Source organism: Oncorhynchus gorbuscha, linkage group LG22, assembly GCF_021184085.1.
Source record: "Oncorhynchus gorbuscha isolate QuinsamMale2020 ecotype Even-year linkage group LG22, OgorEven_v1.0, whole genome shotgun sequence".
NCBI lineage: Eukaryota > Metazoa > Chordata > Actinopteri > Salmoniformes > Salmonidae > Oncorhynchus > Oncorhynchus gorbuscha.
Genome location: NC_060194.1, coordinates 25,684,417 through 25,756,505, shown reverse-complemented (window position 1 = coordinate 25,756,505; position 72,089 = coordinate 25,684,417). Strand labels below are relative to the sequence as shown.

General features: G+C 43.9%; 1 protein-coding gene, 1 long non-coding RNA gene and 1 other non-coding gene across 8 annotated transcripts; all 3 read left to right on the top strand.

The window, feature by feature from the left end:
• The first annotated feature begins 14,436 nt into the window (after positions 1-14,436).
• Positions 14,437-16,955, top strand: LOC124010024. Its single transcript, XR_006834348.1, has 3 exons — positions 14,437-14,755; positions 15,009-15,113; positions 15,256-16,955. It is a non-coding gene; the product is annotated as an uncharacterized LOC124010024 (long non-coding RNA).
• An 18,589-nt stretch (positions 16,956-35,544) lies between these two features.
• LOC124009670 (BTB/POZ domain-containing protein KCTD1-like) lies at positions 35,545-48,449 on the top strand. Of its 6 annotated transcripts, XM_046321707.1 has the most exons (7): positions 35,547-35,918; positions 36,099-36,174; positions 36,816-36,965; positions 41,698-41,876; positions 43,006-43,150; positions 43,724-44,029; positions 47,002-48,449. In XM_046321707.1, the coding sequence occupies exons 3-7, from the start codon at positions 36,936-36,938 to the stop codon at positions 47,164-47,166; spliced, it is 825 nt and encodes a 274-aa protein (XP_046177663.1). In that variant the 5' UTR covers positions 35,547-35,918; positions 36,099-36,174; positions 36,816-36,935; the 3' UTR covers positions 47,167-48,449. The 6 variants fall into 6 exon arrangements, with proteins under 6 accessions (XP_046177665.1, XP_046177666.1, XP_046177663.1 ...); XM_046321709.1 differs by lacking the exon at positions 36,816-36,965 and having other exon boundaries at positions 35,545-35,918; XM_046321708.1 differs by lacking the exons at positions 35,547-35,918; positions 36,099-36,174 and adding an exon at positions 36,206-36,666.
• A 12,714-nt stretch (positions 48,450-61,163) lies between these two features.
• On the top strand, positions 61,164-61,238 carry trnaa-ugc. Its single transcript has one exon. It is a non-coding gene; the product is annotated as a tRNA-Ala (tRNA).
• The last annotated feature ends 10,851 nt before the right edge of the window (positions 61,239-72,089 follow it).

Here is a 72,089-nt window from a genome sequence, read left to right as displayed (position 1 = left end):
GACTTTGTTGTCCTTAAGACATTTTGCCACAACTTTGGAATTATGCTTGGGGTCATTGTCCATTTGAAAGACCCATTTGCGACCAAGCTTTAACTTCCTGACTGATGTTTTGAGATTTTGCTTCAATATATCCACATAATTTTCCATCCTCATGATGCCATAGATTTTGTGAAGTGCACCAGTCCCTCCTGCAGCAAAGCACCCCCACAACATGATGCTACCACCCCCATGCTTCACGGTTGGGATGGTGTTCTTTGGCTTGCAAGCCTCCCTCTTTTTACTCCAAACATAACCATGGTCATTATGGCCAAATAGTTATATTTTTATTTCATCAGACCAGAGGACATTTCTCCAAAAAGTACAATCTTTGTCCCCATATGCAGTTGTAAACCGTAGTCTAGCTTTTTAATGGCGATTTTTGTAGCAGTGGCTTCTTCCTTGCTGAGCGGTCTTTCAGGTTTTGTCGATATAGGACTCGTTTTACTGTTGTTATAGATACGTTTATACCTGTTTCCTCCAGCATCTTCACAAGGTCCTTTGCTGCTGTTCTGGGATTGATTTGCACTTTTCGCACCAAAGTACATTCATCTCTAGGAGACAGAATGTGTCTCCTTCCTGAGCGGTATGATGGCGACGTTGTACTATTGTGTTTATACTTGCGTACTATTGTCTGTTCAGATGACCGTGGTATCTTTAGGCATTTGGAAATTGCTCCCAAGAATGAACCAGACTTGTGGAGGTCTACTTGTGGAGGTCTTCCGAGGATTTCTTTTGATTTCCCCATGATGTCAAGCAAAGAGCCACTGAGTTTGAAGGTAGGCCTTGAAATACATCCACAGGTACACCTCCAATTGACTCAAATAATGTAAATTAGCCTATCAGAAACTTCTAAAGCCAGGACATCATTTTCTGGAATTTTCCAAGCTGTTTAAAGGCACAGTCAACTTAGTGTATGTAAACTTCTGACCTGCTAGAATTGTGATACAGTGAATTATAAGTGAAATAATCTGTCTGTAAACAATTGCTGGAAAAATTACTTGTGTCATTCAAAAAGTAGATGTCCTCACCGACTTTCCAGAACTATAATTTGTTAACACAAAATGTGTGGAGTGGTTGAAAAATGAGTTTTAATGACTCCAACCTAAGAGTATGTAAGCTTCCGACTTCAACTGTACATAGGCGTACAGAGGCCCATTATCAGCAACCATTGCTCCTATGTTCCAATGGTACGTTGTGTTAGCTAGTCCAAGTTTATAATTTTAAAAGGCTAATTGATCATTAGAAAACCATTTTGCAATTATGTTAGCACAGCTTAGGTTTAGTTAATTAATTCAACCATTTAAAAAAACAAGCACACATAAATCTTGAAAAAGCCATACATGCTCATGAGTAAAATCATTGAGGATAACACACAATAAAGTGTGGGACTTATTTCCATTGTGGTCCTCTTGAGACAAGATGGCTAGACAAGATCGAACACAGTATGGCAGTGAAATAATAAAATTTTATTTGACTCCAGTTTGAAAGGAAGCCTCCATAGCAGAGTATGTGTTTGCAGATGCCTTTCTTTTGACTTGGATGGTTAATATTTGACTTTTGAGGATAGGCCCTGGCCCCATGTTTAGACTTGAGGGGGTCTGCCACTACGGTCACTGATCCCAGCTGGATAGCTGAGTCATTTTCAGAATCTTAAAACAGCTGAAAGTAATATGCTACAGTACTGTAAATGACAGTTTTTACATTAGGCAATACACTTACATTACCCAACGAAATTGAATAAAATATAAGAAATTAAATGAATGAAAAAAAAAAAACATTTAGCACACATTAATTTGCCGGTCTTGAGCATTTGGCCATAAATTCTCATCCACATCAGTGAATGTCCTCATTGTTCACGCACTGTGGGAAAAACATTTTGGCATGGCGAATCGAAGCTTGACATTGGTCTGCATTGATGTCTTCGCATGTCTCATCTATGGCCAGAAGGAGCGTGGCACACTCATGGGGATGGTGATTGTACACCTACCTCCATGCTGAAAAAAATCCTCAATAGGGTTGACTCTTCTTATAACTCTTCTTTTTAGGATTTTCATTATAATCGTCATTAATTAAATAAACAGTCTGTCTAAACATTGAAGATAGTCTCATCCAGCATGGTCTCCTCGTGATTGAAGGAATCAGAGCCATCTACTAGGTTTGGAGGAATGTATTTGTCATCCCACTGGTCGGAGCTCGGAATCAGTCTGTACCTCACCATGTATTGCCACATTGACCTCTCCAGAGTCCTGGTGATTAGACGTCTCACACACGGAATCAAACGGTAACCACACAACACCAAATCATACAGGTGAATGCAGCCCACAGCACGGTGATTATAACATTTTTCCGTTTTCAAAACATACTATCGAACCACCCAGTCAGTGAGGTATCCGCCCCAGAGTTCTTTGCTAACTCTTTAGCCAATGTGGTTAAACCAGCTAGGGCCTTGTTCACTGATCCCATCTGGTGATGTGTTATTAGGAATAAACGTGCAGCAATGAACCCCTATCACTCTACATACCCAGCCCTTTTCTGCCAATATCATATCGAGAGCCAGTCTATTTTGCCAGGTCATGAGGGAGGTGGTGGATAATTGGTCAGAGATCCCCTTCACCGCATCTCTAGTCTGCTTCACAAAACATTGTTGATTATAATATATATAATTGATCAAGTCCACATTTTTATTTATCGTTACCCAACAGAAGAACGTAGAGGTAAAGCCTTCACGTATTTGATTCATAGCTTTGTATTCATCTGGAACTCCCCTGGGGATGCCAATAGCATCCACCTAGACAGGGCTACTCCCATCCTGGTCAAAACTCCTCCTGTGCCTACTTTGGCCTCCTATAACTGGCCTCTGATGACTAATTCTAACTGTTTGCACCAATAATACTGGGGCGCAAGTACCTAACCACCCGTTTGGTAGTGTCTGTCGTATGCGTCCTTTACTGGTACAAGCCCACCATACATTAGTTATAGGTGCTGTGAGTTTAAGAATGTTCTCCTGTGCTTCCAAACCTAAGTCAGTCGCATTAACTATCAGACTTACATCCATTAAAATCTCCTAAATTCCTGGTGCCATTCTTGTGTCTTTAACACTGGTACTCACCAGAAGTTACAGTGAACCGAGGTGGGTTGGCCGAGTACTTCAATCTGGCCAACCCAATCCCTGTACAGTTGTCTGCTTTCCTAGGGAATTGTTTCATGTTTACCTTAAATCCTACATCTTGACCTTCTTTGACTCCTATTCTGTAAGTCACTCATCCTTGATGGTCAGTGTGTTATACAGTTTATCTTTTACTTCTTATCAATGACAACGGCATCGTATAATTAGTACCAGAAGGTGGTGGATCTGAATGTATCAGAAAGATTACCAAGACTATGATGCAGCTCAGAGTCCCTAATATTCCCCAAAACCGCCAACCCTCTCCTGTCCTTAGTCGGTCTGCTAGGTACCACCCCATACTCACACCTCTAGGAGCACACACAGTGATGAAAGGTCGGGATAGAGAATCGTCGTTAACTTCTTGGTGACAGGGGGCAGTATTTTCACGTCCGGATGAAATGCATGCCCAAATTCAACTGCCTGCTACTTATCCCCAGAAGATAAGATATGCATATTATTAGGAGATTTAGATAGAAAACACTCTGAAGTTTCGAAAACTGTTTGAATCATGTCTGTGAGTAGAACATAACTTATGTAGCAGGCGAAACCCAGAGATCACTCTGTTTTCAATGGTTTCTCATTGGGAATTCAGATTTCTAAGGGACCTTCTTGCAGTTCCTACCGCTTCCACTGGATGTCACCAGTTTTTAGAAATTGGTTGAGGTTTTTTCTTTGTATAATGAAGAAGTAGCCCTGTTCAAAACGAGGGTCACTTCAAGTGTACTGTTAGATAGAGGCGCATGACAAGAAAGCTAACTACAGTTTGTTTTCTTCCTGTATTGAACACAGATCATCCCGTCTTCAATTTGATCGATTATTTACTTTAAAAAATACCTAAAGTTGTATTACAAAAGTAGTTTGAAATGTTTACAGGTAAGTAACTTTTGAGATATTTTGTAGTCACGTTGCGCAAGTTGGAACCAGTGTTTTTCTGGATCAAATGCGCCAAATAAATGGAAATTTTGGATATATATCGACGGAATTAATCGAACAAAAGGACAATTTGTGATATTTATGGGACATATTGGAGTGCCAACAAAAGAAGCTTTTCAAAGGCAAGGCATGATTTATATTTTTATATCTACGTTTTGTGTCGCGCCTGCAGGGTTGATATAATCAAATCAAATCAAATTTTATTTGTCACATACACATGGTTAGCAGATGTTAATGCGAGTGTGGCGAAATGCTTGTGCTTCTAGTTCCGACAATGCAGTGATGACCAACAAGTAATCTAACTAACAATTCCAAAACTACTGTCTTATACACAGTGTAAGGGGATAAGGAATATGTACATAAGGATATATGAATGAGTGATGGTACAGAGCAGCATACAGTAGATGGTATCGAGTACAGTATATACATATGACATGAGTATGTAGACAAAGTAAACAAAGTGGCATAGTTAAAGTGGCTAGTGATACATGTATTACATAAGGATGCAGTCGATGATGTAGAGTACAGAATATACATATGCATATGAGATGAATAATGTAGGGTAAGTACATTATATAAGGTAGCATTGTTTAAAGTGGCTAGTGATATATTTACATCATTTCCCATCAATTCCCATTATTAAAGTGGCTGGAGTTGGGTCAGTGTCAATGACAGTGTGTTGGCAGCAGCCACTCAATGTTAGTGGTGGCTGTTTAACAGTCTGATGGCCTTGAGATAGAAGCTGTTTTTCAGTCTCTCGGTCCCAGCTTTGATGCACCTCGCCTTCTGGATGATAGCGGGGGGAAAAGGCAGTGGTTCGGGTGGTTGATGTCCTTGATGATCTTTATGGCCTTCCTGTAACATCGGGTGGTGTAGGTGTCCTGGAGGGCAGGTAGTTTGCCCCCGGTGATGCGTTGTGCAGACCTCACTACCCTCTGGAGAGCCTTACGGTTGAGGGCGAAGCAGTTGCCGTACCAGGCGGTGATACAGCCCGCCAGGATGCTCTCGATTGTGCATCTGTAGAAGTTTGTGAGTGCTTTTGGTGACAAGCCAAATTTCTTCAGCCTCCTGAGGTTGAAGAGGCGCTGCTGCGCCTTCTTCACGACGCTGTCAGTGTGAGTGGACCAATTCAGTTTGTCTGTGATGTGTATGCCGAGGAACTTAAAACTTGCTACCCTCTCCACTACTGTTCCATCGATGTGGATAGGGGGGTGTTCCCTCTGCTGTTTCCTGAAGTCCACAATCATCTCCTTAGTTTTGTTGACGTTGAGTGTGAGGTTATTTTCCTGACACCACACTCCGAGGGCCCTCACCTCCTCCCTGTAGGCCGTCTCGTCGTTGTTGGTAATCAAGCCTACCTACTGTTGTGTCGTCCGCAAACTTGATGATTGAGTTGGAGGCGTGCATGGCCACGCAGTCGTGGGTGAACAGGGAGTACAGGAGAGGGCTCAGAACGCACCCTTGTGGGGCCCCCGTGTTGAGGATCAGCGGGGAGGAGATGTTGTTGCCTACCCTCACCACCTGGGGGCGGCCCGTCAGGAAGTCCAGTACCCAGTTGCACAGGGCGGGGTCGAGACCCAGGGTCTCGAGCTTGATGACGAGCTTGGAGGGTACTATGGTGTTGAATGCCGAGCTGTAGTCGATGAACAGCATTCTCACATAGGTATTCCTCTTGTCCAGGTGGGTTAGGGCAGTGTGAAGTGTGGTTGAGATTGCATCGTCTATGGACCTATTTGGGCGGTAAGCAAATTGGAGTGGGTCTAGGGTGTCAGGTAGGGTGGAGGTGATATGGTCCTTGACTAGTCTCTCAAAGCACTTCATGATGACGGAAGTGAGTGCTACGGGGCGGTAGTCGTTTAGCTCAGTTACCTTAGCTTTCTTGGGAACAGGAACAATGGTGGCCCTCTTGAAGCATGTGGGAACAGCAGACTGGTATAGGGTTTGATTGAATATGTCCGTAAACACACCGGTCAGCTGGTCTGCGCATGCTCTGAGGGCGCGGCTGGGGATGCCGTCTGGGCCTGCAGCCTTGCGAGGGTTAACACGTTTAAATGTCTTACTCACCTCGGCTGCAGTGAAGGAGAGACCGCATGTTTTCGTTGCAGGCCGTGTCAGTGGCACTGTATTGTCCTCAAAGCGGGCAAAAAGTTATTTAGTCTGCCTGGGAACAAGACATCCTGGTCCGTGACTGGGCTGGGTTTCTTCTTGTAGTCCGTGATTGACTGTAGATCCAAAGCTGCTTACAGTCATGTGTGCATACATTCTTGTGGTCCCGGGAGCCATTGAATTGCTCTACCAACTGAGCTTTCCCTGCCACATGCTTCTTGTGTCTGAGCCATTGAATTGAGATTTCACTTTGTCTCTGTAGTGACGCTTAGCTTGTTTAATAGCCTTGCGGAGGCAATAGCTGCATTGTTTATATTCAGACATGTTACCAGACACCTTGCCCTGATTAAAAGCAGTGGTTCGCACTTTCAGTTTCACGCGAATGCTGCCATCAATCCACGGTTTCTGGTTTGGGAATGTTTTTATCGTTGCTATGGGAACGACATCTTCGACGCACGTTCTAATGAACTCGCACACCGAATCATCGTATTCGTCAATATTTTCATCTGACGCAATACGAAACATGTCCCAGTCCACGTGATGGAAGCAGTCTTGGAGTGTGGAGTCAGCTTGGTCTGACCAGCGTTGGACAGACCTCAGCGTGGGAGCCTCTTGTTTTAGCTTCTGCCTGTAGGCAGGGATCAACAAAATGGAGTCGTGGTCAGCTTTTCGAAAGGGGGGCGGGGCAGGGCCTTATATGCGTCGCGGGAGTTAGAGTAACAATGATCCAAGGTTTTACCACCCCTGGTTGCGCAATCAATATGCTGATAAAATTTAGGGAGTCTTGTTTTCAGATTAGCTTTGTTAAAATCCCCAGCTACAATGAATGCAGCCTCCGGATAAATGGTTTCCAGTTTGCAAAGAGTTAAATAAAGTTCGTTCAGAGCCATCGATGTGTCTGCTTGGGGGGGGGATATATACGGCTGTGATTATAATCGAAGAGGATTCTCTTGGAAGATAATGCGGTCTACATTTGATTGTGAGGAATTCTAAATCAGGTGAACAGAAGGATTTGAGTTCCTGTATGTTTCCTTCATTACACCATGTCCCGTTAGTCATGAGGCATACGCCCCCGCCACTCTTCTTAACAGAGAGATGTTTGTTTCTGTCGGCGCGATGCGTGGAGAAACCCGTTGGCTGCACCGCATCGGATAGCGTCTTCCCAGTAAGCCATGTTTCCGTGAAGCAGAGAACGTTGCAGTCTCTGATGTCCCTCTGGAATGCCACCCTTGCTCGGATTTCGTCAACCTTGTTCTCAAGAGACTGGACATTGGCAAGAAGAATGCTGGGGAGTGGTGCGCGATGTGCCCTTTTTCGGAGTCTGACCAGAACACCGCCTCGTTTCCCTCTTTTTCGGAGTCGTTTCCTTGGGTCGCTGCATGCGATCCATTCCGTTGTCCTGTTTGTAAGGCAGAACACAGGATCCGCGTCGCGGAAAACATATTCTTGGTCGTACTGATGGTGAGTTGACGCTGATCTTATATTCAGTAGTTCTTCTCGACTGTATGTAATGAAACCTAAGATGACCTGGGGTACTAATGTCAGAAATAACACGTAAAAAAACAAAAAACTGCATAGTTTCCTAGGAACGCGAAGCGAGGCGGCCATCTCAGTCGGCGCCGGAACTCATGTCATATATGTTTTCTCTCTTTGTTTACGGAGGTGCTACTCTCAGATAATAGCATCGTTTGCTTTTGCCGAAAAGCCTTTTTGAAATCTGACATGTTGGTTGGATTCACAACACGTGTAGCTTAAATTTGGTATCTGCCATGTGTGATTTCATTTTATAGTAATTTATTTGAATTTTGCGCTCTGCATTTTCACTGGCTTTTGACCAGGTGGGATGTTAGCGTTCCACATATCCCAGAGTGGTGAAGGAGGTAACCCCTGAACCCTGTTGGTGCTCGGTTCTTCTCCTAACTCTGTGTGTGATCAGCAGTGCTTGTATGTGTTCCTACCTTTTTGCAGTGGGTAACGTAGACCCAAGTAGCTCTCTCAGCTATTCTAATGGCAAAGGCGGTGGTTAACAGAACCTGATATGGGCCTTCCCAATGGGGCTGCTTCCAGTCTTTTCTCCTCAAGGGTTGAATCCACACCCAGTCTCCCGGTTGGATCGATGGAATCACCTTCTTCTGTAACTCGCCTTTAGGTGTGGTTAACAAACAACCTTCTCATGTGTTCTGCTGAGGTGTGTTCTACTTCTATGTCTGCCTGTTCTGGTCTCCCTAACTCTGGCATTCTATAGGGTCTACCAAAGACTTTCTCAAACGGGGACAACCCATCTGTATCTGGGGTTATCCTGATTGTCATTAATACTATTGGTAAGCACTGTCCCCAGTTTCTTCCATTACTCATGTATATCTTCCTTAACCTACTTTTAATCGTCCTGTTCATGCATTCAATTAAACCAACGTGAACAATTGTTTTAAAAGTCTTATACCATAGCCACAGTGTTTCCTAACCTAACCTACTCAGTATTATACAACCCAACCTACTTTACTAACCTACTTTACCTTTACCATCCCCCCTTTTGACACATGGCTTTGCCCATGTGTCAATATTGCCAAATATCAAAACAGTGACCTTGGTAAGATTGATAAATTATCCTTATGCCAGACATTATTTTATAGGATTGCTCCTTTCTTTTTCCACATGTCCAATTATTTATGTTATTTTAAATAAGGCCTCCTCACAGCCAGGATCTGGGCCAAAAGTTTAGTTGTACCACAAGGTACAATGTCCCACCGTCATCCTAGTCTATCCATGCAGTACTTCGTCTACAATGTCCACCGTCATCCTAGTCTATCCAGGCGCTACTTCGTCTACCAATTCCACCAATATTTTAAAAACATCTGTGTGGCCTCCTTAAAATAAATCCTGACAATACCAATGACCTGGTTCCCCTTTGCCACACACAACCATCCTATCCCGAACCACATAAGCTTTCATTCCCCTTTCAGTTGGGGTAATAACTACGTTCAACAAAATCATCAAATCTCTTCCTAGCAAATTTACTAAACATGAACTTAAAATAAAAAATAAAATACCTGCCTGTCCTCCTAACTTTTCATATTGTTTTAAAACTAATGGAGCAAACAGTCTTTCCACAAATTAATATCCTAAAACTAAGCAAACCAAAATCTCTTCCTCATTTGATTCCTGCAGACGAGGAGCCATATATGTGACATTTAAAAAAAGAAGAGAGATATACATGAAAAATCATTATTGGTCCAACCCTTTTTCTATAGTGAACCGGTTTCACAAGCTTTCGACGCGCTAATTAACAATAATTTTAAATTTAAAGATAGACTTGTGGAATGACCGTTTTTGTGCACCACTCAGAATGGACGGACAAGCGCACAACCTTTCTGTTGCTGATGAAAATAGCCGAAATGTGGGAAAGAAATGTAAAACTAAACTAAAAGAATGGAAAGACAAAGGCAAAGGAAGATCTTACGGGATGCGGGAAAACCCTATACAAATCGTAAGGGTCAAAAAAAACTGGGAAAAGCTGTCCAAAAGAGGTATGTGGAAGAACCGTATAAAACAATCAAGCTAGCTAGCTATAGAGTACAGTAACTAACATGTATGTTCTGGGTTGTCTCATTTGTAACTATAGAGAAAACATATTAGCTAAAGTTTGTTGGCTACTAACTTATACATTATCGTTACAAATGTTATTGCTAGATTATAGAAGAAACATAGCTAGCTACTTTTTCTCCATCCACCGGATGGTTCAACATGGCTACAGTAGCTAGCTAGTTATATGTAACGTTACACTGTATCCTGCGGGGAAGAGCGTGTTCCACGACGTGCAGAAAGGATTGTGGAAAGTTCACTGATGAGCGCAAGCTGCATCTGTTCAACAGTTTCTACACTGTCCCATACGAGAAACAACAAGCGTTGATTTTCTCTGGCTTAGAACAGGTTACAAATTTACAAAACTTAATTGCTGATCATAGTGTTAAACGCAAAGATAATGGTTTTCTGAACGTTTTGTAATATTGACCTTAGAGACCTGCATAATAGACATGCATATTGGCACATCACATTGATCCATATTTGCTACGTAGAAGTTGTGCTTGTTTTGATTGAATTAATTTAATTGTATTCTATTTTTGCAGTTATTCTATGGTATGTTCACATTGAGGGCTTCATTTTAAATGAGACTAAGATTTCATGACTCAACTTTTAAGAAAAATCATCAGTTCTAAAGTTGATAGACCACCTTTAAATGAACCTCCATACAAATGAATTAACTACATATTGCATTTAAGTTATTTACATATTGCATTTAAGTTATTTACATGAAGGGCATCTGTACTTGAAAGTACTTAACCTCATCTCAGGCGTTAATAAAAGAACATTTTACAAGAGTCATGCAAAAAGTCACATATACTGTTCTACCACATTCTAAAAACGGAAACAATTTTTTTTTTTTAAATAACAAAAAAATATCAAGATATGGGTATGGTGAATTATTTGTCAACCATAAAACACACAATTAATCATATATAAATCATATAAAAATAACTGATTATCTTAAAATGGAAAAATTGTCACAGACATGGTTCTTCGTCTGTAGGATTAATTTATTCTTATTTCTTCAGGCTTATCGGTCGCGCAAATGGCAGTCGACAAGTCCCAATATCACACCAAAAATATATTTTCTTCCCTAACACTATTAACGTCAGATATAATGTCTGCTCCTGCTGCAGTGCTAAATCTACAGTACCCATTTCAAACACTTCTGTCACAACCTTCGTTCAAGGAAGACCAAGGTGCAGCATGGTGAGCATACATTTTATTTTATTTAGTAAAATGTCGCCAACTATACCTTATAACAATCTTTTATAAACCCACCTTTGCCCCAAAAATAAAATCCAAACCTCAAAGGACCGTATCCTCCCCCATTTTTAACACATCAAATCAAATTTTATTTGTCACATACACATGGTTAGTAGATGTTAATGCGAGTGTAGCGAAATGCTTGTGCTTCTAGTAATAACCAACGAGTAATCTAACCGAACAATTTCACAACAACTACCTTATACACACACAAGTTTAAAGGGATGAAGAATATGTACATAAAGATAAATGAATGAGTGATGTACAGAACGGCATTGGCAAGATGCAGTAGATGGTATCGAATACAGTATATACAGTGGGGCAAAAAAGTATTTAGTCAGCCACCAATTGTGCAAGTTCTCCCACTTAAAAAGATGAGGTCTGTAATTTTCATCATAGGTACACTTCAACTATGACAGACAAAATGAGAAAAGAAATCCAGAAAATCACATTGTAGGATTTTTAATTAATATATTTGCAAATTATGGTTGAAAATAAGTATTTGGTTACCTACAAACAAGCAAGATTTCCGGCTCTGATCTGTAACTTCTTCTTTAAGAGGCTCCTCTGTTCTCCACTCGTTACCTGTATTAATGGCACCTGTTTGAACTTGTTATCAGTATAAAATACACCTGTCCACAACCTCAAACAGTCACACTCCAAACTCCACTATGGCCAAGACCAAAGAGCTGTCAAAGGACACCAGAAACAAAATTGTAGACCTGCACCAGGCTGGGAAGACCGAATCTGCAATAGGTAAGCAGCTTGGTTTGAAGAAATCAACTGTGGGAGCAATTATTAGGAAATGGAAGACAAACAAGACCACTGATAATCTCCCTCGATCTGGGGCTCCTCGCAAGATCTCACCCTGGGGTCAAAATGATCACAAGAACAGTGAGCAAAAATCCCAGAACCACACACCACATGACCTGCAGACAGCTGGGACCAAAGTAACAAAGCCTACCATCAGTAACACACTACGCCGCCAGGGACTCAAATCCTGCAGTGCCAGACGTGTCCCCCTGCTTAAGCCAGTACATTTCCAGGCCCGTCTGAAGTTTGCTAGAGAGCATTTGGATGATCCAGAAGATTGGGTGAATGCCATATGGTCAGATGAAACCAAAATATAACTTTTTGGTAAAAACTCAACTCGTCGTTAAATTCTCCATCCAAATAGCTTTCCAATGAAGGTGATCAAACCACGATGGAAAGTCATGATAGAGATCATAAGTCATACACACCCTTCAAAGAAGTGTTTCTTACAAATTAAAGAAAAATAGTCAAACATTTCCTACATGTTTTATCCCAGGTTCCCAGAGCATTCCTTTATCAGAAACTTGTTTCAGTCTTCCAGAGATTTGAGACTGGGATGGAGGTTCACCTTCCAACAGGACAATGACCCTAAGCATACTACTAAAGCAACACTCGAGTGGTTTAAGGGGAAACATTTAAATGTCTTGGAATGGCCTAGTCAAAGCAGAGACCTCAATCCAATTGAGAATCTGTGGTATTACTTCAAGATTGCTGTACACCAGCGGAACCCATCCAACTTGAAGGAGTTGGAGCAGTTTTGCCTTGAATAATGGGCAAAAATCCCAATGGCTAGATGTACCAAGCTTATAGAGACATACCCCAAGAGACTTGCAGCTGTAATTTCTGCAAAAGGTGGCTCTACAAAGTATTGACTTTGGGGGGGTGAATAGTTATGCATGCTCAAGTTTTCAGTTTTATTATCTTATTTCTTGTTTGTTTCACAATAAAAAATATTTTGTATCTCCAAAGTGGTAGGCATGTTGTGTAAATCAAATGATACAACCCCACCATAAATCCATTTTAATTACAGGTTGTAAGGCAACAAAATAGGAAAAATGCCAAGGGTGTGAATACTTTCGCAAGCCACAGTAGCTGCGCACATGGAGATGTCACGCCCTGACCTTAGTTATCTCTGTTTTCTTTATTATTTTGGTTAGGTCAGGGTGTGACTAGGGTGGTATGTTTAGTTTTTGAATTGTCTAGGGGTTTTTGTATGTCATGGGGTTTATTTCTATGGTTGCCTATATTGGTTCTCAATCAGAGGCAGCCGTTTATCGTTGTCTCTGATTGGGGACCATATTTAGGTAGCCATATTCCTTGGGTATTTTGTGGGTTGTTATTCTATGTTTAGTTGCCTGTCTGCACTAGTGTCATGGTTCATTTTGTATAGTTTGTTCAGTGTTCTTTCATCATTAAAAGAAGCATGTACGCTTAACACGCTACACCTTGGTCTCCTCCATATGACGACTGTGACAGAACAACCCACCATAAAAGGACAGAGCAGCGTGAAAAGGAGGAGCAGCGTATGATGGAGCAGACAGCATGGACATGGGACGAAATACTGGACGGTATAGGATCCTGGACGTGGGAGGAAATACTGGCGGGAGAGGATCGCCTACCATGGAGGCAGGTGGAAATAGCATGGGAGAAATGGTGACGATATGAGGGTACACGGCTAGCACGGAAGCCTGAGAGGCAGCCCCAATAATTTTTTTTGGGGGGTGGCACAAGAGGAGATTGCATGAGTCAAGTTGGAACACACAGTGTCTCCAGTATGCTATTGTAGCCCAATGAGCTCTATTCCAGCTCCTTGCATTGGCTAGGCTAGAATGGGCATCCAGCCAGGATATCCTGCACCGGCTCTGCGTGCGCCTCGGCAGTCCAGTACGCCCTGTTTCTGCTCCTCGCACTCGCCCTGAGGTGCGGCTCCCCAGCCCGTTACCACCAGTGCCGGCACCACGCACCAGGCCTACAGTGCGCCTCGGCAGTCCAGAGCGTCCGGCGACAGTACCCAGACCGGAACCTCCAACGACGGGCCACAGTCCAGAACCACCAACGACGGGCCACGGTCCGGAACCACCAACGACGGGCCACAGTCCGGAACCTCCAACGACGGTCCCGAGTCCGGGGTCTCCAGAAACGGTCCCCAGTCCAGAATATCCGGCGATGATCCACGCAGCGAGGGTCCCCAGCCCGGGGCCTACGGCAAGGATCCACAGTCCAGAGCCTCCGACGATGATCCACGGGTCAGTGCTACAAGAGCGGACTCAGTGTAAAGGAGGGGGGCGGCATCCAGAACCAGAGCCACCACCGAGGTTAGATGCCCACCCAGACCCTTCCATATAGGTTTAGGTTTGCGGGCGGGCGGGAGTCCGCAGCTTCAGGGGGGTGGCTACTGTCACGCCCTGACCTTAGTTATCTTTGTTTTCTTTATTATTTTGGTTAGGTCAGGGTGTGATGAGGGTCATTTGTTTAGTTTTTGTATTGTCTAGGGGGTTTTGTATGTCTAGGGGGTTTTGTATGTCTAGGGGTTTATGTTTATGGTTGCCTAGATTGGTTCTCAATCAGAGGCAGCTGTTAATCGTTGTCTCTGATTGGGGACCATATTTAGGTTGCCATATTTCTTGGGTATTTTGCGGGTTGTTATTCTATATTTAGTTGCCTGTTTGCACTAGCCATATTGTTGTTTTGTATAGTTTGTTCAGTGTTCTTTCTTCATTAAAATAAGTATGTACGCTTACCACACTGCGCCTTGGTCTCCTCCATATGACGACCGCTTCATCAACAAATATATGCTTATGATGGGTCACAGCAGCATCAAACACCATCACCCTCTAAAAATGTATTTTGGTGAGTTATTTTTACAATATAGTTCCAATATGGTATTGTCAAATAGTAACAGTAATACAGTATATAGTGCTGTACCTGAAATTACTCGGCCAGCAGTTGCTTCACCCGGTCATTGTTTCTTTCAAAGGGCACCAAGTAAAAGTGTTTCATAGATAGCTGGTGCCTCTTCAAAAAGTAGCGAATGTTGGTAGGCTGATGGATGCCACATTGGCAAAGGTGTCATCATTCTCCTCAATGTTCTGCTTTATTTCAGACAGCCATAAGTCATTCCTGGCACACACCATTTCCACCACTGTCCACTCCTGCTGGTCGGTCAGCACACTGCCACGGCCACCACCGTCTTCTGTCAATTCTGAGGGTAGAACAGAGTATACTGTCAATAGATCATACCTTAAGAATACTAACATGTTTTGTGAACTTGACACTAAATATAAGGGTAAAGCATTGTGCATATCCTGCAGACTTGTCCTCATGATTGAATTGACAGTTGATCTTTTCAGATTGGGGTGAACTACTCTGCCAGCCTCTGCCGCAGTAAGGCCTCTGTTTAGCACATGGTCAATGACGACGGCACGGACTTCCATTAGACAACAGTTCGCTGCCATCTGCCTCCTTCGCTGATGTTCCACCTCCTTGACGGGGTCCCCATGCCCACCTCTTTGATGGGCCCGTTGTCCACAAACTCTTTCATTTCTTCCTCTCCCTTGCTGTCTATCCTGCTCCATGTTGAAAGAAAATGCAAGTTTTAATACACCCTTTTATATGGTGACCACTTGTGGTTACCACTATTGGAAATCAAATGGCAATAACGAGTTATCATTATGTATGGTTATCATACATGTTATTTAGATGTTTATACTTTACAAACACACCTTTTATTTCTGTAGTTCTCCAAATCCATATAAACCAGTTTAAAATCTATAGGTTTACCAAACAGTTAATGTATTTAAACAAATGAAAAGTATTGCATTGTGAAAGGAAATGACTTTTTATGAAAGGTATTTCTAGATGAAACACTGAGTAGGTTTGGTGAAACATTTACTCTGTGATTTTGTGTGTTGTACTTGGTCAATTGAAAATGTGCTTAAAGTTAAGAAAAAACAGCCTTTTTGATCTGTTTTGAGTTTCGTACTAAGAGTTGTGAAATTTTACCACACAATTGTGAACATAGTACAAAAGCGATTTTAAAAAATGTTCAAAAGGTAAAGATAGAAAGCTTAACTCTAACAATATTACAATAAGGACAATCGTATACCATTTTGTTTTAATTCCCCTACCTCCCTCCCCAACTTAGTTTAAGATATTTACACATGTCAACAGCGCCACCCCCTGGGCACCATTGTTTTTTGAGGAAAGTAAGGTTTGAAAGTATGGTTGGTTTCATGGGGCAGCAGACAGCCTACTGGTTAAGAATGTTGGGCCAGTAACCTAAAGGTTGCTGGTTTGAATCCCTGAGCCGATAAGGTGAAAAATCTGTTGATGAGCAGTTGAGCAAGGTACAAAATTCTAATTGCTCCTGTAAGTCACACCCCACATTTTGTCAACTTATTCTTTAAAGTTGGAATAGTAGAATGCACAAGGTGCAATTTCAAAAATGGATAGTGGTCATCATCAGTTTTCCTCTTGTCATGTAAGTCATTGCATACCATAGAGAAATATTTCCAACTTGTCATAAATGTCCAGATCAACTACCCTATGTCAGCTAACATTTGTTAGCCCATAGATTTTGTTGTAATATTTGAGTCACTCAAATCACATGAATACACATTAGATGCGGGATGTTCCCTAGTGATGGAAGTGGAACCTGAGTGAAAAGGTTTGAGAACCCCTGTGCTAAATGACTAAAATGTAAATGCATCTGCTATTAGACTGTTAACCAGAGGAGGGCAGTCACAAGCCTCACAATAGACTGTCAGGGCTAAGGAGGTGAGGGGGACTCAAAGGGAGATTATCATTTGAGCAAAGGACCGTCCTCTCTCCTCCATGACCCGAAAACTGATAAGTGGTCGAGGGGTCAAGGACAGTGTCAATTTGTTAGTAGGAAAACGGAAGAGTGTCCTCCCCTCCTTGATAGCCACCTTTCATCAAGGATATGTCATGTGTATCCTACCATCACGGAAGAGTTTTGAGATCCACTACACTCCCCTTTGAATCAGCTGTTATCCTTTTATCTATTAAATGTCTTGCACAGTAGTTACATTTGTTTTGATAGCTTCATTTATTTTGGGATCCAACCCTGTAAACTTCATTTTCCTGATGACGCATGACTGGAGGAGAGGCTCATTACATACAAGCGCATTTGTTTCCACATTTCCTCGCCTCCTCTCCTCGATTACCTTTAACATTTTATCAAAAAGAGGCAAGGGGAGTACAGAGGACGTAGGAGTTAGCAAAGCTAATTGAGAATCTCCAAAGGCAACTTGATTCCAATGCCTGGTCATGAATTGATTATTGTTGTAAATTGTAATGTTCTAGCAAAAGAAATCTGAAAATAACATTAAATCCCATCTAACACTTGTACAACTACCATAAGTGACTTCATGGCACGACATAATTTAATTTACTCTGTAGCTGATTTGAAAAGGATCTTAAAGCTCTGCTCAAATAGATATTGGTCTGAGTCCACAAGTAGGCTGGACAGGTCATAGTACTACAACCCCCCCTTCCCCCTCCACTCCTCTCTCCCCAGCCTACGGGCTTCCCTTCAGGGCCTTAAGGCCACAGTCCAACACTCTCAGTTCGCCCTATATCCTCTTTATGGCCCAAATAAATTAGCATCTGAGGGCGACCATCAACTATTTCCTCATGTAATAGGGTACAGGGAAAGCTCTGTCTGCCACAAGTACTGATTTACAGATCTAGCTCATCATAGGACCGGGCCGAAGGGAAGGGAGTGGACAGGAAGAGAGCTCAGATCAGTCCCTAATATAATTAGTAACTACAGGTTTAATATAGATAAGAAAGAAATAGATGATGTATCACACTTTATTGCACTAAGGAACAGTATTACATTGTCCATGTTTGTGAGTGTAATGCATGACGACCTATGTTCTGTTCAACCCTTGAATAATTAGATTCCACTGCAGGGTTTTGTATCCAATCACCTTTCCACACACATAGATAGATAGAAACATCTCCCTGTATTCCTCCTGCCTCTGCTGCTGTATTACATACACTGTTTGATGTTCCAGATTGACACCAAGCTTGCGCCAGACACCAACAGTATTTGGTGCAAATGCAAAATGACATTGAATAATGGGTTCATGCTTATTCTGTTCAGCTGCTCAGGTGATGAAATGCCTAATGAGCGATGACGGTTCTCTTTAAGATGACGGTTCTTACACAATAAAATGCAGTGTTAGGTTTGGCAAAATAACTGTATTTATTGTTTACATTGATGCCTATTTAGTGAGGCAAGGATGGCCTGAACAAGGCTTTTATTAACTCTACGTGACAATAAGGCTGTAGGCATTGATCAAATGTAATAGACAACAAAGTAAAAAATAGTGGAACATTTGTGAAAATTCAAAAAAATGTCTGTCCTATAGTAGACCCGACTGAAAGAGAAGTTTATTTGTGCTATACCGAACCAATTACCACATCATGCATATTATACAGAAGGAAACGCATTATCTAATTCCCTCATCTAACGTTCAACACATTTACTGTATGTAAAATTTTCTAAACTTAAAGCTTCTGATGCAAAATGCCTCTCAGCAGCCGATACAGCTTAGGGGGGCACAGAGATAAAACACACACCTTAAAGATCATTAGCAATTAATATTTGGGGATTCATGAAGAAAAACAGCGTTAAACACTTGTTTAATAATTCATACTATAAACAAGAAAGTCTCTCACTTCCTTAATAATTTAGACGTAAGCTAATGTTGATTTATTCAGGAAGGTCTCTGCCACCAGCACTGCCTGGAGTGCCCAAATTTGAATTAAAGTAGGACAGTAGCAGGCGAGTCTGTAATAACATTTGTATAATTTTATTATTGCTCTGGGCTCAGTTCATTTCCTCCTCCAGTAGCTGCGTGAAATTGTTTGATTCTGGAAACCGCCTTGAGTCTGCAGCTCTGGGGTTGGAGGGTGGTACAGGAACAGGAAGGAATGTGACACACTCTCTCTCTCTCCATCTTTGTTTCTCTACCTCCCTCTCTCTGTCTGATTCTCGGTCTGACACACACACACACACACACATAAATAACCCTTTGTTATTCGGGGCTTCATAATACTGTTACACTGGCTCACTTAATAACTACATCTGTCTGGAGAATATGATTGATATCCTCACTCACCTTGTCGCTTATGATAAATATTGTGCTATATTTGCATGAGAGAAATGGGAGACTGAGTACAATTCGCATTTATCAGATTTATCAAATAACGACGAAATTAGGTTTTGTGTTGGTGCACTATTTGAACACATACTTTGCCATTTTCAGTTAACATTGGTCCCAGAATTGATCAAGTTCAACCATTGTCAGTCATTCTAGGATACAGGTTTCTAGAATACATTCCTAGGTTAGAGAGTACACCTCACATGTCTAGGATACATAGTACACCTCACATGCCTAGGATACATAGTACACCTCACATGTCTAGGATACATAGTACACCTCACATGCCTAGGATACATAGTACACCTCACATGTCTAGGATACATAGTACACCTCACGTCTAGGATACATAGTACACCTCACATGCCTAGGATACAGAGTACACCTCACGTCTAGGATACAGAGTACACCTCACATGCCTAGGATACATAGTACACCTCACATGCCTAGGATACATAGTACACCTCACGTCTAGGATACATAGTACACCTCACATGCCTAGGATACATAGTACACCTCACATGTCTAGGATACATAGTACACCTCACATGCCTAGGATACATAGTACACCTCACATGCCTAGGATACATAGTACACCTCACGTCTAGGATACATAGTACACCTCACATGCCTAGGATACATAGTACACCTCACATGCCTAGGATACAGAGTACACCTCACGTCTAGGTTACAGAGTACACCTCACGTCTAGGTTACAGAGTACACCTCACGTCTAGGTTACAGAGTACACCTCACATGCCTAGGATACAGAGTACACCTCACATGCCTAGGATACATAGTACACCTCACAGCTAGGATACATAGCACACCTCACATGCCTAGGATACAGAGTACACCTCACATGCCTAGGATACAGAGTACTCCTCACATGCCTAGGATACAGAGGACACCTCACGTCTAGGTTACAGAGTACACCTCACATGCCTAGGATACAGAGTACACCTCACATGCCTAGGATACAGAGTACACCTCACATGCCTAGGATACAGAGTACACCTCACATGCCTAGGATACAGAGTACACCTCACATGCCTAGGATACAGAGTACACCTCACATGCCTAGGATACAGAGTACACCTCACATGCCTAGGATACAGAGTACACCTCACATGCCTAGGATACAGAGTACACCTCACATGCCTAGGATACAGAGTACACCTCACATGCCTAGGATACACAGTACACATCACATGCCTAGGATACATAGTATACCTCACATGCCTAGGATACAGAGTACACCTCACATGCCTAGGATACACAGTACACCTCACATGCCTAGGATACAGAGTACACCTCACATGCCTAGGATACAGAGTACACCTCACATGCCTAGGATACAGAGTACACCTCACATGCCTAGGATACAGAGTACACCTCACATGCCTAGGATACAGAGTACACCTCACATGCCTAGGATACAGAGTACACCTCACATGCCTAGGATACAGAGTACACCTCACATGCCTAGGATACAGAGTACACCTCACATGCCTAGGATACAGAGTACACCTCACGTCTAGGTTACAGAGTACACCTCACATGCCTAGGATAGACAGAGTACACCTCACGCCTAGGATACAGAGTACACCTCACATGCCTAGGATACAGAGTACACCTCACATGCCTAGGATACAGAGTACACCTCACATGCCTAGGATACAGAGTACACCTCACATGCCTAGGTTACAGAGTACACCTCACATGCCTAGGATACACAGTACACCTCACATGCCTAGGATACATAGTACACCTCACATGCCTAGGATACATAGTACACCTCACATGCCTAGGATACATAGTACACCTCACATGCCTAGGATACAGAGTACACCTCACATGCCTAGGATACAGAGTTCACCTCACATGCCTAGGATACAGAGTACACCTCACATGCCTAGGATACAGAGTACACCTCACATGCCTAGGATACAGAGTACACCTCACATGCCTAGGATACAGAGTACACCTCACATGCCTAGGATACAGAGTACACCTCACATGCCTAGGATACAGAGTACACCTCACATGCCTAGGATACAGAGTACACCTCACATGCCTAGGATACAGAGTACACCTCACATGCCTAGGATACAGAGTACACCTCACATGCCTAGGATACAGAGTACACCTCACATGCCTAGGATACACAGTACACCTCACATGCCTAGGATACAGAGTACACCTCACATGCCTAGGATACATAGTACACCTCACATGCCTAGGATACAGAGTACACCTCACATGCCTAGGATACAGAGTACACCTCACATGCCTAGGATACAGAGTACACCTCACATGCCTAGGATACAGAGTACACCTCACGTCTAGGATACAGAGTACACCTCACATGCCTAGGATACAGAGTACACCTCACGTCTAGGTTACAGAGTACACCTCACATGCCTAGGATAGACAGTACACCTCACGTCTAGGATACAGAGTACACCTCACATGCCTAGGATACAGAGTACACCTCACATGTCTAGGATACAGAGTACACCTCACATGCCTAGGATACAGAGTACACCTCACATGCCTAGGATACAGAGTACACCTCACATGCCTAGGATACAGAGTACACCTCACATGCCTAGGATACAGAGTATACCTCACATGTCTAGGATACATAGTACACCTCACATGTCTAGGATACATAGTACACCTCACATGCCTAGGATACAGAGTGTACCTCACATGCCTAGGATAGGACAAAAATTCAGCCCTGGCATTTTAGCCACCCCAGCCAACATCACATTTTAACCAGTTCCTGTTTAAGACAAATACAACATGTAAAAACACCACTGGAGATACAACACACCACTGTAACCGTGCCACTGCCTCCCTGTTGTGCAGCCTGTCTCTGCATCTTCTCTGGTGTCACTCTGTCTGTGCTTTTCCTTGATTCTCCTCTGTTGTCTGTCTGTCTGTCTGTCACTCCAAAGTGTTAATTGCTATTACATATAGAGCCAACAAATTAAGGAACTGGCAGTACATCTGTGTCTCTGTTTTCTTCCTACCTCCACTGCACTGACCTCTGAGCTGTCTCTGCTAATCCTTTCCCACAGCACTGATACCAGACGAACAGGGGAAAAATACTAAATAAATGCCTAATTGATTATCATTAGCTCATAATACCTTACAAAAGCCTAACTACTTATATGCAAATATAAGTGCCTGGATTTCATATCCTAAGGTTTAATGGCTTACCAGACAGTACCACCATCCAATCTGCAGCAACTGTATGATGCCATCACGTCAGCATGGACCAACATCCCTGTGGAACTTTTCCGACACCTTGTAGAATACCCTGAAGAATTCAGGTTGTTCTGGAGACAAAGGGGGATCCGACCCGATACTAGACTGGCCAGTGAGTGTATTTCAAATTAGTGCATGTTATGTGTTCCCCCCTGCCCACTTAGCGAAGTGTTTAAATATTAGGCTACATATAATGAAAATATAATAAAAACAGAGAGAGAAGAGAGCCGGCCAGTTCCTTAATGTTTTGGTTGTTTAATACAGCCAATGGCTACATTAACGAACTGGCCGTCTCTCTCTCTCCCTCTCTTTCTCTGTTCTATTGAATTCAATATCAAACCTTCTGTGTTTGTCATAGAACGATGCTGGCACTAGTTGATGTGGATAGATTTCCAGCGCTGTGCTACGTTTGACAGTATGCATTTCTTGCTGCAGAGAAGTGACAGGCCTTTCAGCAAATGAAATAAGTGGGAAATTGGTGGGACTTTCCCGCCTCCAGTGGCAGTGGCTTTGTAATGTAATCCGACACCAGAGTCATTCGTTACTACAGCTCATAAACTAAGACCCACTAGCAGGCTGAAGAGACTGAGAATCAGAATCAAATAAACGTTGATAAAACAATTAAAATACACATACTCCCCGAACAAAAACATGGACCTACCCATCTGGCATTTGCCAGAATTGCCAGATGGCCAATTTGCCCATGGAGAGTACTCTTCACATGGTCTAGCATAGAAAGTACACCTCACATGTCTAGGATACAGAGTACACCTCACATCTAGGATAGAGAGTACACCTCACATGTCTAGGATAGAGAGTACACCTCACATCTAGGATAGAGAGTACACCTCACATCTAGGATAGAGAGTACACCTCACATGTCTAGGATACAGAGTACACATTTACATTTAAGTCATTTAGCAGACGCTCTTATCCAGAGCGACCACACATCTAGGATAGAGAGCACACCTCACATGTCTAGGATATAGAGTACTCTTCACATGGTCTAGCATAGAAAGTACACCTCACATGTCTAGGATAGAGTACACCTCACATCTAGGATAGAGAGTACACCTCACAACATGGATAGAGAGTACACCTCACATGTCTAGGATACAGAGTACACCTCACATGTCTAGGATACAGAGTACACCTCACATCTAGGATAGAGAGTACACCTCACATCTAGGATAGAGAGTACACCTCACATCTAGGATAGAGAGTACACCTCACATGTTTAGTACAGAGAGTACATCTCATGTTTATTTTGTAGCTCATACAGCAACTTACAGAATGATCATAACGAGATTTGTGATCCTTACAGTTTTGCTTCAGTTATCCTTGTTGTTGTGTTGTTATACCTCTCTTGCATTGCAATTTTGTTGATTTGTCAGTGATTGGACTTTCATTTTCCAAAATGGTAATTTACAAAACCCAGACTACACTAACACACAAACAATCAAGTTTAAGCACTATTAGCCTGTGTAGTGCACACCTGAGACCCCGGTGGCTTAGCGACAGGAAGAGGGTGGAGAAGCTCTGATTGGTTTCCTCAGGGCTTGGTTTCTCTCAGTTCCCACCCCCACATTCCCTCACTCCTTCTCTCCCTCAGCCCTTCCTCCTTCATCCCCCATTCCCTCTATGCAGAACAGCCCAAACTCTAGTTTGATGAAACACATTTGTTTGGCTTAACTCTTCCATTGCCTTTACTACGGCCAAATCTCAGAGGCCTCAGAGGTGAAACGTGGCCCATCAGCAATTTAGCTAATGAGACGATATATGTAGGACTATGGGACTTCACCGGAGGAGCTTTCTATTTGGGTCTGGCTTGCACTGCCGTGTTATTAGGGAAACCTTTATTATTGTTGCCCTCTAGTGGGAAACATAATAGGATTAAATTTTATTGAAGCCTCCCAGCATTACCCAACCAGCCTCCCTTCTCCTCGTCTCTCCTCTCTTCCTCTTATTGCAGTGTCATTACGTCTTCTGTCCTCTGTGGGTGGGGTGGGTGTATGGTTGGTTTTGGGATGGGAAGGAACGGGTGTATGGGTGTAGTTGTGATAAAGATAAGATTATTCGTGAAGATAGGAGGGGTTCTATCTTCACGAAGTTGTTCAGTCTGTCTGAGCAGTGAGCACCTGCCTAGCATCTATCTGAGGGCTACCTCATTGAATGGTGGTATGCTGCTATGTGTATTCTTTTACTGTGATATATTGTGTATATTCCACTATCGAAACTAGAGGTGTGGCCGATTAATTAGAGCCGATTTCAAGTTCTCATAACAATCGGAAATCTGTATTTTTGGACACCGACTTGGCCTTTATTTAATCTTTATTTAACTTGGCAAGTCAGTTAAGAACACATTATTATTTTCAATGACAGTCTAGGAACGGTGGGTTAACTGCCTTGTTCTTTGGCAGAACGACAGATTTTTACCTTGTCAGCACCTCAGGGATTCAATCTTGCAACCTTACAGTTAACGAGTCCAACGCTCTAAACACCTGCCTCTCATTGCACTCCACGAGGAGCCTGCCTGTTACGCAAATGCAGTAAGCCAAGGTAAGTTGCTAGCTAGCATTAAACTTATCTTATAAAAAACAATCAATCAATCATAATCACTAGTTAACTACACATGGTCGATGATATTACTAGTTTATCTAGCGTGTCCTGCGTTGCATATAATAGATGTGGTGCGTATTCACAAAAAGGGACTGTCCTTGCTCCAATGTGTACCTAACCATAAACATCAATGCCTTTCTGAAAATCAATACACAGAAGTATATACTTTTAAACCTGCATATTTAGCTAAAAGAAATCCAGGTTAGCAGGCAATATTAACCAGGTGAAATTGTGTTCATTGCATGCAGAGTCAGGGTGTATGCAACAGTTTGGGCTGCCTAATTTGCCAGTATTTTACGTAATTATGAAATAACATTGAAGGTTGTGCAGTGTAAACAGGAATATTTAGACTTATGGATGCCACCCGTTAGTTAAAATACGGAACGGTTCCGTATTTCACTGAAAGAATAAACGTCTTATTTTCGAGATGATAGTTTCCGGATTGGACCATATTAAGGACCTTAGGCTTGTATTTCTGTGTGTTATTATGTTATAATTAAGTCTATGATTTGATAGAGCAGTCTGACTGAGTGATGGTAGGCATCAGCAGGCTCGATAGCATTCATTCAAACAGCACTTTTGTGTGTTTTGCCAGCAGCTCTTTGCTGTGCTTCAAGCATTGCGCTGTTTATGACTTCAAGCCCATCAACTCCCGAGATTAGGCTGGTGTAACTGATGTGAAATGGCTAGCTAGTTAGCGGGGTGCGCGCTAATAGCGTTTCAAATGTCACTCGCTCTGAGACTTGGAGTAGTTATTCCCCTTGCTCTGCATGGGTAACGCTGCTTCGAGGATGGCTGTTGTGGCTGTTCCTGGTTCGAGCCCAGGTAGGGGCGAGGAGAGGGACGGAAGCTATACTGTTACACTGGCAATACTAAAGTGCCTATAAGAACATCCTGTAGTCAAAGGTTAATGAAATACAAATGGTATAGAGAGAAATAGTCATATAATTCCTATAATCTAAAACTTCTTACCAGGGAATATTGAAGACTCATGTTAAAAGGAACCACCAGCTTTCATATGTTCTCATGTTCTGATTAAGGAACTTAAACATTAGCTTTCTTACATGGCACATATTGCACTTTTACTTTCTTCTCCCAACACTTTGTTTTTGCATTATTTCAACCAAATTCAACATGTTTCATTATTTATTTCAGGCTAAATTGATTTTATTGATATATTATATTAAGTTAAAAAAAGTGTTCATTCAGTATTGTTGTAATTATCATTATTACAAATAAATAAAACAAATCGTCCGATTAATCGGTATCGGCTTTTTTTTGGTCATCCAATAATCTGTATCGGTATCGGTGTTGAAAAATCATAATCGGTCAACCTCTAATCTAATGAGGGCTAATCAAAAGAGACCATTTGTCATGTTTTGTCATTGATTATCATGTCTTGTCCCTGTGCTTCCCCTTCTATTCGTTTCCCTCTGCTGGTCTTATTAGGTTCTTTCCCTCTTTCTATCCCTCTCTCTCCCCCTCCCTCTCTCACTCTCTCGCTCTCTCTTCTCTCTATCGTTCCGTTCCTGCTCCCAGCTGTTCCTATTCCCCTAATCAATCATTTAGTCTTCCCACACCTGTTCCCGATCCTTTTCCCTGATTAGAGTCCCTATTTCTCTCCTTGTTTTCCGTTCCTGCCCTGTCGGATCCTTGGCTATATTCACCGTGCTGTGTCTATGTATTGCCCTGTCGTGTCGTGTTTCCCTCAGATGCTGCGTGGTGAGCAGGTGTCTGAGTCTGCTAGGTTCAAGTGCCTTCCCGAGGCAACCTGCAGTTCTTGATCAAGTCTCCAGTCTGTTCTCGTCTTTACGAGTAGTATTATGCCTTTTGTTTTGTAAAGTATCTTTACTGGATTAAAAACTCTGTTTTCGCCAAGTCGCTTTTGGGTCCTCATTCACCTGCATAACAGAAGGATCCGACCAAGGAATGGACCCAGCGACTACAGATGCTCGTAACACTGCCGTCGAGATCCAAGGAGCCATGCTCGGCAGACACGAGCAGGAATTGTCTGCTGCTCGCCATGCCGTGGAGAACCTGGCCGCTCAGGTTTCCGACCTCTCTGGACAGTTCCAGAGTCTTCGTCTCGTGCCACCTGTTACTTCCTGGCCTGCCGAGCCTCCGGAACCTAGGGTTAATAACCCACCTTGCTACTCCGGGCAGCCCACGGAGTGCCGCTCCTTTCTCACCCAGTGTGATATTGTGTTCTCTCTCCAACCCAACACATACTCTAGCGAGAGAGCTCGGGTTGCTTACGTCATTTCACTCCTTACTGGCCGGGCTCGAGAGTGGGGCACAGCTATCTGGGAGGCAAGGGCTGATTGTTCTAACAATTACCAGAACTTTAAAGAGGAGATGATTCGGGTTTTTGACCGTTCAGTTTTTGGTAGGGAGGCTTCTAGGGCCCTGGCTTCCCTATGCCAAGGTGATCGATCCATAACGGATTACTCTATAGAGTTTCGCACTCTTGCTGCCTCTAGTGACTGGAACGAGCCGGCGCTGCTCGCTCGTTTTCTGGAGGGACTCCACGCAGTGGTCAAAGATGAGATTCTCTCTCGGGAGGTTCCTTCCAGTGTGGACTCTTTGATTGCTCTCGCCATCCGCATAGAACGACGGGTAGATCTTCGTCACCAAGCTCGTGGAAGAGAGCTCGCGTCAACGGTGTTTCCCTGCTCCGCATCGCAACCATCTCCCTCCTCTGGCTCAGAGACTGAGCCCATGCAGCTGGGAGGTATTCGCATCTCGACCAAGGAGAGGGAACGGAGGATCACCAACCGCCTGTGCCTCTATTGCGGATTTGATGGACATTTTGTCAATTCATGTCCAGTAAAGGCCAGAGCTCATCAGTAAGCGGAGGGCTACTGGTGAGCGCTACTACTCAGGTCTCTTCATCTAGATCATGTACTACTATGTCGGTCCATCTACGCTGGACCGGTTCGGGTGCTACATGCAGTGCCTTGATTGACTCTGGGGCTGAGGGTTGTTTCATGGACGAAGCATGGGCTCGGAAACATGACATTCCTTTCAGACAGTTAGACAAGCCTACGCCCATGTTTGCCTTAGATGGTAGTCATCTTCCCAGTATCAGATTTGAGACACTACCTTTAACTCTCACAGTATCTGGTAACCACAGTGAGACTATTTCTTTTTCGTTCACCTTTTACACCTGTTGTTTTGGGTCATCCCTGGCTAGTATGTCATAATCCTTCTATTAATTGGTCTAGTAATTCTATCCTATCCTGGAACGTTTCTTGTCATGTGAAGTGTTTAATGTTTGCCATCCCTCCCATTTCTTCTGTCCCCACTTCTCAGGAGGAACCTGGCGATTTGACAGGAGTGCCGGAGGAATATCATGATCTGCGCACGGTCTTCAGTCGGTCCCGAGCCAACTCCCTTCCTCCTCACCGGTCGTATGATTGTAGTATTGATCTCCTTCCGGGGACCACTCCTCCTCGGGGTAGACTATACTCTCTGTCGGCTCCCGAACGTAAGGCTCTCAAGGATTATTTATCTGTGTCTCTTGACGCCGGTACCATAGTGCCTTCTTCCTCTCCGGCCGGGGCGGGGTTCTTTTTTGTTAAGAAGAAGGACGGTACTCTGCGCCCCTGCGTGGATTATCGAGGGCTGAATGACATAACGGTTAAGAATCGTTATCCGCTTCCCCTTATGTCATCAGCCTTTGAGATTCTGCAGGGAGCCAGGTGCTTTACTAAGTTGGACCTTCGTAACGCTTACCATCTCGTGCGCATCAGAGAGGGGGACGAGTGGAAGACGGCGTTTAACACTCCGTTAGGGCATTTTGAGTACCGGGTTCTGCCGTTTGGTCTCGCCAATGCGCCAGCTGTTTTTCAGGCATTAGTTAATGATGTTCTGAGAGACATGCTGAACATCTTTGTTTTTGTCTATCTTGACGATATCCTGATTTTTTCACCGTCACTCGAGATTCATGTTCAGCACGTTCGACGTGTTCTACAGCGCCTTTTAGAGAATTGTCTCTACGTAAAGGCTGAGAAGTGCTCTTTTCATGTCTCCTCCGTTACTTTTCTCGGTTCCGTTATTTCCGCTGAAGGCATTCAGATGGATTCCGCTAAGGTCCAAGCTGTCAGTGATTGGCCCGTTCCAAGGTCACGTGTCGAGTTGCAGCGCTTTTTAGGTTTCGCTAATTTCTATCGGCGTTTCATTCGTAATTTCGGTCAAGTTGCTGCCCCTCTCACAGCTCTTACTTCTGTCAAGACGTGTTTTAAGTGGTCCGGTTCCGCCCAGGGAGCTTTTGATCTTCTAAAAGAACGTTTTACGTCCGCTCCTATCCTCGTTACTCCTGACGTCACTAGACAATTCATTGTCGAGGTTGATGCTTCAGAGGTAGGCGTGGGAGCCATTCTATCCCAGCGCTTCCAGTCTGACGATAAGGTTCATCCTTGCGCTTATTTTTCTCATCGCCTGTCGCCATCTGAGCGCAACTATGATGTGGGTAACCGTGAACTGCTCGCCATCCGCTTAGCCCTAGGCGAATGGCGACAGTGGTTGGAGGGGGCGACCGTTCCTTTTGTCGTTTGGACAGACCATAAGAACCTTGAGTACATCCGTTCTGCCAAACGACTTAATGCCCGTCAAGCTCGTTGGGCGTTGTTTTTCGCTCGTTTCGAGTTTGTGATTTCTTACCGTCCGGGTAGCAAAAACACCAAGCCTGATGCCTTATCCCGTCTGTTTAGTTCTTCTGTGGCTTCTACTGATCCCGAGGGGATTCTTCCTTATGGGCGTGTTGTCGGGTTGACAGTCTGGGGAATTGAAAGACAGGTTAAGCAAGCACTCACGCACACTGCGTCGCCGCGCGCTTGTCCTAGTAACCTCCTTTTCGTTCCTGTTTCCACTCGTCTGGCTGTTCTTCAGTGGGCTCACTCTGCCAAGTTAGCTGGTCATCCCGGTGTTCGAGGCACTCTTGCGTCTATTCGCCAGCGCTTTTGGTGGCCGACTCAGGAGCGTGACACGCGCCGTTTCGTGGCTGCTTGTTCGGACTGCGCGCAGACTAAGTCGGGTAACTCTCCTCCTGCCGGTCATCTCAGACTGCTCCCCATTCCTTCTCGACCATGGTCTCACATCGCCCTAGACTTCATTACCGGTCTGCCTTTGTCTGCGGGGAAGACTGTGATTCTTACGGTTGTCGATAGGTTCTCTAAGGCGGCACATTTCATTCCCCTCGCTAAACTTCCTTCCGCTAAGGAGACGGCACAAATCATTATCGAGAATGTGTTCAGAATTCATGGCCTCCCGTTAGACGCCGTTTCAGACAGAGGCCCGCAATTCACGTCACAGTTTTGGAGGGAGTTCTGTCGTTTGATTGGTGCGTCCGTCAGTCTCTCTTCCGGGTTTCATCCCCAGTCTAACGGTCAAGCAGAGAGGGCCAATCAGACGATTGGTCGCATACTACGCAGCCTTTCTTTCAGAAACCCTGCGTCTTGGGCAGAACAGCTCCCCTGGGCAGAATACGCTCACAACTCGCTTCCTTCGTCTGCTACCGGGTTATCTCCGTTTCAGAGTAGTCTGGGTTACCAGCCTCCTCTGTTCTCATCCCAGCTTGCCGAGTCCAGCGTTCCCTCCGCTCAAGCGTTTGTCCAACGTTGTGAGCGCACCTGGAGGAGGGTGAGGTCTGCACTTTGCCGTTACAGGGCACAGACTGTGAGAGCCGCCAATAAACGCAGGATTAAGAGTCCAAGGTATTGTTGCGGCCAGAGAGTGTGGCTTTCCACTCGCAACCTTCCTCTTACGACAGCTTCTCGTAAGTTGACTCCGCGGTTCATTGGTCCGTTCCGTGTCTCCCAGGTCGTCAATCCTGTCGCTGTGCGAACATCTTCGTCGCGTCCATCCTGTCTTCCATGTCTCCTGTGTCAAGCCCTTTCTTCGCACCCCCGTTCGTCTTCCCTCCCCCCTCCCGTCCTTGTCGAGAGCGCACCTATTTACAAGGTACGTAAGATCATGGACATGCGTTCTCGGGACGGGGTCACCAATACTTAGTGGATTGGGAGGGTTACGGTCCTGAGGAGAGGAGTTGGGTTCCGTCTCGGGACGTGCTGGACCGTTCGCTTATTGATGATTTCCTCCGTTGCCGCCAGGGTTCCTCCTCGAGTGCGCCAGGAGGCGCTCGGTGAGTGGGGGGTACTGTCATGTTTTGTCATTGATTATCATGTCTTGTCCCTGTGCTTCCCCTTCTATTCGTTTCCCTCTGCTGGTCTTATTAGGTTCTTTCCCTCTTTCTATCCCTCTCTCTCCCCTCCCTCTCTCACTCTCTCGCTCTCTCTTCTCTCTATCGTTCCGTTCCTGCTCCCAGCTGTTCCTATTCCCCTAATCAATCATTTAGTCTTCCCACACCTGTTCCCGATCCTTTTCCCTGATTAGAGTCCCTATTTCTCTCCTTGTTTTCCGTTCCTGCCCTGTCGGATCCTTGTCTATATTCACCGTGCTGTGTCTATGTATTGCCCTGTCGTGTCGTGTTTCCCTCAGATGCTGCGTGGTGAGCAGGTGTCTGAGTCTGCTAGGTTCAAGTGCCTTCCCGAGGCAACCTGCAGTTCTTGATCAAGTCTCCAGTCTGTTCTCGTCTTTACGAGTAGTATTATGCCTTTTGTTTTGTAAAGTATCTTTACTGGATTAAAAACTCTGTTTTCGCCAAGTCGCTTTTGGGTCCTCATTCACCTGCATAACACCATTTTCATACAGATGCAAGTCATAAAGATATTTCATTTGTTCTTCATTATAGGTATCACTATCGATGGTACCAATCCCAACAATAGCCAACTGCACTGTTCACTTTACCAAAACAAGCAACTGCTACAGAGCCTTCCTTCAAAAGTTATATATGCCAGTGCCAAAAATACTACGTGATGATAAACTGCAGGCAGCCCTAAACTATACATGGCCGTAGGACAGATTGAGTCAGATTCTGGAACAATCTCAACCCTCTCCCTTTCCAGCCCACTCCCTTACATAACCACGGGCCATTACAGGGGTGTGGTGTGCACAGCAAGAGTCATTAACGTGGTCCGAGGCAACATAACAGCAAGTCTCTCAGTATGTTCTGAATGAGGATAACTATAGCCACTGTGTGATTGAGTTCATTAGAACTATGGGGAGAGCTGGCATCTAACAGAGAGACTGGCCCTAATCATAAGTCATAGAATGATAGAGCCATGGACATATTGACTGAGGGAAATGGATATCAAGCCATCACTACTCAGTCCACACTAGTCTGAACTGAAGATGCAAGAAGAAGCACAAATTAACTTCTCACTGATGACACATTCAGAAGCTACGAGTAATTCACTTATAGTAAACAAAGGATAAATAAATCTTGCAAAGAACCAGAATAATAAAAAGAGAGCCATCTGTCTCAAACAGGGAACAACTGATAAATATATATTAATTGTGATATACAATTAATATACAGACATAACGAAACCATGGCTTTGTATAACTGTGGATCAGTTTAATCCTGTTTTCCAGAGAGTTAGAAAGTAACTCAAGCCTCCATACAGTGTATGCATGTCTAATAACCACAGGCATGATGTCATCAGGCACTGTCGCCTGGCTGGGTCTGTTTGGGGCGAATCACATCTGCAAGCCATTTCACTAATTTGCCCACCAAAATATAGCTCTGACAGAGCTCTCCTGCTGTTGCTGCTGCAGCAGCTAGGTTCCTTTCCAAGTTAAACACACCCCACAACCACCGTATTAGAACAATGGACTTGTCTTTGGCCCCCGAACACCAAGCAAGCATATTCAAAAATCCCCACTGGCGAGCTGGTTTTCATTTCTACAACATCTAATGCATATCTTGAATACTGAATCGTGAGGGCTCCATTATGACTTGGCTGCATTTGTGTGGAAAATGGGGAACATATACGATTTTGAGGCCTGGGGTGCTCTCAGTTTGCTACAGTTTGTCAGCCTGATGGCAAAGATTTTTTTAAATGCAGGAGGACGGGGAAAATAGCAAATGCAAGGCTTGGTGTTTGTGTGCCAGCCGGCAACCTCCGGGGCAAATAACTCCATCGTAACACTTTAATCCTGTGTTTATTTTTTCCCGTGGGATACATTGGTCAAACAGTGGAAAGTTAAAAAGGCCACTGTGCTCTGGATGGTCTAAGGATAGCAGGCCCTGGCCCTTCCTCAAAAGCAATCTTTGGTGATGATCTCTGTAGAATGCAATGGGAAGAAGTGACTTGTTTGATCTACATTTTTTTTTTTGCAGTTATGGGGTGTGGGGTCGTTGTCTGAGAATCCGACCCTCAGAGTTGGTCAGTGGCCAACTTGCTACAGTCGGTAATTTACCCTTGGTACAGCCTGGGGGAATGGCTATGAGTGGTCCTATTATGAGCGATCCTGGATAATGTGGTTCTCTTGTTTCCTAAATTCTTTGTTTTCCATGTCATTTCAGAAAGCCATGACACACACCATCTCATATTGTTCTGAAATCGTTTCAGTAGTTAGAAACAGGTAAGATTGGCATTCCAGAAACATTTTGTTGAAATATAATTAGATCTTTAAGAAATTAAGTTAATTGATTGCACCCAAATTGGCTATTATAATTTATATGATTCAGATATTAAGTTAATATTAGTACCCAACATCTGATTTGGACCAACCTTCTTCCTACCAATGAGTCAGAACTGAGGAATCCCCCAAAAATTGTCAAAAGCCACTCACAGACACTCCACGCCAATCCAACCCCAGCAACCAGTATACAGTCTCAGTTCTCTAAGTTTGACAAGTAGGAAGCTGCGGCTTGGAGAATTGCTTCTCCATACTATATAATGTATTCCCTGTTCAGAGAAATGATTCATTGAAGTCGCTTTATTTACCATAAAGTGCTGTGAAAGTACCAGGTTTTGACCACTAGATGCAGCTGTTCCTGCTATACCACCACAATTTATTTTCATAATGAGCCAAATTTATTGGTTTTCTACCCAAAGTTGCAAAATAAAATGTTGTGATATATTTAATAAACACAATAGACCAGCAAAATTGATTTTTTTTCAAGAGTGGCTGTATAAATCAAATCAAATTTTATTTGTTGCATGCGCTGAATACAACAGGTGTAGACCTTAATGTGAAATGCTTACTTACAAGCCCTTAACCAACAATGAATTTCAAGAAATAGAGTTAAGAAAAGATTTACTAAATAAACTCAAGTAAAAATACATTTAAAAAGTAACACAATAAAATACATAACAATACGGAGGCTATATACAGGGGGTACAGGTTAGTCGAGGTCATTTATACATGTCGATGGCGATAAAGTGACTATGCATAGATAATAAACAGCGATTAGCAGCAGTGTAAAATTGGATTAATAGTCTGGGTGGACATTTGATTAATAAGTAGAATAGCAGGAACAGCGGCATCTACTGGTCAAAACCTGGTACTTTCACACTACATTATGGTAATGAATTTCGGATGCTGGGTACTATATTTATTGAATATTATCTGAATCCTATAAATTAAAATGGCCAATTTGGGTGCAATCAATTAGTTTAATTCTCAGAGATCAAATTCTATGTTTTTAAAACAATGTTTCAGGAATGCTAGTCGTATATGTTAATACCTACAGAAATGATTTCAGAACCATCTGAGATGGTGGGTGTCAAATCCTATTTTTTGTGCTTTTGAGGTGGAACAACCCAATGGTATGATGCTCACATCTAGCATGTTTGAGTACATGGAAAACGTTTACGTAAAAGGCACCTGCTTTAACAGAAATATATCTATCTTCAAGCAATACTATTCTTATGACTTTCAGCCATGATGTGTCAAGCACTAGCTACACAACTGTATTCATCCTTTCTTCTCATTAGAGTTTTGAATAGCTTAGTCGAAGAAGGACAGACACAGCAGATGAACATCAACATCATTAGAAATGTCTCCTGGAGAAATGAGCCGCATATTATTCTGAAACCTACGATGGTGAATATATTTGCATAAGCGTGAGATCCTTGTATTCCCCATTCAGAGCAACTAGTGCTTTTAACAGCAGGGGGCGAGAGAGAGAAGATGGAATCATTTTTATTTTATTATTGTGCTTATTTGTAAAGGGGGGGTCAACACTGGTGTTAATGTCTATGCAGTAGATGGGGTTCACTGTTGAACATAGTTCTCTCATACTAAAATGTAGGATGAATAAGTTATATCTGGCATGTGCCTCTGTTATAGGGAAAAGCCATGTAAAAGGATATAATTAAAATTATTGCGCATCCAGGTAATGTAAAAATGTCATGTTCTGCATTATATATATAAATCAATGAAAGCAAGAACTTCCCGTAGATGGCACAATGCCCTTTGCTGTCAATATCCCGCAGTTTGATACTAAAAGCTTAAGAGCCTCAATCGTCCTGAAATTATGCATGGTTGAACGTCTGAAATGAGCTCGTGCATCAGCCCCAGGCGTTGATTCATACTTGATTGGGGCAAAGCAGGCTGCAAGTGCTTATTTATATAACTACGTCATTTGGGAGGTTGGCCAAAGAAATAATAATAAAAGGAAGTGTCGATTTTCCATTAGAATCCATCGATTTAAAAAAGTTGATTGTAATCAACTAGTTGTGTGATGCACATGCTGTGTCCATTTATGTTTGAGCTCCATATCTTAGACGACACGTTTGGAAGAAAAAAGAAAGAAAAAAAGACTCAACCAACAATCTATATAATTATCATCTGCTGCTGCTTTTCCTCCCTGGCAAAGAAACACTTCATCCATTTGCAGAAATCGCCCGCGGGAATGTTACATCAAAACTAATCATAACGATTAAAATCTGCTTTTCTGTGCGAGAGGAAGGCATTGGGCGAGGATGTTGTATGCCGAAAAAATAGCAAGATATCTTTATACGATTTTATGAAGAAATATAAAATGCAATTTCCAGAAAGGCCGACTCAGTGCTGTAAGTGATCTGCTCTTTAGCTCGGAGTTTTATTGTGGAGATTGGTTTAGACTGGGGTAGAGACATGAGCTAATTGTATCCTGATCTTTGCCTTGAGGGGTTTCGGAGCCCTGGAGCAAGTACTCTCTGTATTTTGTTCTGTCTACCTTAGCCAAGCTATTGCATTTCTCACCGGTGTAGGAAGAGAAGCAGCTCGCAGGCCAAATCGGAGGGAAAGGGTTCTCAAAAAGATACTTTATGCCCATCCATGTTTCAGGTAAGCAGAGAATTATTTGGTTTGCTAATATATCCGAGGCTGGTTTGACTGGGACATTCAAGGCGCAGTCGCTTTTACGCATGTGCCAGGCGATGAGCACCATAGTTCTAACAAAAAAATATTTAACCACTTCCTGGATATTGTTCGGTGTTTAACAACTGTATGTTTGTTAAAGTGCCGACGACTGGCTTCAAATGCTTATTTGTATTTTCACCGAATTGTACGACCTTCGTTGAGCAAACACCGTAGCTATCCGCCCGTGTGAATTCGCTCCTGGCGCATTCGCCTACTTCAGCCCCAAACACATTATCGTCTCCGTTTTCCCCGTCGGACTACTTGTCACACTCTTATTACGAACCGAGTTCAGCATTTCGATACAGGCTTTTCCTATATTCGTTTGTCCTAAACCAGTTTCATTTCCTGAGTGCCCCAGATCTGGCTAATGAAAGACGCCATTGTGGAGTAATTTTGCCGGAGGGGATTTCTTATTTTGTAAGACAGGACGTACCTATTCAACACACGTCAATGCAGATTCTGTGAATAATCTCATTGTATTCACCATCATTTTGTAACGAGAACCCTATCTATGTAAGCCAAGACAAAATGTAGGCTACAGTATTTTCCTTTTGCTTCCCATATAGATCTCTTGCGGGGCTGACCTATACCCGTGCGCAGGGAATTCCACGGTACAGACGCGCCACTGCAAATAATTAAACTCCCGGGCGGAAGTCTGGATCTATGTTTGCATCTTTGTAGCTGTGATGTTATGGAGACAAAACATGATATATATGGTTAGTATTATCAGTGTACAAATTCATATTTTACTTGGTTTTGTAATAAATAAGCCTGCTAGTACGATATGGACACAATGAATACACTAATGCAACTTTGAACCTCTACTTGCCATTTGCCAATCTAAATCCAACTATACAGGCTGCTGGTAACAGATTTGTACGGCTATCCTACAAGTTTACAGCGATGTTTATGTGCTCCTTTATGACACCCGCTATGTAATTATCTAATTCTAACCAAGACACACTGGTGCAATGCATGTGATTACGTAACAAAATAATATTCTCAACCTTTTAATGCCATAAAGTAAAACGCGCGCAGATGTTGAAACAGTTCCTATTCCTTACTTTTGTGTAAAATGCGTGGCTGTAGGAGCGTTCACTGGAGGGCGCTGTTATGACGAGCAACATTGGCATCTGTGCTTAAAAGGGCACCATGTCTCACATTGCATTTTATAGTGTCCACTTATTTACAGAATTTAGAAGTAAACAGATATGGTTATGATTTGGATCCCCAATTAGAACTATATCAATAAGTCATGTTAGCAGCATTTTTCCTCTTATAGTAAATTAAATACATTTCCATTCAGTTACTACTTGAGTAATGTGCTCCACTTCTTGTCACACCGGAGAGAAGCTCCAAATGTACAATGGCATCTTTAAAAAAATAAAAAATAAATGGCCATAGGCAAAACAGTGGACACAACTGCCATCCTGTGAACACTTGACTAGTGACTACCTGTGACTTGGCATTTCCAATCACGCCATTTACACCAAGTGCATAAAGTGTTCCAAATTACAAGGTACAGTTGCACTATGGGAAATGAAGGGCTTCTTAAAGGGCTGATGCTACACCCCTTATTGGATTATTACATGTTTAACATTTTTAGGACTTGATGAGGGGTCAAAGATCCTACGGTATTCCTTCTTGTGCATTTATCCTTATTACATCGTTAACAATGTTTCTTCCACACACACACCATGTAAAGTATTTGTTGAAATCTGAACACCAAAACGGAGTGCAGTCTGACAACAAAAGCGTTGCTCCATTGTGCCAACCACAGATGTGTTTGAACATGGGGTGTGGATGCGGTCAGCACAATAACACCAGTCTAGGATAAACAAGGAAGTCACTTGCGTCAGCAATTCTAAATTTGTTTAGCGTGTTCTTGCAGTATAAATGTAGGACCTTGTGTAGCAAGGGAACATTGAATCACTGACAAAGGGTAGAGCATGTGTTTTTGTATACACATAGCTATGTGGTCGGCCTAGATTATTCAAAATGGCAACAGGTGGGAAGAATGACTGCAGCAGTTCTGAAAGGGGTGAAGGGAATGAGTGTAGTGTGTCAGGCCACACATAGCATTGTGCCATCATGGGATCTGTGTTATTGCGGTGCTTTGCATTGTGTTGCTTGTCAGGTTCTACTGGTGATCTTACCACCTCAGTATTCTGGGTTATAGCTATGCATAATCCTACTGGTGGTCCATGCCACGGTAGACATGAGTTTTAGATTTGTACTGTATGGGTTGAAGGGTGCTCTGACTGTTTGAAGGTAGGAGTAGTCAACCTGAAAAATAATCCACAGGACATGGTTTTAATTTGAGTTGGGATGAAGTGGTTGTGCTACAAGTACTCTGTTCTATGCTCCCTTTCTATCTCCCTCGCTCCATGGCGCGTTCACACACACACACACACACTTTCATGATTCTTAGCAGATTCTCCACTCCATCCACTTTCATGATGACAAGGCTTTGAGGAAAGCCAATTCCAGTGAGCTGGTTTACAGGACTTACTTTCTCCACACACACCATCTCCCACAAATTAGTCGGGGAACAAATTACCTGCATTCTGAGTGTGATCCCACGCACTTTGCTGGCTGCCTTACACAGGTCCCCCTTTTGAAGAGCGGCCGTGTGATTTCTTCCTCTTTGTTCACCCTGCGGGCCCCTCTGCCTTCTGCGAGAGGGATTCTGGAGTTGAATTTTAAAACTATGCATGGCGGCTGGCTGCCTGCGCTTATCAGCTCGTGCACAAATGAACTGCATGCAAATCAGGGCAGGATCACACACCACAGTGGAGGCCTGCACTCAAAGGCAGGCTTAATTGCTAATTGGGTATCTAGGTGTGACACCCACACTGCCAAAACTGAGAAGTAAAAACATGGATGTTTTAATGCCAGTTGCGGTTGTTTTTAATTAATTTATTCCATTTTAACTTATTTAAAATGAGTGGATTGGATTTCCTGAATTTTGGGGGGAAACTAACCCAGGAGAGTGTAGTAGTAAACACCAATCCTTCCAACATGAATCTAACATGCGATGTTGGTTTTTGAGATTCTGTTTGATGTACACTACAATAAGAGGTCTGATGTTGTGAATTCAAAGGTATCATATGATCTGTTAATCTTTGGGCATGTTTTATAGCTCTTTTTGAAAGTGAAATTGTCATTGCCTGTGTCTCTCTGATTGGCCATTTAGATTAGGTCTAGAAGTGACTTTGAAGTCTGTATTTTTCTGGTATATACCAAAACCATAATGCTTTATACGGGTAGCTGTTTTCTGGGCTGTGTGAGAATGGTAGGTACCTGACTACTTGCAAGAAGGGCACCTGTACATAAGTATTAATGAGATGAAACTAAAGAAAAGCCCATCACAGACACGCCATTGTGAAACAAAGTAGAAATGTATCCACAACAGTGACACCGGGATCCTGCTAGTTTATGTAAAATGGGTGGGAGGGTCACTGTTTTAATTTGCTCTTAATCTCCACCACAATCTTAACAGCCCTCCTGAATATGACCCATTGTTCTAGGAGAATACTATGTGAGTAAACAGGTCTTTAGATGGTGTGCTACAGACTAAAAGGGTCTGTGGAAAGGTCAAGCGTTCATCCAGGGTCACCAAAACACCCTGGGGGCTAGTGTATGTGCATATTTATAAATATATATATATATATATATATATATCTGTCTTGAACAAAAACAAACTGGTATCTGCTGTGTTTTGATGTCATTTGGTTAGTCACTGAATATTCTGCACTGTTAGTGTTACTGTGAGCTTTGTACTTTCACCAAGGACTTGTTGCCAGACTTCTGGAGAAGGTTTAGTTTCTGATTTCAGGTTAGATGGAAAAGTAATGTTCAGCCTTTGTTAGTGCTTGAGAGGCAGCTGGAACAAATGATGACTGGAGGAAATGGAGGGTGAGGAATAGAAAGGGCAAAGGCGACAGCGCAAATCCAGGTATGCGTCGTGGTTTTGGGGAGGTCCAATGTTGAATCTGGAGTCATATATATATATATATATATATAGAGATATGCTACACGTTTTAGCAGACATGAAGTAAATGCGACAATACCTACTTTTAAAAGCGCGACAACCGTAAGAAACCCCGAGGCACTAGAATGCTAATGTTGTCCGGGGCTTTGACTTATCCATACACCATTGCAAAAGCGGTAGTGACTGCCACAGCATCGCTCTTGTGTGTACTGCTGACACCCATTAACGCATCTCCGGAGTCTGTAGGTGGAAACAGACAGCATTTCCAACTTGAAGACTGATTTTCGTGCGCTAGGTTTGATAATGGACGCAACGGATATCATGGATTTAACGCATCAGAAAACGAGAAAGCGCCCGCGTCCAATCAGTTCTTTGGATGAGTCCGTAGTACACGCGTCCCTGAAACGAATCTCAATGCGAACGGCGGAATGCGGGGACGCTCCGTTCATGTACTCAAGAGGCGACCCCTTACCTGCAGCATCACTGAAGCAGAATGATCATTCTGTGTCTTCCTCACCAGCCACAGTTTTGTCAGCGCAGGTAGGCTAACGGAGATTTAGTCCAATTCGTTTCAGCAAACCATGGTCAAGTTACCTGCGACGTGGCATGGTTGCACTTCATTGTAGGTGCTTTATTTGATGTCTACTTCCTAGTGCCTACCCACCAATAGTGGAAGTTGTTGGATATTTATTTGATGTGAATATCATCAATGCCAAATTGTCTTGTGTATATATTTCACACATTGATTAAAATCGATTCAGCAGAGCAAATATAATTGTACATTTAAACAAGATGTTTGTTTTTTTTTTGAAAAAAATGTGTAATTACTACTTAATAAAAAAAAATAACATTACATTTCTCCATCCAATGACATTGTTTTTTGTATTGTGTAGAGGGACTTGTTTTCTTTTCTTATTGGCTCAGAGGAGGGTCTTGAACTTGTGGTTGAGAAACTCAATTTGTTATGTGCCATTAGAGATATTGCCAGCTAATTGTGTTTTTAGGTTAGCAGGGAACATTTCTTCTAAATCTTATTACATTATTCAAATCTAGACCGACTATTGCTCTTTTAGTGTGTGTGTGAAATTGCTGTTCCAAATGAATTTGGCTTTGGGGAGATGATTATGCCCAACAGATATGGGGGGGGGGGGATTGGTAACAATCAAGTCAAGGTCAGGAAATACTATGCTAGTGTAACTCATACCTCTATTCTCTTAGTCCTGACAGAACTGAAAAGTTGGACCTCAGCCAACTATTTAACCATTTTTTTCAGAAAGATGAGAGTATTGTCTGGCCAATCAGAGTCCTGCAATGTTGTTAACTGGTGCACATTTACCAATGGAACATACATATTTACATCCATATAATAAACATAATTTTCATGGCTTGACCTCTCAGTCTGTGCTGTCCACCATATTGATAGTCATTTGTTTATAATCATTAATTTGTGCTAGGATAACCGTTCCAGCATGTCCAGGCCCATGATCACCAGATCACCAGCATCCCCCTTGAGTAACCAGGGCATCCCGACGGCTGCCCAGCTCACCAAGTCCAATGCCCCTGTGCACATTGACGTGGGCGGACACATGTACACCAGCAGTCTGGCCACGTTAACCAAGTACCCAGAGTCCAGGTAAGCGCATGTGACCACTCCTATTAATGCAGTTTCTCAATTGCAAATTACTAAATGCCTGTCTTTGTTTTGGTACCTATAGGTACAAAACGCAAGTGTTATCATATATGACCTTTGTATGTGGCTCTAGAGGGGGTTTGGGATAATTCAGAGGTTGAAAGTGAGATAATGAGCCTAGCCCATTATGTCAGCCGTGTTTATCTGGATTAGCTCTCTGACTGCATAATGTCATCATTTGACAGCTCAGAAGTCAGTTTACCCAATCACAATGATTCAGCACTCAAATGGATGAATGAGGTGGGAAAGATTGGATTTGAACACAGGGCTTGATATTACACTTTTTCACATTCAAACTCATATGATTATTAAGGCTATTCTACAATACCCTGATTACTATGCATCATCATATTTCCACGCAATACAAAATGGCTACTTTTTTTTCAAGACCGGCCCAGAGTTATTTTGAGCAGTAAACATTTGCAGGGCTCAAAAGTCCAAACTGCAGACAAAAGCATCTCAGTTATTCTGACAGATGTCCCAGCAGCAGTAAAGGGCCAAAGGGCACGGGGCCATCTGGAGGCAGGAGGGCCACTGCAGCCTCAGGCCATGCCCCCAGGGCGCCATTCTGCCTCGGGCACCTCTCTACCAGCTGGCCCTGACCCCTCCATCAGACCACAGCATAGCTCTCATCTCATCCATGCTGCTTCATTTCTATATTTATTTATTTTTCCCATTCTATTTCCCTCATTCTCTGTCTGTCCCTCTTCCTCTCTTTCTGTCTGTTTCTTCCGTGTGCACTCTCACTGTTTTTCTCCCTACCCTCCCTATATCTCTCCCACTCTTTCTCTGCATGGAGCAGAGTAATGTGTGCATCACTCAACAAAGGTGTGAAAGAAATCAAACACTCCTGAGCTCACCCACATCCAGTGAGTCATAGAATCTGAACATGAGTCACTGTCCTGTAGCCATATTAGGTGATATTTCTCTGTGCTCAAAACCACACCTGGTGTACTGTCAATTCAAAATGTATAGCTCACCTCAACAGTAGCCATAGTTTGTTTGGCCCTATAACAAATGCTATATTGACAGAAAACAAATAACTGTCTCTGGCTTTTCTTTCTCCCTCTAGAATCGGACGTCTCTTCGATGGCACAGAGCCCATAGTGTTGGACAGTCTGAAGCAGCACTACTTCATAGACAGGGATGGACACATGTTCCGCTACATCCTCAACTTCCTCAGGATCTCGAAGCTCCTCATCCCAGATGACTTCAAAGTGAGTGTCCCTTCCACTGCAATCAATCAGCAAGCCATCACTAGTCCCCAAACGTTCAGGGGAACAAAGTGAACACCTTAGTCATGGGCAACCCTCAGTACTTGTTTTCCCTAGGATTGGTGCTGGCAGTTTACATATTGTGTGGAGTTACAAGTTCTGAAAGTATTTAAAAATACAAATAAATGTATACCTGTGTTTCTAGATAAAGTCATCTTAAAACATCAGGTGTTAGAGACCTTAGTTTTGCAGTAGTATGTTCTGTACTCAGTGTCCAGAAGAATCTCTCATCCTCACTGTGACGCATTTGTATTCTGTTTGCTAGCTTTTTGCGTCATTTAGCCCTTAATTACAAACTTGCCCCCAGAGAAAACAAATCACATTATCTGATGGACTGTCCACACAGTGACTCAATCATGGGGAAAGGATAACAGCTAAAATAAGCAAAGACTAAAGACTATCCCAAGTTCAGACCAAGGCCAAAGGTCTCAATATTGTATTATGGCATCCTTTGCCTCAGCTTGAATTGTCCTATCCTCACTGACCCATCTCCTCTGTGCTGCCTGCCCCCTGCAGGACTACAGCCTGTTGTACGAGGAGGCCCGGTACTTCCAGCTGCAGCCCATGCTGGCCGAGCTGGAGCGATGGCGCCAGGACCGCGACCTGGCCCGGGTGTCACGCCCTTGCGAGTGCCTGGTGGTACGCGTGGCACCCGACCTGGGAGAGAGGATCACGCTGAGTGGAGACAAAGCCCTCATCGAGGACGTGTTCCCAGAGATTGGCGACGTCATGTGCAACTCTGTCAACGCAGGCTGGAACCACGACTCCACACATGTAATCCGCTTCCCGCTCAATGGATACTGCCACCTCAACTCCGTCCAGGTGAGGGCCGAAGACACCAGACACGCGTGGCATGGCCACTACCTGTTGTATTCGGCGCACAAATAAACTTTTGATTTGATAAGGAGAATCCATGTTCACCCAATATGGATGTTGTATAGTAGGCTAGATACAAATGTTCATCAGTTATGATGAAACCATTGTCTCAGTCAGAGATGCATCAATAAATGAAAGCACAGAGACATTAAATATGTAGGATAACGTTTCCTCATCCTTACTGTATATTGCAGGAAGCTTTTCTCTCTCTCATACACAAACCACTCAAGTGGATGCCGTGGAGAGAGGGACCAAGACAGAGAGGGATAGACAGAGAGAGCTCCATTCAGCTCCCTGGCAGGTTGTCCTCAGGCAGGGCCCATAATTCTGTTTGGTTATTAAAGCACGCTGGCGGTGGGTGCTGTATCTGGGCCTAATGGAGACGGGGTGTGTGTGGGGGGACCTTTGTAGTTCTGGCGGGGCTCTGGCCTGGGGCAGAGGGAGAGAAGGGCGTGCTGAGCAGCCCACACTGAACCAAGTGGCACCGAGAGAAAGAAAAGCCCTACTGCTCCCTGGGGCCTCTTTGATGGAATGTGATCCTGCTGCCCTCCGGACACGTCTGTAGATGTCTGCAAGCCTGCAGGATCAGGGACAAATCTACGCACGCGCGCACGAGCAGATGCACACCCGCACAGAGATGCACAGATCTTCAGTTTCTTGGCACTTTCTCGCATGGAATAGCCTTCCTTTCTCAGAAGAAGAATAGACTGAGTTTCAGAAGAAAGGTCTTTGTTTCTGGCTATTTTGAGCCTGTAATCGAAACCACAAATGCTGATGCTCCAGATACTCAACTAGTCTAAAGAAGGCAGGTTTTACTGCTACTTTAATCAGAACAACAGTTTTCAGCTGTGCTAACATAATTGCAGATGGGTTTTCAAATGATCAATTAGCCTTATTAAAATTATAAACTTGGATTAGCTAACAAAACGTGCCATTGGAACACAAGAGTGATGGTTGCTGATAATGAGCCTCTGTACGCCTATGTAAACTCGGCAACAACAAAAAAGCATCCTCTCACTGGCAACTGTGTTTATTTTCAGCAAACTTAACATATGTAAATATTTGTATGTCCATAATATTCCAAATCTGAGACATAAACTGAACAAGTTCCACATGTGACGAACAGAAATTTAATAATGTGTCCCAGAACAAAGGGGGAGTCAAAATCAAAAGTAACATTCAGTATGGTGTGGCCACCAGCTGCATTAAGTACTGCAGTGCATCTCCTCCTCATGGATTGCACCAGATTTGCCAGTTCTTGCTGTGAGATGTTACCCCACTCTTCCACCAAGGCACCTGCAAGTTCCTGGACATTTCTGTGGGAATGGCCCAGCCCTCACACTCTGCTCAATGGGATTGAGATCCGGGCTCTTCGCTGGCCATGGCAGAACACTGACATTCCTGTCTTGCAGGAAATTGCGCACAGAACGAGCAGTATGGCTGGTGGCATTGTCATGCTGGAGGGTCATGTAAGGATGAGCCTGCAGGAAGGGTGCCACATGAGGGAGGAGGATGTCTTCCCTGTAACACATAGCGTTGAGATTGAGCTTGTCGTCATTGCAGGCAGTCTGATGCTGTGACACACCACCCCAGAACATGATGGACCTTCCACCTCCAAACCGATCCTGCTCCAGAGTACAGGCCTCGGTGTAACGCTCATTCCTTCAATGATGAACGCAAATCCGACCATCACCTCTGGTGAGACAAAACCGTAACTCATCAGTAAAGGGCACTTTTTGCCAGTCCTGTCTAGTCCAGCAGATGGTGGTTTTGTGCCATAGGTGACAACATTGCCGGTGATGTCTGACTGGTGAGGACCTGCCTGACAACAGGCCTACAAGCCCTCAGTCCAGCCTCTCTCAGCCTATTGCGGACAGTCTGAGCACTGATGGAAGGATTGTGCATTCCTGGTGTAAGTCGGGCAATTGTTGTTGCCATTCTGTACCTGTCCCGCAGGTGTGATGTTCGTATGTAACGATCCTGCGGAGGTGTTACACATGTTCTGCCACTGCGAGGATGATCAGCTGTCCGTCCTGTCTCCCTGTAGCGCTGTCTTAGGCGTCTCACAGTACGGACATTACAATTTATTGCCCTGGCCACATCTGCAGTCCTCATGCCTCCTTGCAGCATGCCTCAGGCACATTCACACAGATGGGCAGGGACCCTGGGCATCTTTCTTTTGGTGTTTTTCAGAGTCAGTTGAAAGGCCTCTTCAGTGTTCTAAGTTTTCATAACTGTGACCTAAATTGCCTACCGTCTGTAAGTGTCTTAACAACTGTTCCACAGGTGCATGTTCATTAATTGTTTATGCTTTATTGAACAAGCATGGGAAACAGTGTTTAAACACTTTACAATGAAGATCTGTGAAGGTATTTGGATTTTTATGAATGATCTTTTAAAGACAGACAGGGTCCTGAAAAAGGGGCGTTTTATTTTTTTGCTGAGTTTAGATATTCCATTAAAATCTGCTGTGTCCAGCTACAATAGTCATTTACAACATTAAATGTCTCCACTGTATTTCTATCAATTTTATGTTATTTTAATGGACCCCCAAAACATGCTTTCCTTTTAAAAACAAGGACATTTCTAAGTGACCCCAAACTTTTGAATGGTAATGTATATCCCTTCATTTATCTTGTCATTTATTTTTCTATATTATCTGTTCCTCTCAGTTCTACCATCTCTAATGCCACTCCCTTTCTCTTGTGACTTGGGCACATGTTGTCAATGAGTTTGTTTTATAACTACTTAATACTACCTGCTATTAACATGATATTCAGAGCATTGGTTCTCTGTGTGACAGGAAAACACTTGTTTCTCATTTCTCTTCAGGACCGCTAAATGTTTCTGTCTGTAATATCTAAACCGTGTTAGCTATCATGTTACCTCAACACCCCTTCTCTCCTTGTGTCCACCAGGTCTTGGAGCGTCTGCAGCAGCGTGGCTTTGAGATCGCCGGATCCTGCGGTGGGGGCGTGGACTCATCCCAGTTCAGCGAGTACGTCCTGAGGAGGGAACTGAGGAGGGCAGGCCAGCGAGGAGGGCCTAACTCAAACCGTATAAAACAGGAGCAGCTGGACTAGACCTCCCAGACACCTGGGGCGCTAGACTTTTTTTCCGGTGGCAGCCAAGCACTAGACGGGACGCAGCAGAGCTCTGTGGATTCTGGGTATAATGCTGCGCTCATGTGCTAATTTGTACTAGGAAACTCTGAAATGTACTACTTGCTAACTGGTTTAACGTGGCACGTGTATAATTCCAACCACTTTGCATGTCGGAAATGTCTGAGTTTCCTAGCTCCGACTAGCACGTGAATGCCGCTTTACTGTTTTGTTTGTCATTAAACTTTTTTTTTTTACTTGAGAAGAACCACAGCGAAAGAGTGACCAAGGCGTGACAGGAGTTTTTTGTTTTTTTTGCCATAAGAAGATACAGAACATTTTGATAAGTTGATATCTCAAGGATATTTGATTGTTCATGCCCCGCCCCCATCAAAATATATAAAAAAGGATTAACACTTTCCCAGGGTCCCCAAATAAAGTTTGTTTTAAAACTTTGAACCTACATTAGGTTAGATATGATTTCCATGATTAAGACCATACGTGTAAATGGTTTGATTGCACATGTAGTGCACGGCCATTCACTAGTGATTTGCAGTTTTTATTTACCCATTGGCATATTTACCAAGTCGAATTGTTCTCCCATACTATAAGAACATTCACTGTGTTGCTAGCGGCAGACAAACAGTGCTATACATCATGGTGTTGTGAGAAGATCTTGGTTAGCATAAACACCATTATTTTTAACAGAACTGAATGAAACATTATCCACACTCTTATTCACACAGGATGTTAAGTATCGTAATAATACAAATGAAGTGTTTTTACCTTAATCAAAGTTACCTTATTGGATTTTATAATATGAAATATAGTTCACATTAGTATTATCAATATTTTATGTCATAGACCATTCTATACTCACTAAATGAAAAGTAAGTAAATTATTATAAATGTCCCTGCATTGCCTCTATTTTGGGTACTAAAACCTAGAAAACAGAGGTGACTAATTCAGAGGAGCCTGAAGTTCCTATTGAGTGACCTACTGTAAATGACATTTGCCATTGTATGTTTTGTTTTTATACATTGAAATGGACACCTTTTTAACCGGCATAATGTTGCCTCATAAATGACTGAACAGATCAGGCTAATGGTAGAAGACTCAAATCTAAGATTTATTCTTAGGACATTGATGATGTGAAGTTTGATTATCATTAACTATTTCTAACGTGATCTACCTACGCTCCCTAGATTTGAGTAAAGAGGAATGTAGTACTAAAATGTGAAATAAATCTTCAACTGAAGTTGTACTGGTGGCTGATCCATTGTGTGTTGTTATGGTGCTAACCGAGAGTAGAGTGTTTCATTGTACATGATATCATGGAACAGGTGTTGGTTCTTGTATGTTCAACACGAGCAGGCCCACAAAAATCGATTGTTGCTTTGCATTTCATCAATTTCACACAATCTTAAAGGATATCCCTTTAATATAGTGTTTAACACTGAGAACATTTTTTTCTTAACGTGTTTAATTTGTGTTTTAAGGTTGGTAGCTACATGGAAAATAATTGTAGAATTCTGTTGCAGCTCAAGTCAACTAAATAACCCACAATGCAATGCTCTGTCAATGGGCTCGAAAGGCTGGCTAGCGAGGTAGCTAAGCAAACGTAGCTTAACACAATAATACCAAAGACCATATCAGCATGTAAAGTAGCTAGTTAGCTGTAAAATTGCCTGAACAAACTATCAATTTATGTGTCTACAATCTCACCATGTTCAACCTGCAGATCGACGTGATTAACAGACTTGAGTCTGACATTTGCAATGGCAGATATACTTTTGAGGAGATGGGGAAACGCTGCCCATGCTACGTCAATGATGCATTCTGGACGATTCTAGGACAAGGAGGGCTCTCCTTCCAGGAGTGAACGGGAGTCTATTGGGCGCTAGCTAAAATACCCAAAATGAGCACACATTTCGTCAATAAGAAGTTCAACATCACAAATATTTTCCGACATGTGAGATTAACTTGCTATCTGTAATATTGTATAGCTTTAGAATCGTAATATTGTATAGGTTTAAAATCGTGACGTTGTATACTTTCGATTAAAATAGGCACTTTTCTGGACATACACTTATTTAGAGAAGGGATTGCGTGACGCGGCATGACCACATGAACACGATTGGTTGACAGTCTGCTGGGTGGTGCGTTTTTAAGTCCCTTCATTCATTGGATTCCTATATCCTTTCTATAATATCTCTGGCAACGACGCCATGCAATGCACCCTGGACTAAAGAGGTGGAAAATGTGCAAGACCCTCCGTTAAATTATACATTTCTGGAGGAAGGAACATTGCAAAAATATGATCAATTGCTCATTTGAGAGGACATCCTGCCGAGTTATGACATCGGCCAGTATTGAAATCTGACATGTATGTTAGACGTTTTCGCGATCTAAAAGTAGTATTCCTATTAACTTCCTGTGTAGTGAAGGCGCCTTTATCACGCTGCCACGTCATTCCGGACGGATCGCTGCCTGCTTGAACGCCAATAACTCAGATTACAAGTGAAACATGAAATGATCCAGGGAATCGATAGAACATCACTCAGATGCACAAAAACAATATAACATTCAAAATGAGTGAACCTTTCCTTTAAGTGAGTGGTTATGAGAATGTTAGTAGGTATCAGGTAAATTTCACCTCCATTCTCCAATGCTTTCAAATCAATTTAAAGTGTATTCGTTGCATACACAGATTAGCAGATGTTAAAGCAGGTGCCACAAAATGTTTGTGTCTAGCTCCAGCAGAGCAGTAAGCATCTAACAGTACAGTACTAACATTAATAATTCCCCACCCCCAAGAAATTAAGAAATGTCAGAGTCCGGAATATAAATATGTGGTGTGTATAGACAGTATGGACAATATTTAAGCAGGAAAATGTATGTACAGCAGTAGTTATATAGGATGAGATAGGTTAAGAATACAGCATAGACAAATAAAGTGAGTAATCAGATTAATTTCTCAGATCAATTTTTTTTTTTTACAAAATAATGTTGCAGGAGTGCTAATCTTATCTGTTTCTAACAACAGAAATAATTCATTATGGAACCATTATTAAAGTGACCAGTGTTCAATGACCATGTACAAAACATAAGGCAGCAGTCTCTAAGGACTCAGAGACCAATAACATTTGCCACCTCTGAATGTAATTTGCACACTGTGTGCACCAATTTTACATGTAGAATATTTTGAAAAGTGTAAATAGAAGCTGTTTTTCAGACCACCTGTACCGTCTCCACCTGCTAGATGGTAGCGGGATGAACTGGCCTGACTCAGGTGGTTGAGGTACTTGATGATCTTCTTGCCCTTCCTGTGATACCCGGTGCTGTAGATTTCATGTATGGCAGGCAGTGTGCCCCGGGTGATGCATTCGGCTGACCGCACCACCCTCTGGAGAGCCCTGCTGTTGCGGGTGGTACAGTTGCCATACCAGGCGACGATACAGACAGACAGAATGCTCTCAATGGTGCATCTGTAGAAGTTTGTGAGGGTCTTATGGGCCAAGCTGAATGTCTTTAACCTCCACTGTTGTGCCTTCTTCACCACGGTGTCTGTGTGGAGGGACCATTTTCGGTCCTCAGTGATGTGCATGCCGAGGAACTTGAAGCTTTTGACCCTCTCTACTGCGACCACGTCGATGTGGATGGGGGCATACTCTCTCTGCTGTCTCCTGTTGTCCATGATCAGCTCCTTCATTTTGTTGACATGGAGCGAGAGGTTATTTTCCTGGCACCACTCCGCCAGGGCTCTCACCTCCTCCCTGTAGGCTGTCTCATCATTGTTGGTAATGAGGCCTGCCACTGTTGTGCCATCAGCAAACTTGATGATTGAGTTGGAGACTTGTGTGGCCATGCAGTCATGGGAGGGGTTCAGACCCAGGGCCCTAAGCTCAGTGATGAGCTTGGAGGGCACTATGGTGTTGAAGACTGAGCTGTAGTCAAGAAACAGCATTCTTACATGGCTATTTATTTTGTCCAGGTGGGATAGGGCAGTGTGCAGTGCAATGGCGATTGCATTGTCCGTGGCTCTGTTGGGGCGGAATGCAAATTGTAGTGGCACACTGACTTTGCTTTACATCATGGTGTTGTGAGAAGTGTGAGCTACAAAGGTAATGCTTTGCTTCAGACTTCGAGGCAATACCTGCTCAAGGATTTGTTTTGGGTAGATTGGGGCCTAAATTGGTCTTTACTTTAGTAATAAAAACGACAGCTCCAGACACGTCCTGACAGTTGTGTTTCCACATATCTCTCCAGGATCACAATATAAAGTGAAATCCCACACAGAGTGCTGTCATACTGTCTTCATTCCTCTTGGCACAATCTCCACTTTTCCTTTTTCTATGCTTTTCTTTGTATATCTGCGTTCGAAATGGCATCTTATTCCCTACTTTTTACCCAGGCCCGTAGGGTTCTGGTCAAAAGTAGTGCACTATAATAGGGTGTCATTTGGGACAGTAGCTAGAGTAGAGTGCATTCGGAAAGTATTCAGACCCCTTGATTTTGTTTACATAACAACCTTATTCTAAAATGGATTGTATAAAAAAAAATCCTCAGCAATCTACACACAATACCCCATAATGACAAAGTAAAAACAGGTTTTTAGAAAAAACTGAAATACCTTTACTTACAGTATTCAGACCTTTAATTGAGCTTCGGTGCATCCTGTTTCCATTGATCGTCGGTGATGTTTCTACAACTTGATTGGAGTCCACCTGTGGTAAATTCCATTGATTGGACACAGTGGCCGCCATCATTCTTAAATGGAAGAAGTTTGGAACCACCAAGACTCTTCCTAGAGCTTGTCGCCCGGCCAAAAACAGCAATTGGGGGAGAATGGCCTTGGTCAGGGAGGTGACCAAGAACCCAATGGTCACTCTGACAGAGCTCTTGAGTTCTTCTGTGGAGATGGGAGAACCTTCCAGAAGGACAACCATCTCTGCAGCACTCCTTATTGGTATAGTGGCCAGACTGAAGCCACTCCTCATGAAAAGGCACATCACAGCCCACTTCGAGCTTGCCAAAAGGCACCTAAAGACTCTCAGATGAAACAAGATTCTCTGGTCTGATTAAACCAAGCTTGAACTCTTTTCCCTGAATACCAATGTCACATCTGGAGGAAACCTGGCACCATTCCTACGGTGCAGCATGGTGGTGGCAGCATCATGCTGTGGGGATGTTTTCAGCGGCAGGGACTGGGAGACTAGTCAGGATCGAGGGAAAGATGAACGGAGCAAAGTACAGAGGGATCCTTGATGAAAACCTGCTCCAGAGTTCTCAGGACCTTAGACTGGGGCGAAGGTTCACCTTCCAACAGGACAATGATCCTAAGCACACATTCAAGATAACGCAGGAGTGGCTTTGGGACAAGTCTCTGAATGTCTGAGTGGCCCAGCCAGAGCCCGGACATGAACCCTCTGGAGAAACTTGAAAATAGCTGTGCAGCAACGCTCCCCATCCAACTTCTCAGAGCTTGAGAGGATCTACAGAGAAGAATGGGAAAACTCCCCAAATACAGGTGTGCTAAGCTTGTAGTGTCATACCCAAGACTCAAGGCTGTAATCGCTGCCAAAGGTGCTTCAACAAAGTACTAACTAAAGGTTCTGAATACTTATGTAAATGTAATATTTCAGTATTTTTATTTTTTGTTATGTTTGCAAACATTTCTAAAAACCTGTTTTTGCTTTGTCATTATGGGGCATTGCGTGTAGATTGATGAAGGGGAAAAAATACATTTTATAAGGCTGTAAATCTGTATGGTAACAAAACGTGGAAAAACTATTCTAAATACTTTCAGATTGAAATGTATGTCTTTCTTCTGAGTGATTGTTGTAATACTGTGAATTGCTCCTATTATGCACAACAGGCACACCTCATGCTTTCAACTCTAGTAATTTTCAGGTTCGTTAATAAATTGTAATTACGTTCTATGTGTTTAAGGAAATTGCCAGTGTCACGGAAATACCACCACATATCCCCAAGTTCATATCACAAATTCAGTTTTTCTCCATAAGTAACAATTTAGTCATTTAGCAGATGCTCTTATCCAGAGCGATTTACAGTAGTGAGTGCATACATTTTCATACTGGTCCCCCGTGGGAATCGAACGCAGAACCCTGGCATTGCAAGCGCCGTGCCTGACCAACTGACCCATGTTAAGTCTACCTGAAGTGTTGCCATGGGGGTAGCTGACTTACTGAATTAATGATGGCTTTCTGAGACGAAATTTCAGTTTGTGAATTTTCACTTCAGAAGTCTACTCCAAACTAGCATTGGGCAGACAGAGGTACTTTATGTTCACCCCTATGTGATTTTTAGTTTGTACCTGTGGGGAGTTAGACTTGGTAATCAGACCCTGTCCAGCTCTAACTCTTAATTTCCTGAATTCACACTAAGTTGAAAAGGAATTGCAGATGGCCTCCTCTCAGAACACTGCCTGTTGGAGGACAAAGATGAATGGAATTAAGAAACTAGACTCCTAATCTTCTAAAGGACAGGTTTTGAAAAGGAAGATGGGGCTATTTTGAGAGATGCTTGTCCTCTCTCGGTGGTGTCTCCTCTATCTGTGATCATGTCTCTAACTCTAGTGATTACTCCCAGTCATCAAAGGAAGGGCAATGCGGCCGGTAGACACTCCGCTAAGGGCACAGGCCCTCCCCAGGCCTTGCTTACTTACAACTAGTGAAGGTCAGTGTATGGACTCTCTCACCTCGCTTCCAAATCATCGCTGGCTCGGCTGCTTACAGTGGCCAGTAATACAAGCTACTGTGACGGGCAGCTAATGAGTGCCCTGGCATACTGTATCTCACTAATGAGATGATGTACTTTATCCTAATAATTGTCTCTATTGTCTCTCCTCTCATTTCTCCCCTCCTCTCCCCCTCTCTCTCTGGAAACGGTATGACCCTTACTTTACATAGTACAGGTGCCTTAAACCTGTTTTGAAAAGACCTTGAAGGCTTTTTAATTAAGCCAGTGCGATGATAATTACAAACGGAGCCTTTGGCAAAAACAAGCATGTCTCTCGGCCTCTCTCTCTCACACACATTCTCTCTCTCAGCCTGAGGAAATAAATTCATACTGAGAGGGGAGATTGAAGCCTCATAAATAGCTTTATTAGAATATAATGGCCACATTTCGATCCATTTTTTGCTAGCAGGAAAAGTGGTGGTTCGTTTACTTGATGAATGCTGGTATAGTATTTCCGGGCCTTAAATGTCCTCGACTGAACATTCAGAAGAAGTATAATCATGTGACCCAGACTTAACCCTCACTTGAACTACAGAAAGACAAATCTTACGTCTCCTATTGAAAGGAGACGTGTCACTACATCTGAAATATTGAATAAGAGGCCCATAATTCTTAAAAATGGGTACATATAACACATCTTGTCCCTTGATTTTTAAGATAAAGTTCAGTGTTTTTCATGATATTTGAAAACCCCTTTGATGTGACTAGCCTGAGCTCGGTATTGTTTATATATCAGTCTAGCCTTGAGTTATGGTGCATTTGCGGTGAGGAATTTTAGGCTGGACTATGGTCGCTGCGGGCCGCTTGGCATCCACTAAACACAGAGAGGGAATCATTTATATTCTACTCCAGAGGTAATAGAGGAACATGAGATTGGGAAACAGCTCCAAACTCCACTCTGCCTGTGTGTGGCTCAGGGCATAGAAAAACCATGCAGATTTAAGGTTGCAGGAGCATATTCAAGCAGTTTTCTGTTCTCATTTTGTATGATTTCTCAAATCTACCCATATGTATGGCACAATCACTCACCTCTCATTCTCACACACACATACTAAATTAAAGGTATATGGTTGGATTATGTATTGGAATGTTCACTTTGGATGTCTTTTCCCAGTGGTGAAGTCCGACCAACAGAGAACCTGACTAGAGATACCTCTCTCCTCTCTACACCCTGTATTGAAATAGCCTCAAGGCCTTTTTAAGCCACTGAGATCCGAACCTGTATTGAAAAAGCCTCCAGGCCTTTTTAAGCCACTGAGTAATTACAAATGTATCCTTTGGCAACAAAAAACCCCCACCAACAATCAAGGCACAAGGCGAGATCCAAATCCAGACACAGGAGACAGATGGTCAGAGTCTTACAATGTTTATTAATCCAAAGGGGTAGGCAAGAGAATGGTCATGGACAGGCAAAAAAAAGTCAAAACCAGATTAGAGTCCAGGAGGTACAGAGTGGCAGACAGGCTCATGGTCAGGCAGGCAGGTACAAAGTCCAGAAAAAGGAAAGGGTGAAAACCAGGAGGACTAGAAAAAGGAAAGGGTGAAAACCAGGAGGACTAGAAAAAGGAAAGGGTGAAAACCAGGAGGACTAGAAAAAGGAAAGGGTGAAAACCAGGAGGACTAGAAAAAGGAGAATGCAAAAAAGAAGGCGAACGGAAAAAACGCTGATTCACTTGGAAACATACAACACAACCGGACACAGAAAGACAGGAAACACAGGGATAAATACACGGTAAAATAAGTGACACCCGGAGGGGGTGTAGACAATCACAAGGACAGGTGAAACAGATCAGGGCTTGACACCAACAAGTCTCTCTCTCTCTCTCTCTCTCTCAAAACATATGTTTACATTACCAAAGCAAGTGAAGTAGATAATTAAAAAATAAACTATGAGAAATGAACAGTAAACATTATACTTGCAAGCCATTTCAAATGTTATATTATGGCTATGTGCAGTGTTGTAACAATGTGTAAATAGTTGAAGTACAAAAGTGAAAATAAATCAAGAGAAAAATATGGCTTGTATTTACAATCGTCTCTCTCTCTCTCGCTGACTGCAGGGTGTGCAAAGCTGGGCCACCTGATGCAGAGCACATGCAGATCAGTGAAGGAGGAGTGAGAGAGGGGGATTTGGTCCTCCTGAGTGGCGCAGTGGTCTAAGACACTACATCTCAGCGCTAAAGGAGTCACTACAGACCTTGGTTTGATTCCAGGCTGGGAGTCCCATAGGGCATGCACACAATTGGCCCAGCGTTGTCTGGGTTAGGGTTTGGTCGGGGTAGGCCTTCATTGTCAAATAAAAAATCACATCTGTTGAAGTAAATGAAATGGTCTGTGAGTCCCTGCCAGTCCCTGCCAGCAACCTATCAAGCTTTTCAACACACACTCTGACCAGTGGACTAACCAGCAGACTAGGGCATTTCCATACAAGATTTACCCCAGTGTTTTACCCAAATGACTCAGACCTTTCTGTTTCCATCTACTCAGGCCGGCACCCATGTCTCACTGGTCCATGGCGGACCTGCTCTTACTTGGGGCCAAAGCGTCACTGGTACTTTTCAGGTGTCATTTACATAACACTGGCTAACTGTGATCTTTAACATCTTCTCACAAAGCATTGTTTATTCTGCTCTTCACAAGTCCTCACTGTCGGTCCTAGCTATGGAAACACAATTTCCCTAGTATAACATAAGGCTGTATACACTAGTGGAAAACTGGTGTTAAAGTTGAAAAGCAGCAGTACATGTTAAGGGCCAAGAATATGTCCTCCCCACTCTCAACGTCACCGTTGCTGCTGTGTCATTCAAGGCCCAAGAACTGTCAGGCAGTTGGAAAGAAGGCAATGTACACAACATTTGTGAAGGTGTCGCATGTACATTCTCTGGAAGAGGTGAAGTCAATGAGGTGGGCTGAGTTGTTTGGGCCAGGCACTTCTCCAAAAGCCTGCTGGCGGTCGCCGTACAAGCCGCCAATTGACAAACTGACAGCTAACCTCCAATGGATGTGTGGTGCATGTGGTGCACATAGATCCAAGCATTGGGGTGGGTTGTCCATTTTGTTCTGAATCCAAGACTGGTTAGGATGTTTACTCTGCTTGCCAGCTGGTTTTCGGCTGTGGTTTTATTCTTCCATGCTGTTAATAATTCTAGTACCAAAGTACAGTTTCAGGCACAGCCGACTGGGCAAAAAATGGGTTGAATCAACATTGTTTCCATGTCAGTTTTTTCTCTCTTAATGTGATAATGTTGAATCAATGAGGAAAACTGATTAGATTTGAAAAAAGTCATCAACGTAAGGGAATTTTGTCATTTTTTTGTCAATCTGTCTGTATCTTTGAGCAAGGCACTTAACCCTAATTGCTTCTGTAAGTTCCTCTGGATAAGAGTATGTGATAAATGACCAAACTGTATACAGGGACATGCATCTGTGGATGTGGTGGGCATGTGCAAGTGTTTAGTGGCAGCAAGACTGAAGGTGGAGTTTGCTTACTACAGATTGGTGGCAGACCTTAGGCTTTTCATCCATACATGGGGCGTCCAGGAGTCGTTGTGCTCTGTTGATGATAAGTGGAATATGGAGGTGTCCTCTTAAACCCTTAAACGGTGGTGCATAGTTCCTGAGGGTTGAACGTTCATGTACTGTAGGTCTTGACCAAATAAAGGGGATTTTATAATTGTAAAAATGATTTCTCACACACTTACACTCTCATTCACTTACTCCATTTCCTCTCTCTCAGTTGAGAGTTAATAAGAGCTATACCCTGCCTTTGATTAAATGGTCTAAACCGTACTGCGTTGCTCACCAGCCCCGTAATCCTACCCTTACCTTCCTGCCTTCCACATGGGCAGACTTGCATGTTAGCAGTTGTGCTCTAATGATTCGGGAGAGCTTGCCATTCGAGGGCCACCCATCCATCATTGTGGTAAGGCCAGGGGCTTTATTATAATACAGAGGACAGACGTGCTCTGGGGCTATGTGGGACACAATAAGAGGTCTTTCAACAGACCTATAAATACATGATCTGTCAGAGCCGCTGTCCTGGGGGCGCTCTCAGCCAGGCTCCAGCCCTCCGGTCAGCCATCACTTATGCTAAGATATGCGCTAGCCCCGGGATGAGGCTTAGTTCATTTCAGCCCCCTCATCAACCATCAAGTGCATTCTACCTCCAGCAACGAGAATAAGTAAGAACAAGATGAAAGAAATAATTAATTATCATGGAGGAGAGTAGCGGAACCTTAACAAAACAAACAAATGGAGTAGAAACATAAAAAATAAATACAATTGACACTTTTGAGGTAGCATCCAAAGAGTATTATAGTATGTTGAGTTACCAAACCAATAAAGGTCATAGGAGTGACAGGTTGTTTACTGAAGACTAAAAATGCGAAGACTAAGGAAACATCTTCTGAAGTGAAAGACATGGTTTGCAGACCCCCTAGCTTATCATTGATGTGGAAGATGTTAAGATGTGTCCAAGACTCTGAATACATATTACTGCACCTATGAGTGTGCATCAACTGTAATAACATGGTTTCAGTAGTTGTAAAAGGGTATTTAAACACAGGAAACAGTTGAATAACACTTCCTCCTGTCTATTTCTCCTGTTTGAGATATGTTTTTGGTGATACTGTGATACATATGCATCTCATCATGCTTTACTGCTATTGCCTGCTGCTCCTCTCCTCAGCTTTGACGAGAATCATCTCAGGTGAGAATCTCTACCCACCGACACCAACACTGTTACCACCCAGTGAAAATCAGCGATCGGGGAGGGGTTGTGCTGTTAGCTAGCAGGGAGATTAGTGGTGGGCTGTCACATGTTAGAATAATAAACAGTTGTGCATTTTAACCCTGCATAATTTGCTATCTATCTGTTAGCTATCCTAATGTATTAAAATGTTATTCCCCCTCAGGGATGGAAACCAGTGGCAGATTATGATTATCTCCAGCATGTGGTGAGTGGAAACTCAATGACAGAAACTCCCACTATTCAACACAACAACAGTGATAGCCTGACTGACCAGGTATGGGATGTTTTCACAGACTCAGCCCTAACATTGTTGATTTGACCAGGAGCTGTGTTGGGTTTGAACTGTCAACATTGCCAAAGTGATCCAGGCATGTGGCACTAACCTCACCCCATATGTGCAGCTCATGCTTTACCCACTCTACTCTGTAGTCTCTACCCCCACATTTACACCCCAAATCCTACCCATTCCCCTCCAAACCCAACACCCACTCCTCTCCATACACTTGACAGCAGAGCCAGGTAGGGGATAGAGGGATGACATTGGCTGGCATTGGACGGATGTATGTTTACACCCATTTCTCCTCCATCCCTTTCCCCCACCACCCTCCTCCTTCTCCCCCACTCCTCCCCCATCTCCCTCTTCGCCTTACTCCAGATCTCTCCCCGCCACAGCTGTCTCCCCCTGGCCTAGCCCCCAGGCTTCAGGAGGCTTCCCTGCCTCCCTCTCTCTCCCCCTGCAGCCAAGAAGGAAAAGCAGGGAGAGGAGAAAAATAGAACTTCAGGCACAACATGCAAGGCCATCTGGGTAATCTTGTTCAGAAGGCTTGAGGTGATCGCTGCAATTTACACAGGCAAAAAAAAAAACTCAGACCTAATTTCCATACCTACCAGCCTCAAGGAGACAAAATTGAATAAACCAAGAATTAGAAAAGAATTACACTAAAACCAATACAGAATATTCAACACTAGTTGCATTTTGTTCCTTGTAATCCTCCCCACATGCTCCCCAAACCCTGTGTATACTTTCTGATTTATTAAAGAGAAGAACAGTCGGAGAAACATGGAAGCTATGTGGAGAAACTAACTGCATCCACACAAACGCACACACACACACACACACAAATTCAGCGATGATAGTAAAACAATATTTCAGATGAAAGAAAATCAAACAGAAATCCAACACGTGAACGTCAAATTGATTAGTAGGAAAATGCTAAAATGTCTTCAACCGGCATATCTCACAGTCATAACGATATGTTAATTTGCTACTTTATAGCTGAAAGCCGAATTCTGCTTATATAAACCTTGAAACACTGCATTTCTAAAATGTGCCTTAATTTAATGAAGTAAACACCTCCACAAAACAATAAATGCCCCAATTAAAGAACAGACATGAAGAGAAGTGTCTATTTCCTGTTAGAGCCCTGCGGATATATGTACCCAAGCGTGTCTGTGCAGGAGCATATGCATCGTGTGCAGCTCGTAAACATCATGCCTTCACGTTTCACATTAGCATATGTGCCTTGCTTGTGATGTAGGTTATCTGGTGCTAGATCCAGGCTATATGTTTGTGAGGATATGGTGTGTGTGTGTGTGTGTGTGTGTGTGTGTGTGTGTGTGTGTGTGTGTGTGTGTGTGTGTGTGCGTGCGTGCGTGCGTGCGTGCGTGCGTGCGTGCGTGCGTGCTTGCGTGCGTGCGTGTGTGCGCGCGCGCGCGCGCATGTGTTCGCGCGCATGTGTGCGCGTGCGTGTGTGTGCTTGTGCGTGTGTGTGATTGTGGTGTTATCAGTGTTATTGTGGATGGATGGATTGTTCAAGGCATTGTGGGCTTGCTGTTTGTGTATGTATCTATGTGTATAATTAAAATAGAGAAATATATGTGTATGCTAATATATGTGTTCGCATCTGCATATTATGTAAACTGTACAACTGTAGTATGTTTGAGTGTGTATGGGCACGATCTGCCTCCCTCTCTGCTCTCCCTCCTTTCTCTCCCTCTTTTCTCCCTGCTCCTTCGACTGTATGTCATCTTGCGGCCTGCCTGCTTCTGTGCCTCGCACCCCTGGGGGGCATCTCCCATCAGGCTTGCTGTGCTTCAATGTGTCCCGACAGACCTGATGTGATCTGAGTGGCTGACGGGTCTGTCCCTGCTGCCCGCTGTCTTTTCTCCTCCCCTCTTCACTCACATGTGCAACTTGCTAAGGAACACACACACATACCAATAAACACACAGATGCACACACACACACAAATGCACTCACAGACAAGCACGCGCGCAGACGCATGTAGAAACCCACATACTGTACACATACACAAAGACACACACATGCACAAACACACACACACTGCAATAATGCAGCATGACTTCTGTCTACACCTCCTGTGGAGAGTGCCCAATCAAAATATTAGCATTTTATCTACTTTGATATGAATGGCTTTGCATTAAGGAGCCATACAGCTTACTGCTGGTCCCATGTGCCTCAGTTGGTAGAGCATGGCACTTGCAATGCCAGGGTTGTGGGTTTGATTCCCACGGGGATCTAGTATGAAAAATGTATACACTCACTACTGTAATTCGCTCTATATAAGAGAATCTGATAAATATCTAAAAATGTATGAGAAATCCCCCCCCCCCCCACAAATGCTGTACTGAGTGAAGCATGATACTGTAACTCTGGTACATGACAACAGGATTCATTGCCAAACCAACCACCGGTGTGCGTGGCCAAAGAACTCTATTTTCATGTCATCTGACCATAGCACCAGTTCCAATCCAAGTGCCAATGCCTTTTAGCAAATTCCAGGCACTGACATTTGTTGGATGACATGAAAATAGAGCTCTTTGACCACACACACGAGTGGTGTGTTTGGTGTTGAAAGAAATATGCAAAAATAGAAAAGAACCCCATACCTACTGAAAAATGTGGTGGGGGATCTTTGACCTTATGGGGCTATTTTGCTTCTGCTTGTCCTAGGGCCCGTGTTAAGGTCAACGGCATCATGAACTTTACCTAATACCAGGACAATTTAGCCAAAAACCTGATTGCCTCTGCCAGGAGGCTGAACCTTTTCCACAAGTGGATCTTCCACCAGGACAATAACCCCAAGCACACATCAAAATCCACAAAGAAATTGTTAATTGACCACAAAATCAACATATGCAATGGACACCTCAGTTTCCGTACTTGAACCCTATTTTAAACCTGTGGATTGAATTGAAGACAGCAGTCCATATGTGCAGATGAAGAATATCAAGGATTTGGAATTGTAAGGAGGAATGGTCTAAGATCCCTCCTAATGTGTTCTTCAATCTCATAAAACATTTTAGAAAAAGGCTCAGTGCTGTTATCATCGCAAGGTGAGGTATTGAAAGGTACTCACGGAATCATGGCTCTCTCCGGATATACTGTCCCCGTCCATACAGCCAGCTGGGTTCTCAGTACATCACGCAGACAGGAATAAAGAACTCTCCGGGAAGAAGAAAGGCAGAGGTGTGTTTTATGAACTACTCATGGTGTTATTGTGATAACGTACAGGAACTCAAGTCCTTTTGTTCACCCGACCTTGTTCACCCGATATACTTCCGGGTTGGAGCGAGCGGTCGCATCCGCACTTCGGTCCGCAGGTTGTATAACTTTTCATTACATTTCATTACATTTCATTATAGTACAACGGTTTGATTTGTCTAATCTTAGCAATTTCTTCTTAGCTAGCTACATAGCCGTCTTTGTATCAAAGATAATTGCATAATTATCGTATTTCGTCGGCCTAACGTAGTCTACACTGCTATCTGCCCAGCACCTAGCCAGCTAGCAAGCTAGCAAACGTCCACCGTCTACCGAATAGCAGCACTGTAGAAACTATTACACTCAACTGAACGACTTGATTAGTGTAGTGTTAGCTAGCTACATAGTTGTCTTTGCTGTCTTCGTATCCAAGATAATTGTGTAGTTTAGAGTGTGTAGTCTTAGAGTGATTATCTTAATTCACCGAGGTTAGCTAGCCGTCTATTTGTCGTCCTTAACGTAGGAGACACTGCTAGCTAGCCAACAGCTAGCCAACGTCTACCGAATAGAACTTCCGCACTCAACAACCCGGTCGCATTCCGCTTCGCTCCACAGGTAGTATCACATTTTCATTTCATTTCATCACAGTACAACGGTTTGATTTGTTTGATCGTAGCTAGCTACATAGCAAGCTACATAGCCGTCTTTGTATCAAAGATAATTGTGTAGTCTAGAGCGAATTTCTAGGTTAGCTAGCCAGCTATTGTCGTTCTTTTAACGCAACGTAACGTAATCAACACTGCTAGCTAGCCAGCTAGCCCCCGAATAGCAGCACTGTAGAAACTATTACACTCAACGGAACGACTTGATTAGTGTAGTGTCAACAACGCAGCCACTGCCAGCTAGCCTACAAAGTCAACAACGTAGCCACTGCCAGCTAGACTACTTCAGCAGTACTGTATCATTTTAATCATTTTAGTCAATAAGATTCTTGCTACGTAAGCTTAACTTTCTGAACATTCGAGACGTGTAGTCCACTTGTCATTCCAATCTCCTTTGCATTAGCGTAGCCTCTTCTGTAGCCTGTCAACTATGTGTCTGTCTATCCCTGTTCTCTCCTCTCTGCACAGACCATACAAACGCTCCACACCGCGTGGGCGCGGCCACCCTAATCTGGTGGTCCCAGCGCGCACGACCCACGTGGAGTTCCAGGTCTCCGGTAGCCTCTGGAACTGCCGATCTGCGGCCAACAAGGCAGAGTTCATCTCAGCCTATGCCTCCCTCCAGTCCCTCGACTTCTTGGCACTGACGGAAACATGGATCACCACAGACAACACTGCTACTCCTACTGCTCTCTCTTCGTCCGCCCACGTGTTCTCGCACACCCCGAGAGCTTCTGGTCAGCGGGGTGGTGGCACCGGGATCCTCATCTCTCCCAAGTGGTCATTCTCTCTTTCTCCCCTTACCCATCTGTCTATCGCCTCCTTTGAATTCCATGCTGTCACAGTTACCAGCCCTTTCAAGCTTAACATCCTTATCATTTATCGCCCTCCAGGTTCCCTCGGAGAGTTCATCAATGAGCTTGATGCCTTGATAAGCTCCTTTCCTGAGGACGGCTCACCTCTCACAGTTCTGGGCGACTTTAACCTCCCCACGTCTACCTTTGACTAATTCCTCTCTGCCTCCTTCTTTCCACTCCTCTCCTCTTTTGACCTCACCCTCTCACCTTCCCCCCCTACTCACAAGGCAGGCAATACGCTCGACCTCATCTTTACTAGATGCTCTTCTTCCACTAACCTCATTGCAACTCCCCTCCAAGTCTCCGACCACTACCTTGTATCCTTTTCCCTCTCGCTCTCATCCAACACTTCCCACACTGCCCCTACTCGGATGGTATCGCGCCGTCCCAATCTTCGCTCTCTCTCCCCCGCTACTCTCTCCTCTTCCATCCTATCATCTCTTCCCTCTGCTCAAACCTTCTCCAAACTATCTCCTGATTCTGCCACCTCAACCCTCCTCTCCTCCCTTTATGCATCCTTTGACTCTCTATGTCCCCTATCCTCCAGGCCGACTCGGTCCTCCCCTCCCGCTCCGTGGCTCGACGACTCATTGCGAGCTCACAGAACAGGGCTCCGGGCAGCCGAGCGGAAATGGAGGAAAACTCGCCTCCCTGCGGACCTGGCATCCTTTCACTCCCTCCTCTCTACATTTTCCTCCTCTGTCTCTGCTGCTAAAGCCACTTTCTACCACTCTAAATTCCAAGCATCTGCCTCTAACCCTAGGAAGCTCTTTGCCACCTTCTCCTCCCTCCTGAATCCTCCTCCCACTCCCCCCCTCCTCCCTCTCTGCAGATGACTTCGTCAACCATTTTGAAAAGAAGGTCGACGACATCCGATCCTCGTTTGCTAAGTCAAACGACACCGCTGGTTCTGCTCACACTGCCCTACCCTGTGCTCTGACCTCTTTCTCCCCTCTCTCTCCAGATGAAATCTTGCGTCTTGTGATGGCCGGCCGCCCAACAACCTGCCCGCTTGACCCTATCCCCTCCTCTCTTCTCCAGACCATTTCCGGAGACCTTCTCCCTTACCTCACCTCGCTCATCAACTCATCCCTGACCGCTGGCTACGTCCCTTCCGTCTTCAAGAGTGCGAGAGTTGCACCCCTTCTGAAAAAAACTACACTCGATCCCTCCGATGTCAACAACTACAGACCAGTATCCATTCTTTCTTTTCTCTCCAAAACTCTTGAACGTGCAGTCCTTGGCGAGCTCTCCCACTATCTCTCTCAGAATGACCTTCTTGATCCAAATCAGTCAGGTTTCAAGACTAGTCACTCAACTGAGACTGCTCTTCTCTGTATCACGGAGGCGCTCCGCACTGCTAAAGCTAACTCTCTCTCCTCTGCTCTCATCCTTCTAGACCTATCGGCTGCCTTCGATACTGTGAACCATCAGATCCTCCTCTCCACCCTCTCCGAGTTGGGCATCTCCGGCGCGGGCCACGCTTGGATTGCGTCCTACCTGACAGGTCGCTCCTACCAGGTGGCGTGGCGAGAATCTGTTTCCTCACCACACGCTCTCACCACTGGTGTCCCCCAGGGCTCTGTTCTAGGCCCTCTCCTATTCTCGCTATACACCAAGTCACTTGGCTCTGTCATAACCTCACATGGTCTCTCCTATCATTGCTATGCAGACGACACACAATTAATCTTCTCCTTTCCCCCTTCTGATGACCAGGTGGCGAATCGCATCTCTGCATGTCTGGCAGACATATCAGTGTGGATGACGGATCACCACCTCAAGCTGAACCTCGGCAAGACGGAGCTGCTCTTCCTCCCGGGGAAGGACTGCCCGTTCCATGATCTCGCAATCACGGTTGACAACTCCATTGTGTCCTCCTCCCAGAGCGCTAAGAACCTTGGCGTGATCCTGGACAACACCCTGTCGTTCTCAACTAACATCAAGGCGGTGGCCCGTTCCTGTAGGTTCATGCTCTACAACATCCGCAGAGTACGACCCTGCCTCACACAGGAAGCGGCGCAGGTCCTAATCCAGGCACTTGTCATCTCCCGTCTGGATTACTGCAACTCGCTGTTGGCTGGGCTCCCTGCCTGTGCCATTAAACCCCTACAACTCATCCAGAACGCCACAGCCCGTCTGCTGTTCAACCTTCCCAAGTTCTCTCACGTCACCCCGCTCCTCCGCTCTCTCCACTGGCTTCCAGTTGAAGCTCGCATCCGCTACAAGACCATGGTGCTTGCCTACGGAGCTGTGAGGGGAACGGCACCTCAGTACCTCCAGGCTCTGATCAGGCCCTACACCCAAACAAGGGCACTGCGTTCATCCACCTCTGGCCTGCTCGCCTCCCTACCACTGAGGAAGTACAGTTCCCGCTCAGCCCAGTCAAAACTGTTCACTGCTCTGGCCCCCCAATGGTGGAACAAACTCCCTCACGACGCCAGGACAGCGGAGTCAATCACCACCTTCCGGAGACACCTGAAACCCCACCTCTTTAAGGAATACCTAGGATAGGATCAAGTAATCCTTCTCACCCCCCCTTAAAAGATTTAGATGCACTATTGTAAAGTGGCTGTTCCACTGGATGTCATAAGGTGAATGCACCAATTTGTAAGTCGCTCTGGATAAGAGCGTCTGCTAAATGACTTAAATGTAAATGTAAATGTAAACAAACAAATTCTGACCGTATTACCTCCCAAGAGAATTATCTTCGGTTATAGTCACAGCCGTGTATATTCCATTTCAAGACGATACCATGACGGCCCTCAAGGAACTACACTGAACTTATATCCTGTGTATGAACTGCATATCCTGCCGCATTTATTGTAGCTGGGGACTTTAACAAAGCAAATTTAAGGCAAACGCTACCAAAGTTATATCAACACGTTGCCTGTAGTACTCATGTTTCAAAAACTCTTGGGATGGCTACGAGGCCCTCCGCCACCCTCCCTTCGGCAAATCAAACAATAGCTCCATTTTGTTGCTTCCAGCCTATAGACAGAAACTAAAACAGGATGCTCCCGCTCTCAGGTTTGTTCAACGCGGGTCCGACCAATCTGATTCCACTCTTCAAGATTGCTTCGATCACGTGGATTGGGATAAATTCCGCATTGCGTCAAACAACAGCATTGACGAATACGCTGATTCGGTGAGCGAGTTCATTAGCAAGTGCAATGGCGATGTCGTACCCACAGCAACTATTAAAACATTCCCAAACCAGAAACCGTGGATTGATGGCAGCATTCACACGAAACTGAAAGCGCAAACCACTGATATTAACCAGGGCAGGTGACCGGAAACATGACCAAATACAAACAGTGTAGCTATTCCCTCCGCAAGGCAATCAAACAAGCTAAGTGTCAATATAGAGACAAAGTAGAGTCGCAATTCAACGGCTCAGACACGAGAGGAATGTGGCAGGGTCTACAGGCTATCACGAATTACAAAAAGAAAACCAGGCCCGTCTCGGACAGGAATGTCTTGCTCCCAGACAGACTAAACAACCTCTTTGCTCGCTTTGAGGACAATACAGTGCCACTGACACGGTCCGCTACCAAAACCTGTGGACTCTCCTTCACTGCAGCCGACTTGAGTAAAACATTTAAACGTGTTAACCCTCGCAAGGCTGCCGGCCCAGACGGCATCCCCAGCCGCGTCCTCAGGGCATGCGCAGACCAGCTGGCTGGTGTGTTTACGGACATATTCAATCAATCCTTATCCCAGTCTGCTGTTCCCACATGCTGCAAGAGGGCCACCATTGTTTCTGTTCCCAAGAAAGCTAAGGTAGCTGAGCTAAACGACTACCGCCCCATAGCACTCACTTCCGTCATCATTAAGTGCTTTGTGAGACTAGTTAAGGACCATATCACCTCCACCCTACCTGACACCCTAGACCCACTCCAATTTGCTTACCGCCCCAATAGGTCCACAGACGAAGCAATCGCATTCACACTGCACACGGCCCTAACCCATCTGGACAAGAGGAATACCTATGTGAGAATGCTGTTCATCGACGACAGTTCAGCATTTAACACCACAGTACCCTCCAAACTCGTCATCAAGCTCGAGACCCTGGGTCTTGACCCCGCCCTGTGCAACTGGGCACTGGACTTCCTGACGGGCCGCCCCCAGGTGGTGAGGATAGGTAACAACATCTCCACCCCGCTGATCCTCAACACTGGGGCCCAACAAGGGTGCGTTCTGAGCCCTCTCCTGTACTTCCTGTTCACCCAGGACTGCGTGGCCATGCACGCCCCCAACCCAATCATCAAGTTTGCAGACGACACTACAGTGGTAGGCTTGATTACCAACAATGACAAGACGGACCAAAAGGGAGGAGGTGAGGGCCCTCGGAGTGTGGTGTCAGGAAACAACAGGAAACAACAGGAAACAGCAGAGGAGTGGAGAGGATAGAAAGTTAGATAGAAAGTTTTAAGTTCCTCGGCGTACACATCAGGGACAAACTGAATTGGTCCACCCACACAGATAGCGTTGTGAAGAGGGCGCAGCAGCGCCTCTTCAACCTCAGGAGGCTGAAGAAATTTGCTTGTCACCAAAAGCACTCACAAACTTTTACAGATGCACAATCGAGAGCATCCTCTCGGGCTGTATCACCGCCTGGTATGGCAACTGCTCCGGCCACAACCGTAAGGCTCTCCAGAGGGTAGTGAGGTCTGCACAACGCATCACCGGGGGAAAACTACCTGCCCTCCAGGACACCTACACCACCCGATGTCACAGAAAGGTCATAAAGATCATTAAGGACAACAACCACCTGAGCAACTGCCTGTTCACCCCGCTATCATCCAGAAGGCGAGGTCAGTACAGGTGCATCAAAGCAGGGACCGAGAGACTGAAAAACAGCTTCTATCTCAAGGCCATCAGACTGTCAAACAGCCACCACGAACATTGAGTGGCTGCTGCAATACATGTAAAAAAATTATCACTAGCCACTTTAAACAATGCCACTTAATATAATGTTTACATACCCTACATTACTCATCTCATATGTATATACTGTACTCGATACCATCTACTGCATCTTGCCTATGCCATTCTGTACCATCACTCATTCATATATCTTTATGAACATATTCTTCATCCCTTTACACTTGTGTATAAGGTAGCTGTTGTGAAATTGTTAGGTTAGATTACTAGTTGGTTATTACTGCATTGTCGGAACTAGAAGCACAAGTATTTCGCTACACTCGCATTAACATCTGCTAACCATGTGTATGTGACAAACAAAATTGGATTTGATTTGATTTCTGAACTTCCCTTCCTATAGGCAGAAACTCAAACAGGATGTACCCGTGCTAAGGTCTATTCAATGCTGGACTGACCAATCATAATTACACGGACTAGGGTATGTTCCGGGTTGCCTCTGAGAATAACATTAACGTATACACTGACATGGTGACTGAGTTCATCAGGAAGTGTATAGAGTATGTTGTTCCCACTGTGACTATTAAAACCTACCCAAACTAAAAACTGTGGATGGATGGCAACATTCACGCAAGACTGAAAGCACGAACACCGCGTTTAACCACGGCAAGGTGCCTGGGAATATGGTTGAATATAAATAGGGCAGTTATGCCTTCCGTAAGGCAATAAAACAGGCAAAACATCAGTCAGACACAAAGTGGATTCCCAATTCAACGTCTCAGACATGGGACGTATGTGGCAGGGACTCCAGACAATCACGCGTTACAAAAGGAAACACCGATGTCTTGCTCCCGGACAAGCTAAACACCTTCTTCACCTCCTTTGAGGATAACACAGTGCCACTGACGCGGCCCACCCCCTAGGACTGTGGGCTCTCGTTCTCCATGGCCAATGTGAGTAAGACATTTAAGAGGTATAACACTCGCAAGGCTGCCGGCCCAGATGGCATCCCTAGCTTGGTCCTCAGGGCATGTGCAGACCAGCTGGCTGGAGTGTTTACGTACATAATCAATCTCTCCCTATCCCAGTCTGCTGTCCCCATTTGCTTCAAGAAGTCCACCATTGTTCCTGCACCCAAAAATGCAAAGGTAACTGAACTAAATGACTACAGCCCCGTACGACTCACTTCTGTCATCATAAAGTGCTTTGAGAGGCAATTTAAGGATCATATCACCTCCACCTTACCTGACACCCTAGACCCACTTCAATTTGCATACTGCCCCAATAGATCTACAGACCATGCAATCACCATTGCACTACACAATCCCATCTGGACAAGAGGAATACCAATGTAAGAATGTTGTTCATCGACAGCTCAGCTGTCCAAGCTCATCATTAAGCTCTGGGCTGTGAGTCTGAACCCCAACCCATGCAACTTAGTCCCAGACGTCCTGACGGTCCACCGCCAGGTAGTGAAGGAAGGAAACAACACTACTCATGCTCAGCCCCCTCCTGTCCTTCCTGTTCACAAATGACTGCGTGGCCAAGCACGCCTCCAACTCAATCATCAAGTTTGGAGATGACACAACAGTAGTAGGCCTGATTGCCAACGATGATGAGACAGCCTACAAGGAGGTCAGGGCACTGGCGGAGTGGTACCAGGGAAAATAACCTCTCCCTCAATGTCAACTAAATGAAGGGATTGATTAGGGAGTTCAGGAGACAGCAGAGGGAGCACGCCCCCATCCACATTTACGGGACCTCATTGGAAAAGGTGAAAAGCTTCAAGTTCCTTGGCGTATACATCACTGACAATCTGAAATGGTCCACCCACACAGAAAGTATGGTGAAGAAGGTGCAACAGTGCTTCTTCAACCTCCAGAGGCTAAAGAAATTTGGCCATTGAGCATTCTGTTGTACCAGGCTGTATTACCGCCTGGTACTGTAACTGCAACTGCAATGCCCGCAACCACAGGGCTCTCTAGAGTGTGGTGCGGTCTGCCCAACGCATCACCGGGGGCACACTGCCTGCCCTCCAAGACACCTACAGCACTCGATGTCACAGGAAGGACAAAATATAATCAAGGACATCAAGCACCCAAGCCACGGCCTGATCGCCCCGCTATCATCCAGAAGGCGAGGTCAGTACAGGTGCATCAAATATGGGACAGCTGCCCTACAGTATGTACATAGATATGGAATCAATGGTCAATTTAATGATGGATAACTGGTCACTTTAATAATGTTTACATACTGTATTCTACTGTATTCTAGTCAATCCCATACTGACATTGCTCATCCTAATATTTATATATTTCTTAATTCCATTCTGTTACTTTTATATATGTGTGTATTGTTGTGAATAGTTAGCACACAAGCATTTTGCTACACCCGCAATAACATCTGCTAAATATGTGTATGCAACCAATAAAATGTATTTGATCTTTGAAAACACAGGTGCCAATCATTTTATCCCTATCTTTTTGAGAGAGAAAAATGTTACCTTTTAAAAAAACAATCTTTCTATATTATGTATTAGTCCACAATATAACAAACATTTATTGGAGCATACAATATAGCTCAGTATTTGTATTATTTATTTTATAGTATTTTGCTCATCTTTATCAAGGATGCCAACAATTTGGGATCTGACTTTACAGATGTAGGATACAGCAGGAAATGTGAAGTATTATGTGGGTTGTAATTTATGAACATTTTTGTAGGAGTTAATACATTATTCATAAGGAAAAATCAAGTCTGACATTTTTAAGTGGAAACTTCAGAAGCATTTTTAAACCTCAAATACACTACAAGTTTTACATTTCCTAGATTGCGGAAAGTTCCTCTGCAACAGGGTGATCAAATTACGAACCTACACTTGTATTTGTGTATGGAAAAACTGAGTGGAGAAAAACAATGACCTCTTGGTTCAGTAGCCCTGTCACACATAGAGGAGCCTGAGGGGATACACAGAGACAGAGGGGGTGGGGGTTGGATTCCATGCGACGAGGGCATCATAATGGGGCTTAGCAACACAAAGATATACCAAATGGAACCTTAACTCTGCAGGGGGTTGTACGTATGTTTGGTGTGGAATCTAATTGCTGGGCTCTTACATCTTCTCAGAATTTGATGAAGTGCTCTTTCCAATAACGCCGTCACCAATAGCTGATGGACTGGACACAGGAAAGACAAAGACAACACGATTTCCCACAGTCAAGCTTTCAAATACAAGATCAACAACAGTGAGCAGGCTTGGCACTTTAATTAAAAGACAAAGGTTTTTTTTATTGATATTTGGCCACATACTTCAGGCGCCAGTTTATAACGCCTAAAGTACATAGTAATGTTTTCTTGATCAATCATTAACACTCCCAGTGGAGATCTTAGATCACTCTGGCGACATTTCTGCCGGTGGTCTTCGGTTTGCTGCATTTCTTTAGGTCATAATGAACCTCAGCAAGGAGGAAATGACTGCTGGATAGGT

Excerpts from the sequence above, each read along its gene's own strand:
- LOC124009670 (XM_046321706.1), top strand. The coding sequence starts at position 40,547 with ATGGACGCAACGGATATCATGGATTTAACGCATCAGAAAACGAGAAAG. Across the intron at positions 43,151-43,723 it reads TCATCCCAGATGACTTCAAA|GACTACAGCCTGTTGTACGA; the intron begins GTGAGTGTCCCT and ends TGCCCCCTGCAG. Across the intron at positions 44,030-47,001 it reads GCCACCTCAACTCCGTCCAG|GTCTTGGAGCGTCTGCAGCA; the intron begins GTGAGGGCCGAA and ends TGTGTCCACCAG.